Genomic DNA, 72,089 nt, shown 5'->3' with positions numbered 1-72,089 from the left:
GGTGTAACCCACTATGGTGTGGTAAACTTTCAGACCCTAGTCTGATGGTTCAGCTCTCCACCCGTTAAAAGCCACCTTTTACGGAATGAGGATAACAACGTAGCTTTCGCACCCGTGCAACCGCCAGTCTATCACGTGTGGTGGGTGGATCTTCAAGTTGCCACACGCATTCTTAGTAGCTTAGAGTAGGCTCGAATTAGAGATTATTCTTTGTGGCTAATGGCGTGAGTCCTGATTGGAAGAAGACAGCAGCATCACCACCATAATCACTAGCAGCACTAGCCGTTCAAGAATTTGGACCTGGAGATCTCCATTTCCAGGAAATTCGAGGGCCACCTCCCAATGGTGCCGGGCGTCAACGAAGAGCCCTCGACTACGACCAAAGTTTTTTTTTTCCAAGGTCTGGGGTCTCCCGCCCCTAAACCCTAGACCATCACCTTAATCACCCTTACCCGTCTTGTTGCTTAACAACAACAACAACAACCAACAGCACTAGCGCCACCACCGCCACCGTCGTCCAACTTTTCTACCATCGTCAAAAGAAACAAAATCAGCAGCAGCAGCCCACCAACCCCCTCCGCCACCGCCACCACTACCACCACAACCAGCAACAACAACAATACCATGCCTGTCTCTCCTAAACATGGAAAATAATTTTATAAAATCCAATTTGTAGTTTTTGCATTCATTCAATATAGCTTACGCAAGCCTTGCGTGCTTTGCATTCAGACAGGAAACGCTTTCAAAGCGTTATTTAGGGGGTTCACTCGACAGCGCAGCCAAATGGTATCAAGTCGGCCTATATGCAGTGACCCCTAATAGAGGGTAAGATGGATTGTATCGAGACGACAGTTTAGAATTGTCGCATCATAATCCCGTTCATGCTCTAGCCACGTTCGGAAAGAACCTCATAGCCACAAAATATTACCACAGCTACTAATATTATCAACGTAGACTTCGTTGATGCTCCATTCAGTTTAAGCAATTCAGGCAAACCATTGCATAAATGTGGTGAGAAACCGAGGTGTATAAACAAACACTTGTATTCCCAAATGTTACGATAAGAATTTTAAAGCGGCGAGTTGGTTGAATAGTTAGCACACCGGGCAAAACACTCAGCGGTATTTCGTCTGTCGCTACGTTCTGAGTTCAAATTCCGCCGAGGTCGACGTTGCCTTTCATCCTTTCGGAGTCGATTAAATAAGTACCAGTTACGCACTGAGGTCGATATAATCGACTTAATCCGTTTGTCTGTCCTTGTTTGTCCTCTCTGTGTTTAGCCCCTTGTGGGTAGTAAAGAAATAGGTATTTCGTCTGCCTTAATGATTTGAGTTCAAATTCTGCCCATGTCGACTTTGCCTTTCACCCTCCAGAGGTCGACCAAGCAAGTACCAGCTGAATACTACGGTCCAATGCAATCGACTTAGCCCCCACAAACTGCTGGTCTTGTGCTAAAATTTGAAGGAGGCAGCGAGCTAGTAGAATCGTTACTGCACCGAACAAATTACTACCGGCATTTTGTCCATCTTTACGTTCTGGGTTCTAATTCCACCGAGGTCGGCTAAGCCTTTGATCCTTTTGGTGTCGATAAAATAGGTACCAGTTAAATACTGAGGTTGATGTAATCGAATTAAGTTCCTGCTCCACCCGTTCGAAATTAATGGCCTCGTCCCAAAATTTGAAAACAATATTAGGATAAGAATTGATAACCTGCCATTCTTTAAACAAAGCGTTGATAAGGTGGACTATTACAGCAACGAAGCCTTAGCTGACTGCAGCTTCGCGGAGAAAAGTTCTTACGCACCCAACTTAAATCAACTATCGCCCAGGAAGGGACTCACAAAAATGTTTTGCTTCGCATCCGCTTTTTTCCCTAAGCGAGAATTCTCGAAGGATGCAGACCACAAGAAAATTATAAAAGTTCTGACAGCTACCTAAATATCTAGAGACACTTCTTTTATAAGTGCCGGCTGCAAAATTCACACTAACCGACTGGAAAATTCTACACACTCTAGTCTGAAATGTTTCGAGTCTCCTGCTGAATTTTGAACCATAACTTTTTGATTATTCCGGCTCAGGACCACGATCTGCCATACCGCCATAAAAAGCAATGTGTCGCTGTGAACCAATGCAAATATAACTCAACCGATCATAATTCATTGACATATAATGGACGATGCGAGGAACTTCATTGGAAGTGTGCTAGTTTTTTCCGCTAAGTAGATTGTGTGAAGCTTATAAAAAGTTGGCGAATTCAACCTCAGACTAAAGAGCCACTGAGCAGTACACACAGAACGATGTCGCTCTGCTCAGTAAATTAGTTTCTCACCTTCTTTTCTTTTACTTAACATGTTTATGTTGAGTCGACATTGAGTTGTAACGTCCAGTCACACAGACATTAGGAATCTTCTGGAAAATATTATTATGTAGTCCGGAAAGTTCTGAACGTTATTTGATACGTAAAATGTGATATAAATGATTGGTCTTTCAATAAATTTCATTCAATGAAATAATTTTCCTTTTTATTAATGACATTTGCCCATCTATCAGGCAATTGAAATATTTACATCAGCATAAAGTTTGATGAAAAAAAGTAATCTAGATGCATTTTGACTCCATCTGGATAGTTAAATATTTTTCCTTGCAATAAGTTCTGTAGAAACAAAAACAAGTAGTAGTTGGATTGTACAATATCAGGAGAATATGGTGGATGGAGTAAGAGATCCCAGCCAAGTCCATGTAACTTTGTTCGGGTAGCGAAAGACACATGTGGTCGGGCATAGTCTCGTTGGAACACTACCCGTTTCCTGTTGGCGATCTTCAGCCTCAATTCTTTGATTTGTTTGTTTTGAAATTAGCCACGTGACGACAGTACACTTTAGAATTATTGGTCTGGTTTTGTGAGAGAAGCTCATTATAAATAATGCCTTTATGCTCCATCCAAACACAAAGCATAGCTTTTTTGGCATGGATATTCGTCTTTGGTTGCTGTTTTGAGAAATCCTTACACAAACTCCAGGATCTTTTCCCCACACAATCCCTTTTTCATTTTCAGTCACAACTTGTTTCAAAAATAGTATGCTTTCATTCCGTTTCAAAAGATGTCACAAATAGAATACCGGTCTAAGTAATTATTTTCTGAGAGTCGGCGAAGGACCCATACATTATAGCGAGAAATATATTCTAGCTTCAATAGGTGTTCATGAGCCGTACTTTTAGAAACTTCCAACTCCTCTGCAACTTCTCTAGCCGTGGTATTTGAGTTTTTCTTCGATTGTTGCTTTCAAAACATCTTCATCCAAATTTGATTTTGTCCTCTTCCAAGCTAAACTCTCCAGCTTAAAATTTTGCAAGCTTCCATCGAACAGTTGATTCACATACAGGATCATTGCCATAAACTTCACAAATGTTTTTGCAAGCGTTTGCAACATTTTCTGCTTTTTGAAAAAGAAAGGCATTACAACGCGTAACTATTTCAAATGTCAATAAAGGATAGCCGTAATCTCTCTCTATATAAAGCTGAAGTTGTCTGTGTGTGGCAGGTTTGACCAAAATTGAGAGTATGATATAAGATGGCTTGCTCTTCATTCCGTAGGAGATAAAATTCAAATCGGACCACGTTAACACCAAAAATTATTTATATCAAAAAGGTGCTTTTTTTTCTATGAAAATCCCGATTTTTTACGATTTTTTAACTGCTGTGTTGCCATTTTTCGGTGTATTTCAACCAGAAAAATGTTCACTTAAAGGGAATAACAAGCTACTTTTCAAAAATTCCAATTCTAAAGGGTCGAAACAAACCCGAGCAACACCGGACGATGCTGCTAATGAAAAGATAAATCTATTCTTAGTCAGTAACAAAGAAGAGATGCACTTCCACTTCAAGCAACACCAGAGTTTTAACTGTTTCGTTTAAGGTGTGTTCTAGGAAGGCTTAAAAGAATTAGTTTAAAACCGCTCAGAACTTTCCGGACAACCAAATAGATGATATTATGAATGTTGTTCATAATTATTGAAGACGAAATAAATAGGAAGAATTAAAACTACGTCATTGTATGTTATGTTCGTTATCTCACCAATGTTGTTTCGTTAAATCAAATATATATTCACATGCTATTATGAACGATGCAGGTTAATAAAAGGATGAAAACTACATGGAAACATCCGTCCGTCCATTCTTCTCTTCCTTTCTGCCTGCCTTCCTCTCTTTGAACATCTCCTCCATAGAGTCCTGTCAGAAACAACCATAATTAAACTTTCCTGCTAGATTCTCAAACGTGTCTAACAGAGGCTTTGAACCTTATCCAACTATCTCATTCTTGGTCTACACCTGTCTCCTGCCGATTGATCCAACTAAAAGAACCCATCTTACGATTCATTCCTGTAACATTTTAATCGCATGTCCGTAGTACCAGGGCTGCGACTTCTCAATGTGAAGTAGTGATTCGACCGTGAGGAACTTCCTGATCTCCGAGTTATGCCCTGTCGAGTAACGTTACTCCAGAGATCCTTTGGTAGAGTTCCAGTTCGTCTGCTTGTGTTCGCGATCGTATTTTTACGCATTTTCATACGAAGTACATGTTAAATAAACTAAGTTTAGAAACTTACTCTAAGCTGGTATTGGGAACAAAATTAGACCTATCAGCATCTTACGATCTCCTGTGATCTCAGATAGAGCATCATTGGATACAGGTGTAAACCATTGGGGAATAGTGGAGTTTAAAAGAATGAAAAATGAATCACCTTAGTTAATGAAATCAAAATCCCTAAAAAAATATGAATGAAATGTAACCAGGTTCAGTTCTACATAGATCCTTTATATGAAATCCAATATTGCAAAGAGTTTGTTAAACTGATGATGATTATAATTATGATGACGAAGATGGGATGGGATTTGAGAGGAATCTGACCTGCTCCCTCTAAAAGGTCAGAAGACAACACGGAAGTTTCCTATTTGGTTCATGTGCTGTTTCTTAAATTCTAAAACAATTATACTCTTTATAAGAAAAGTCCTCTGGAGGCAAAAATAAAAAGAGTTTAAAAATATGAAAATAGCAGCCGAATCTCCTTTCAATAATACCCCACCAACATTATTAGTTAGTTAGTTAATTTTTGGCTCAAAAAGCAAAAAGCAAGGCCATGTAGGGGGACATGGAATTATGTACAGGGTGGTGTTCATGTAAAGAGTTCAGGCCACTTCAGGTCAAGGGAGACTTTGAACCGAGCGGTCGTCGGCATCTTCACCATCTCGTCTGGCAGCTTATTCCACGGATCCGCAACCCGGACGGAGAAAGCCCCTCTCCTTCGATTGAGATGAAATCGTCGCAGATGGAGCTTTTCGGAATGACCCCGCAGCCGACGCTCTGGAGCAGGAATGAAGAACAGCTCTTTCGAGAGGTTACACTTTCCGCTTATGATGTTGTGAGCAAGAATGAGATCTCCATGGCGTCGTCGTTTTTCTAGAGAATAAAGGTCGAATGTCTTCAGCCTTTCTTCATAAGAAAAATTCTTGAGACCAAGAACCATGCGGGTAGCCAGCTTCTGGACTCTTTCGAGATGCTATATGTCTTTGAGGAGATAAGGAGAAGAGGCTTGAATCCCGTACTCCAATATGGGTCTCACCAGCGTGACATAGAGCGGTAGGAATATGGCTGCTGTGAACGTCTACTTTTCCATGCTTGTATGGGTGAGATGGAATTTGTGCTGATATCATGCAGTAGGCAACCTCTACCTTCTCAAAAGTGGTTCGTGTAACTTGTGATGAAACTTTTTCAACTAAGGACAATTTGTCATCCACAACACATATTCAAACAGCAGGAAGACCATACTACTGTGATATCTGTTGTAAAGCATTTTCTAGAAGCGGTCAGTTGTCGTTTTTCCATCCAAAGGAGAGACCATACCATTGTGTTATCTGTGGTCAGACACTTTTTTTTACAAGTGGTCATTTTCTTTTGCCTGGCTTATTTTTTACATTTTGGCGTTTGCTGGCTTTTTCTTGAGAACACACTCTTTGTTACGGGGCCGCAAACACTCCACCATTGGTTGTCAAGCTATGAAGGGAGGGCATAGACACACAAACATACATACATACATACACATACATACATACATACATACATACACACACACACACATGTGTGTGTATATATATATATATTCAGATTCAAAATGTGGCCGTGTGTGTACCGTTGGCGATTTTTTTCCACCGCCTTCCCTTCTCTGGATCTTTCCTTTACCTATGTTTCTGACGAAGAGCTCCGCTCGGAACGTTAAATCCTCCTTCTTCCCTTCCTTCCTGAGCGTCCAATAATACTATATTTGTTCCACGTCCTCGCGTTGTTGTGTTTTCCCTTTGTGTTTTCATGTTTGGATTAACTATATGTATATATATATATTTATACTTTAGAATCTCCGAAGAGGCCTTAAGATATATATATTTGTAAATGTCTCATTCTTAACTCCATATTGGCATACTATACATGGCTAATATGGGTAAAAGGAGGCATATTTATCTGCATGGCCGAAACAGCTGTAAGATATAGTGTATATTTGTATTTATATCTATTTATATTTATTTATTTATATCCTCTTGTAATGATTATACCTATTGTATTGTATTACTCATTCATGTACACTGTTTTGTTTAACCTTAATGTTCTTATGTAGTGGTTCAATAAAGTATGTGATTGGGTATTATCTGATAGTTGATTAATGATTTAGATGTATTTCTCCATTTTCTGATTTTTATATATATATATATATATATATATATATATATATATATATATATATATATATACGTGTACTTCGTAAACACCAGTCGTTTTTTTTTTCTCCCTCTGTTTGCCCACCTCGGGATCTTTCTTTCGTCTCTCTTCCATCTTTATGTTTCCGACGAAGAGCTCCGCTCGAAACGTCATACCTTCCTGCTTCCATCTTTCCTGAGCGCCTATTAATAATAATACTGTAATTGTTCCACGTGTTGTTGTTTTTTCTGTTTTCCCGTTTGGATTAAAATATATATATATATATATATATATATATATATATATATATATATACACACATACATACATACGTACATACATACATACATACATACATACATACATACATACATACAACGGGCTGTTTTCAGTTTCCGTCTACCAAATCCATTCATTTTCGGTCGGCCCAAGGCTATGGTAGAAGACACTTGCCCAAGGTTTCATGCAGTGGGACTGAGCCCGGAACCATGTAGCTGGTAAGCAAGCTACTTACCACACAGCCACTCCTGTGTGTTGTGTTCTTGAGCAAGACACTTCATTTCTTGATGCTCCGGTTGACCCAGCTACGTAAACTATTTAAAAAAATATATTTACCTTTCCGTGCACTTATATATCTATATGTGCACATAAAGGGTAGAGACCCCTTTCGGTCATAAATGGCCATGGGATTGCTCCTAGAAATTACCCTCTGAGGCACAAGTCCGGGCAAGGTTGTTTCCTGAAGACCTGTAGTTGCCCATGCAACTCTCCATGCGACGGGTGTTATCCAAGGGAAAGGCAAAGGGTGACACAGCCTGGCACCAGTGAGATTCGAACTCATTTCTACAGCTGAGCAAACAGGAGCAACATGAAGTAAAGCTCAAGAACACAACACACAGTCCAGTCTGGGAATCGAACTCAGTACGTCATGATTGTTAACCAAATCCTCTAAATACATACAATACATATCTATATGTTTAGATGAAAATATATAGATATGCATTAACATATATCTATATATATAAAAGAAAAGTTGTGTGGTGTCTGTCTCCTACGATTTAGATTCCTATCTACTCCCACACTTTGCGGTGCAGTTTAACCAAAAGCGGGTATCTTATAGTCGTGATTCATATCGAGCCCTTCTGGGTATTAGCGCGCGTCTTAATGTGTCTACGATTTAAAAAAAATTTACCATAATTTTTTCCATTTTTAATGCATTTTTTGCTATTATATAACGGAAGTAATTCTCTAAAAATGTCTACGATGAGTCTACGATTTAAAAAAAAAATTACCATAATTTTTTTCCATTTTTAATGCATTTTTTTTGCTATTATATAAGGGAAGTAACTCTCTAAAAATGCTTATATAGTTAATTCCCTTACAAACCCGAGCAACGCCGGGCGATACTGCTAGTTTGTATATAGAAATATTTGTAGGAGTGTATAGTCTGTCTGTCTCTCTGTCCGCGTGTCTGTCTGTATGTGTATGTGTGTGTGTGTGTGTTAAATAAAATGAGACGACAAATCCAAGGCAGTGTGGAATTTCTAGAGCATTCATGAAGCGAAAGGTAGTCTTACAGTTGTTTCAGGGATATAAAGGATATCAGAGACGATATGCGAGAGTTAAATAGAAGGAAATAGTAGAGTTGTGAGTGTGTCTTTGTGTCTGTGTTTGTATCCTCGCCATCGCTTGACAACCGATGCTAGTGTGTTTATGTCCCCGTAACTTAGAGGTTTGGCACAAAAAGCCCGATAACGAGAGTACTAGATTTAAAAAAGACTAACTTCTGGGGTGGGTTAATTTCTTCGACTATAACCATGAAACTGACCCTTATCGTACCCTAACGAGTGTGCACTGTAAAAGCATCGTTACGTCGATGCAGCGGGACCTCTGTATTTAAGTAGTGCCATAAACCCAACCTTACTGCGGTGCTCCAGAATGGCCGCAGTAAAATGACTGAAACAAGTAAAAAATAAAAGGATACGAATCAAATCAATGAAATATCAGGAATGCAAACGCCTCAATTAAATTTAATTAACAAGACACAGTACCTGAACTAGTCACAGCTCACCGAGTCTTCTATTTCTCTTAGCTTCAAATAATAAAAGACTCGTATTTATATAAGCGTGGAGGAACATGGTCTAGTGGTTAGAGCAGCGAACTCGCGGTCGAGGGATCGCGGGTTCGAATCTCAGACCGGGCGATGTGTGTGTTTATGAGCGAAACTCCTAAGCTCCACGCATCTCCGGCAGAAGTAATGGCGAACTTCTGCTGACTCTTTTGCCACAACTTTCTCTCACTCTTTCTTCATGCATCTTGAGGCTCACCTGCGATGACCGGCGCTCCGTCCAGGCGGGGAACCTATATGCCAGGGAAACCAGGAAACCGGCCCTTATGAGCCAGGCGTGGCTCCAAAGGAACAAACAACAACAAACATTTATAGAAGAACTCGTAATTTCTTCGTAATTCCATATAAAGGGAAACAACTCTAAAGATACTTCTGAGCAGTTCCAGTACAACCTGCCATGACAACTACATAGAAAATGATAAATTTATATTCATATTCAATTTGTTTCATTAAAACTTCCAACACTAACTCTTTGTTATCCCTTTTTCTACAAGCATCTGTGGTTTCTGCTTTAGTGACCAGCATAGCATTGCAGCTAAGCTGAGCAACGAGACACCTCAACGCAACGAGACACCGACACTACCACCACGGCGGTTTCTGCCTCTACTACAGCTGCTTTCTCTGCTACCGACACCACCACCACCACCACCACCACCACCACCACCACCAACACCACCACCACCACCACCACCACCACCAACAACAACAACAACAACAACAACGACAGCAACAACAACAACAACAAAACCAAGGTCGCCAGACCATCCACCAACACCGCCACCAAAGACTCTTAACTGAAGAAGGTTCAAATCTACGCCTGAATATACCTCAACACATCATAGACACCACTCAAAAGACAACAATATTATACAAAATTTGAAACGTAAAAATACGCAGATCAGAGCAAGCACCACCAGAACTCATTGAAAAATGTTTACGCCCGATATGGGCATTTAAAAACCTCGTAGAAATAGCAGTCAAATCTTCTAGCCACACCTTACTGTGAGATATGGTTGTAGTAAATACGTTTGTGGTCACAGATGGAATGTATTTTGATCTGAATTGACTTAAGCTATACAACAGCAACGTAGTGCGTGCAGAAAGGCTGGGTGAAAAGAAGTTGTGTGGTTAAGAGGTTTGTTTCATAAGTATATGATTTTGGGTTCAATCCCACTGCACGACACTTTGTTGTTGGATGACCAATATGTTGTGACATCAATGCTGTAGACACAAAACTGGGCAGTGCAGAAGCTCATCGAATACACAATATCCGGTTTCGAGATGCATAAACAGATCCTTCCCTATGGCATTCCACGATTACACACCAAGCTCCGTGTTTAATATGAAAAACAATGCCGCGACCAAAAAGGTTGGGTTTATGGCACTACTTAAATACAGAGGTCCCGCTGCATCGACGTAACGATGCTTTTACAGTGCACACTCGTTAGGGTACGATAAGGGTCAGTTTCATGGTTATGGTTAGGGTTTAGAGTTAGGGTTTAGGGTTTAGAGTTTAGGATTAATTGTAGGATTAGTGTTACATGAGGACCTCCCTATTTAAGTAGTAGCGAGTTTATTTCAGATATTCTCTGTTTAGTAATCATCTCCAGCTGATCGTTGGCGGAGGTTTGCGCTCTCTGAGTGCTCTTATTGTTTCTAAATATCCTGTTTGACAAACAAGCTGGCTTTTGTTTAACCCTCTCTTCACCCCTCTCTCCACGGTGCGTTTAGGTTTAGCAAAGCACTAGCTACTCTCACTTTCCTTTTCAAGTGATACTTGAAGAAGTTGATGAGAGATTGACAAGAGAGGAAAGTGTTTGTTTCTAATCCTTTCAGACGCGTTCACCAGATACATTCTGTCGCCATAGCCACAAGTAGGATAGATAGATAGATAGATAGATAGATAGATAGATAGATAGATAGATAGAAACAGAGTAGAGGGTGTGCTAGTTAAGAAGCTAGACGAGGTAATTAGAAGCGACATCGCATCCGGTATTTTGGCGGCGAGGTTGGCCCTCGACCAACACTTCAACGCGAAGGGTGTGTTGTCAGAGCTGGGATGCGTGCTCTAAGAAACGAATGTACTGGAGCCGCGCGAAAGGCTTGGGTGGCAGAGGTGCAACAGGGCAACAAAGTCACCATTCGGTCTCTGGTAGATGAACAGGAGCACGAATTACTCGAGCCAAGTAAAATGTGTGAGGTCTTTCAACAGCATTTTTCCCGATTGTTCGGGATGAGTGGTGGGCAAGAACGTAGGGTGGACTTCAGTGCCTACTTATACAGTCTGTCACGATTCTACACAAGAGAGGCATGGCGCTGCGAAGGTGCTATCACGGCAGTGGAAGTGCGGGACGTGATGGCAGAATGCTCGAGGGGCAAACCGCCGGGTTTGGATGGTCTACCCTACGAGCTTTACAGTTCTATGCCATACTTGTTTGGAGACGTCTTGGCAGCGGTGTATTGCAACTGACAGCAAAACGGGAGCATCCCTGGTTTTTTGAGCCGAGGAGCCGTAACACTGCTGAAGAAAAATCTAAACAAGGGGGACGTAATAGATAACTTTAGGCCCATCGCTCTGCTTAATGCAGACTTGAAACTTTTGGCCAGGTGTTAGCTAAGAGGTTGGCATTTGTCATCGAGAAACTGGTCGACAAAGCGCAAACATGCGCCGTGCAGGGCCGGAGCATCCATGACAACCACTATCTGATGCGCTACATCATAGACAGGGTAGTTAAGGAACCTGGCATGGGTAGGGCCCTGATCAATTTGGATCAATTGAAAGCTTTCGATAGGGTAGACCATCGATACTTGGAGGCTGTCCTCAGAGCGGCTAGTTTCGGTTCCGTCTTCTGCGGTTGGATAGCTGCTTTGTACAGAGGTATCCGTTCGGTAATTCACGTAAATGGACATCTATCGAGACCTTTCGACATTGCACGTTCGGTCCGTCAGGGATGCCCCCCTCTCGTCGCTTCTATACGTATTGACTCTCGAGCCATTACTGCGGAAGCTGGCGACTCTGAGGGGCATCCCGCGAGAATTGGGATGCGGGACGAGCGTGTCTGCATACGCAGACGACGTCACCGTCATAGTGTCTAGCCACGAGCACATCGAGCTGGTCGGTGAGACACTGCAAGACTACGAAGCGGTGACAGGAGCGAAAATCAACGGGGAAAAGTCAGTGGGCTTGCGGCTCGGCACCTGGAGAAGCAAGCCCATGCCGTCCACCAGTGCCTCCGTCGTGGGACGCTGGACCGACGGTCCGGTCGAGTTGCTCGGGGTCTGGTTTGGTCCGGACCTCGAAATTGAGAATAACTGGAACGAGATAACGAGTATGGTGGTCACTCTCGCCCGGCAATGGGCCGAGAGGAAACTGTCCCTAAAAGGTCGGGTGGAGGTGGCGAACACGTACAAAGTGTCCGTCATCTACTACCGCCTGACCGTCGTGCCTTGTCCCGACCCTACCATCACCAAACTGGAACGCATTCTCTTCCGCTTCTTGTGGAAAGGATGCGTCCCGATGGTCTGGCGATCCAGTTGCTGTCAACACCCGTTAAAAGGAGGACTGGGCATGCCATGGTTGATGATGCGCAGACACGCGCTGAGACTGCGACATCTCCGGCTGTACGTAGACGACGGTGAACAGGTGTGGTCGCCGTTTGTGAGGGACGCTTTCCCGCAACTCGTCTCCATGACCGAACTGCAGTCGTGGATCAAAAAGAGGCCGAGGAAAGACGAATGGCACCGCGAGTGTCGCATTGCTCTCAAGCAACTATGCCGTCCCGAGTCGACCTTGAGTGACTTCAACACAACCAAAGCATTATATAGGGGATTAGTGGAGGGGAGATACGACGACGTGCTCGGGGCGAACCTGGGCGTCGACGAGGAATACCTGACCCGCCTGTTCAGGACGACTTTCGGGCCAGGACCTATGGACAACTTCCAGAGATCCCTGGTCTGGCAGTGCTACCGAGAAGCGCTACCCGTTCGGGATAAGCTCTACATACACGGCTCAAGAAACACGGGGCCGACCTGCTCGAGATGCGGTCAGAGCGACGAACCGTTCTGCACACACTCGTACAGTGTCCAACAATTTCCGACCTGTGGGCTTATGTCGAACGACTGCAGTCACGTGTGAAACGAGTCGATTTATCAGCCGAGTCTATCGTCAATATCGTCACGCCTCCTTCCTTCAAACGGGAAGGAAGAGCTACTTTCGTCATACTTGTGGCTATGGCGAAAGAATGTATCTGGTGAACGCGTCTGAAAGGATTAGAAACAAAAACTTTCCTCTCTGGTCAATCTCTCATCAACTTCTTCAAGTATCACTTGAAAAGGAAAGTGAGAGTAGAGAGGGAAGTTTTGTCTAGCGAATGTTTCAAAATAATGATGGGTGAATGTAGCAAGGATGGCACGTATGAATGACGACGCCACCTTGAGCATAATCTTATGAACCCGGAAAAATTTAAAACAGAGAGTTACTTACTTGCAAAGAAACATATATATATATATATATATATATATATATATATATATATATATATATATATATACAGAGAGAGAGAGGGGGAGAGATAGATAGATAAGTAGGTAGGTAGCTCAACAGATAGATAGATAGATAGACAGACAGAGAGATAGATAGGTAGGTAGATAGGTAGATAGGTAGGTGGGTAGATAGATAGGTAGATAGATACGTAGGTATGTAGGTTGGTAGGTAGGTTCGTTGGTTGGTAGATAGATAGGTAGCTAGGTAGGTAGGTAGATAGGTAGGTAGGTAGGTATGTATGTAGGTAGGTAGGTTGGTAGGTAGGTAGGTAGACAAATAGATAGAGAGATTTCTTTATTGGCCACACAGGGCTAGACGCAGAGGGAACAATTACAATGTACAGTTTTTCTTTTCTCTGGGGAGGGGGTGTGAAATAAAAAAAACAATAAAAATAGGGACAACGATCAAAAGGGATCGAAATCGTTGGGGATATATGCAAAAAAAATGTCGAAATAGTATAAAAAGTTCCCAAGAAATGGGGAGGTTTATCTGTGGAAAGAAAAACCTTCGAAAAGACCACAGTAACCTCGGGCAATTGGGTCACATATTAACATATATATTTACAAATAAGTAACTCTCTGTTTTAAATTTTTACGGTTCATAGGATCATGCTCAAGGTGGCTTTGTCATTCATACGTGCCATCCTTGCTACATTTACTCATTTTTTTTAAACAGTCGCTTGACAAAAATTCCCTCGCTACTCTGACCTTCCTTTTCAAGTGATACTTGAAGAAGTCGATGAGAGATTGACAAGAGAGGAAAGTGTTTGTTTCTAATCCTTTCAGACGCGTTCACCAAATACATTCTTTCGCCATAGCCACAAGTATGATAGATAGATAGATAGATAGATAGATAGATAGATAGATAGATAGATAGATAGATAGATAGATAGATAGAGAGATAGAGAGAGAGAGAGAGAGAGAGAGAGAGAGAGAGAGAGAGAGAGAAAGACGAGGGAGAGAAAAATACCCGTATATCAACCATCATACAACACCTTGATTTATTGGCATTATCTCCTCTTGGAAAACGTTTCACAATTGCCAAATGGCAATTGAGTCCAGCGCCATCTGAGAAGAAAAGGCGATAAGCTCAAGAGTCAAGAACTCCCTAAAACTGACTGCCACTAAGGAAAACGACGGGTTTATTGTCTGAAGATAGCCGTACGATGGTGGATACATGTTTCTGCCTCAACAACCGTCATCAGTGCAACAACTGTCCGACTTCATCACCAATATAGATGTGGAATTATACAAAACAGCTAATGTCTAAACTGCAAGGAAAGATTCTTGTCCTTTGGATAGAAAACAGCTCTTTCCACTTTGATGAGAAATTCCAATAATAAAATAACGAACGAATTTACATACATACATACATACACACATACATACATACATACATACATACATACATACATACATACATACGTACGTACATACATAGATACATACATACGTACATACATACATACATGCATACATACATACATACATACATACATACGTACATACGTACATACGTACATACATACATACATACATACGTACATACGTACATACATACATACATACGTACATACGTACATACATGCATACATACATACATACATACATACATACATACATACGTACATACGTACATACGTACATACATACATACGTACATACGTACATACGTACATACTTACATATATACATACATACATACGTACGTGCATACATACATGCATACATACATACATACATACATACATACATACATACATACATACATACATACGTACATATATACATACATATATACGTACATACATACATACATACATACGTACATACGTACATACATACATACATACATACATACGTACATACGTACATACATACGTACATACGTACATACATACATACATACAAGCACACATACATACATACGTACATACATACATACATACATACGTACATACATACATACATACATACATACATACATGCATACATACATACATACGTACATACATACATGCATACATACATGCATACATACATACATACATGCATGCATGCATGCATACATACATACATACATACATACATACATACATACATGCATGCATGCATGCATACATACATACATACATACATACGTACATACATACATACATACATACATGCATACATACATACATGCATACATACATACATACATACATGCATGCATGCATACATACATACATACATACATACATACATACATACATACATACGTACATACATACATACATACATACATACATGGATGCATACATACATACATACATACATACGTACATACATACATACATACATACATACATACATACATACATACATACATGCATGCATACATACATACATACATACATACATACATACGTACGTACATACTTACATACATACGTACATACGTACATACATACATACATGCATACATACATACGTACGTACATACATACATACATACATACATACATACATACATACATACATACATACATACATACATATATACATACACACAAACATATATAACCATATGTACTTGTACTGTCTCGCTATTTCTGAAGCAAAGAGGAAAGATTACGTCGATGGTTAACCAGGTCAAAATATCGATACGTCTTATGAATAACTGACAGACTCATTGTGGTCGGTCTATTTGTTCGAAATAGCAGCCAAATCTCCTTGAAATTTCACCGTATTACTTGAAAAGGGAAAAATTAAAACAGCCTGCATTGTTCTAACAGTATCGAGTGGTCACATCAGTAATGAATTTGATAATAGCTCTGCTCAATCAGGGTTCATCTGGAACTAAATAACAACATCGCTACCGACTGCAAGCAAATTGGATTGGAAGCACTCCGTCGGTTACGACGATGAGGGTTCCGGTTGATCTGAATCAACGGAACAGCCTGCTCGTGAAATTAACGTGTAAGTGGCTGAGCACTCCACAGACACGTGCACCCTTAACGTAGTTCTCGGGGATATTCAGCATGACACAGAGAGTGACAAGGCCGGCCCTTTGAAATACAGGTACAACAGAAACAGGAAGTAAGAGTGAGAGAAATTTGTGGTGAAAGAGTACAGCAGGGATCACCACCATCCCCTGCCGGAGCCTCGTGGAGCTTTAGGTGTTTTCGCTCAATAAACACTCACAACGCCCGGTCTGGGAATCGAAACCGCGATCGTATGACCGCGAGTCCGCTGCCCTAACCACTGGACCATTGCGCCTCCTTGCAAGCAAATACAAACAGTACCAAAGGTTTTATGGAAGCTTATTGGTTATTTCTATTATTAGCTTCTCCTCTAACTCTATAAAACAAAAAATTATATATGTAAAGGGACGAACCCATAACCTAAATCGATAACGTAATGTCAGTGTGCTCGTTGCCCCCTTTCTCCAACATATAAACACAACCACCCTGTTTACAAACACAAATTATCGTATTTTAACGTGTATAAGGAACCCTTTTTTGTCAAAAAATTAGGTTCAAAAGGTATGGAAGTTCCTTATAATTGGATAGTATTATAATCCCTTACAAAACCTTTTTTCTAAATTTTAAGCACCCATAATTCGGGGGTCCCTTTTACACGAAGGTTTCTTTTAGACGTTAAAATACGGTAGCCATATTTCAACGGATGAACGACGGGAACGGCCTTCACTGCTGATGGAATCTCTAAAGAAGTGGTCCCACACCCATTTGGTGTGTACCCGGCCATAAACTCCCCCTACTAATGAGTTTTACTTCTGTTTGTATAGAAATTAGGTTCAAAAGGCATGGAAGTTCCTTATAAATGGATACTATTATAATCCCTTACAAAACCCTTTTTCCAAATTTTAAGCACCCAAAATTCGGGGGTCCCTTTTACACGAAGGTTTCTTTTAGACGTTAAAATATGGTAGCCATATTTCAACGGATGAACGACGGGAACGGCCTTCACTGCTGATGGAATCTCTAAAGAAGTGGTCCCACACCCATTTGGTGTGTACCCGGCCATAAACTCCCCCTACTAATGAGTTTCACTTCTGTTTGTACCCCGAAGGAAGTCCAGCCTTTAAAGTTATGTTAACGCAGTTCGGCTCGGAAGTGATTCATATTTTTGTTCATACACTATCAGTAATGTTACCATTAACCAGAATCTCCCTTTCAGTATCATCTCTGTGGTGTAATAATACTTAGGTGCGTTGTTATTTAACGCAGATTTAACTGAATAAGACGAAAGACGTTCTGGCCGTGATCATCCCGCCCATTTAGAGTGAATGGACGATTTTTGAGAGTAGCGCTTCACTTTCATATTGTAAAATATGCTAGTATCATTTTGTTTGACAGCCGGCAAAGAGTTTTACTTTCATCGTTATATAGAAATTAGTTTGTTGTATTATAAACTGCAGTGTTTTCACTTTTGTTACAGAGGCTAGCTTATCATATATATATATATATATATATATATATATATATATATATATATATATATATATATATATATATATATATATATATATATATATATATATATATATATATATTTATTATATAGAAGGAGCTTCTACAGGACTAGAACTGTTTCATTCAAGAGAAATCATCAGGAAGCTTCCTGATGATTTCTCTTGAATGAAACAGTTCTAGTCCTGTAGAAGCTCCTTCTATATAATAAATTAATTTTACTCTGCTATGTATTGAGTACCTTATTTACTGTGGTTAACCCCGAATCAACCCGGGACCTACATATATATATATATATATATATATATATATATATATATATATATATATATATATCACGTGATCACGTGACCGACCAGACCATCAGATGTTGTTACACATCGCTGGTCACAATGCGTTCGCATTGTTTTTAGCCTTCGAATGACGCCACCCCGCTATCTAAGCGAGCAGGCAAACAGAAGAAAGAGTGGGAGAAAGAGTGGTGAAAGAGTACAGCAGGGATCACCACCCCCTGCCGGAGCCTCGTGGAGCTTTTAGGTGTTTTCGCTCAATAAACACACACAACGCCCGGTCTGGGAATCGAAACTGCGATCCTGCGACAACTGACGAAGGGGGATATTCTTTATGCTGTATGTCTCGTTTCTCTGTTTTTTTCGTTGTTCGAAAAAAAAGTTCGTTTCTATGTTTTTGCTTTTATGCTTTCATTTGTCATTGTGTTCAACGTTTTTTTATGTCCTGTACCCATATATGCATGTATATACACATATATATGTATATATGCATATATTTATATATATATATATATATATATATATATATATATATATATATAAATCAAAATAAGCAACAAGAATGACTCCGGTAATTTGGTACAATCGTTTCGTACTACATTTTATTAAATGTTGTAAGTATTACACCAGATTTAAGATGCTGAGTACTCATCAGCCAATTATAGAGGTTTTCCATTAATACAAAAGTTTTAAAATCAAGTGGCAACATTATAGCGAAGGTAGATATACAGATAAAGATGTGGATTTAAATTTTAAGAACATATGAGGTAGTGAAGTCCTTCCACTAACTGGCCAAGATATGGCTGTTCCTAACTGCCGTAAGGTTGGAAGTAATAAAGATTATTTTAATTGTAGAAATGGGGTAAAGGAGGTTTCAGAACACCATAAAAGGAATTCATGTTGAAGACAGCAATTGCCACTAACAAATGCCAATTACTGCTATTTGGTGAGAGAAACTAGGTCAATATCAAATGGTCTTAATCCCATTTACAGAGAGTGTAATTTAGAGAAAAAAAGGGAAAAAAACCTATCACTTATTATTATGAGTAGGCACAGTATTTTTTAACTGGGGGAAAGCCTTATTAATTTTAAAGCTAGATTAAATTTAGAAAAAATTCCAATTTCAAGTTTGTAGTGAAGTTTTTTTTAGTCATCTATGAATGTTAAATTGAAAGCTAGTATAGTATATCTTTTATTATTTGATTATAAAGAATTAAAATTTGAAAAATATAGGAATACTCACAAAATTATTATTTAAAGTATTTAAACGTTCTGGTTGTGCAATGTATACAAGATTCTCCCAACTCCAGACGATTATTCAACAGATTTGTATTACTCTGATGTTTTAAAATTTCATAAGTTTCCATAGACAAAGTTGACAACCATCACTACTATTTCTATAAGGTTGCACCCTTCTAACTATATCCCATTTTAGGTTGAATTCTATATTATTAATATAGATTATAGATTATAATCACCCCACAAATTTTTATGGACAACACCATACAAAATTCTGGTGCATCTAAATTAAGTACCATATTCATTTGAATCTAAATTTTTGCTGAACTTATATATATATATATATATATATATATATATATGTACACTCTCACACACACACACACACACACATATATGCATATATTTATATATTATTCATATTATGTATATATATATATATATATATATGTGTGTGTGTGTGTGTGTGTGTGTGTGTGTGTGTGTGGAGGCGCAATGGCCCAGTGGTTAGGGCAGTGGACTCGCGGTCATACGATCGCGGTTTCGATTCCCAGACCGGGCGTTGTGAGTGTTTATTGAGCGAAAACACCTAAAGCTCCACGAGGCTCCGGCAGGGGATGGTGGTGATCCCTGCTGTACTCTTTCACCACAACTTTCTCTCACTCTTACTTCCTATTTCTGTTGTACCTGTATTTCAAAGGGCCGGCCTTGTCACTCTCTGTGTCACGCCGAATATCCCCGAGAACTACGTTAAGGGTACACGTTTCTGTGGAGTGCTCAGCCACTTACACGTTAATTTCACGAGCAGGCTGTTCCGTTGATTCGGATCAAACGGAACACTCGTCGTCGTAACCGACGGAGTGCTTCCACATATATATATATATATATATATATACACTCACACACACGCGCACGCGCACCGTGGAGAGAAGGGGTGAAGAGAGGGTTAAACAAAAGCCAGCTTGTTTGTCAAACAGGATATTTAGAAACAATAAGAGCACTCAGAGAGCGCAAACCTCCGCCAACGATCAGCTGGAGATGATTACTAAACAGAGAATATCTGAAATTAACTTGCTACTACTTAAATAGGGAGGTCCTCATGCATCTACGTAACACTAATCCTACAATTAACCCTAAACTCTAAACCCTAAACCCTAACTCTAAACCCTAACCATAACCATGAAACTGACCCTTATCGTACCCTAACGAGTGTGCACTGTAAAAGCATCGTTACGTCGATGCAGCGGGACCTCTGTATTTAAGTAGTGCCATAAACCCAACCTTTTTGGTCGCGGCATTGTTTTTCATCTTAAACACGGAGCTTGGTGTGTAATCGTGGAATGCCATAGGGAAGGTTCTGTTTATGCATCTCGAAACCGGATATTGTGTATTCGATGAGCTTCTGCACTGCCCAGTTTTGTGTCTACAGCATTGATGTCACAACATATTAGTCATGCAACAACAAAGTGTCGTGCAGTGGGATTGAACCTCAAATCATATACTTATGAAACAAACCTCTTAACCACACAACTTCTTTTCACCCAGCCTTTCTGCACGCACTACGTTGCTGTTGTATAGCTTAAGTCAATTCAGATCAAAATACATTCCATCTGTGACCACAAACGTATTTACTACAACCATATCTCACAGAAAGGTGTGGCTAGAAGATTTGACTGCTATTTCTACGAGGCCGAGCGAAAAGCGTTGAGGTGTCTCGTTTGCTCAGCTTAGCTGCAATGCTATGCTGGTGACTAAAGCAGAAACCACAGATGCTTGTAGAAAAAGGGATAACAAAGAGTTAGTGTTGGAAGTTTTAATGAAACAAATTGAATATGAATATAAATTTATCATTTTCTATGTAGTTGTTATGGCAAGTTGCACTGGAACTGCTCAGAACTATCTTTAGAGTTGTTTTCTCTTTACATGGAATTATCAAGGGACGAAGATCGCGTGCTTCTATAAATGTTCCGCTCTTAAACACACACATCGCCCGGTCTGAGATTCGAACCCGCGATCCCTCGACCGCGAGTTCGCTGCTCTAACCACTAGACCATGTTCCTCCACGCTTATATAAATACGAGTCTTTTATTATTTGAAGCTAAGAGAAATAGAAGACTCGGTGAGCTGTGACTAGTTCAGGTACTGTGTCTTGTTAATTAAATTTAATTAAGACGTTTGCATTCCTGATATTTAATTGATTTGATTCGTATCCTTTTATTTTTTTTTACTTGTTTCAGTCATTTTTACTGCGGCCATGCTGGAGCACCGCTTAAAAGGGTTATAGTCGAAGAAATTGACCCACCCCATAACTTGGTCTTTGTAAACCTAGTACTCCCGTTATCGGGCTTTTTGTGCCAAACCTCTAAGTTACGGGGACATAAACACACTAGCATCGGTTGTCAAGCGATGGCGAGGATACAAACACAGACACAAAGACACACTCACAACTCTACTATTTCCTTCTATTTAACTCTCGCATATCGTCTCTGATATCCTTTATATCCCTGAAATAGCTGTAAGACTACCTTTCGCTTCATAAATGTTCTAGAAATTCCACACTGCCTTGGATTTGTAGTCTCATTTTATTTAACACGCACACACGCACACACACACACACACACACACACACACACACACACACACGCACACACACACACACACACACACACACACACACACACATACACACACACACATACAGACAGACACGCGGACAGGGAGACAGACAGACTATACATTCCTACAAATATTTATATATACAAACGTTGCTCGGGTTTGTAAAGGAATTAACTATATAAGCCTTTTTAGAGAGTTACTTCCCTTATATAATAGCAAAAAAATGCATTAAAAATGGAAAAAAAATTATGGTAATTTTTTTTTTAAATCGTAGACTCATCGTAGACATTTTTAGAGAATTACTTCCCTTATATAATAGCAAAAAATGCATTAAAAATGGAAAAAATTATGGTAATTTTTTTTTCAATCGTAGACTCATCGTAGACGCATGCTAATACCCAGAAGGGCTGGATATGAATCACGACTATAAGATACCCGCTTTTGGTTAAACTGCACCGCAAAATGTGGGAGTAGTTAGGAATCTAAATCGTAGGAGACAGACACCACACAACTTTTCTTTTATATATATAGATATATGTTAATGCATATCTATATATTTTCATCTAAACATATAGATATGTATTGTATGTATTTAGAGGATTTGGTTAACAATCATGACGTACTGAGTTCGATTCCCAGACTGGACTGTGTGTTGTGTTCTTGAGCTTTACTTCATGTTGCTCCTGTTTGCTCAGCTGTAGAAATGAGTTCGAATCTCACTGGTGCCAGGCTGTGTCACCCTTTGCCTTTCCCTTGGATAACACCCGTCGCATGGAGAGTTGCATGGGCAACTACAGGTCTTCAGGAAACAACCTTGCCCGGACTTGTGCCTCAGAGGGTAATTTCTAGGAGCAATCCCATGGCCATTTATGACCGAAAGGGGTCTCTACCCTTTATGTGCACATATAGATATATAAGTGCACGGAAAGGTAAATATATTTTTTTAAATAGTTTACGTAGCTGGGTCAACCGGAGCATCAAGAAATGAAGTGTCTTGCTCAAGAACACAACACACAGGAGTGGCTGTGTGGTAAGTAGCTTGCTTACCAGCTACATGGTTCCGGGCTCAGTCCCACTGCATGAAACCTTGGGCAAGTGTCTTCTACCATAGCCTTGGGCCGACCGAAAATGAATGGATTTGGTAGACGGAAACTGAAAACAGCCCGTTGTATGTATGTATGTATGTATGTATGTATGTATGTATGTATGTATGTTTGTGTGTCTATGTCCTCCCTTCATAGCTTCACAACCAGTGGTGGGAGTGTTTGCGGCCCCATAACAAAGAGTGTGTTCTCAAGAAAAAACCAGCAAACGCCAAAATGTAAAAAAATAAGCAAGGCAAAAGAAAATGACCACTTGTAAAATAAAGTGTCTGACCACAGATAACACAATGGTATGGTCTCTCCTTTGGATGGAAAAACGACAACTGACCGCTTTTAGAAAATGCTTTACAACAGATATCACAGTAGTATGGTCTTCCTGCTGTTTGAATATGTGCTGTGGGTGACAAATTGTCCTTAGTTGAAAAAGTTTCATCACAAATAACACGAACCACTTTTGAGAAGGTAGAGGTTGCCTACTGCATGATATCAGCACAAATTCCATCTGACCCATGCAAGCATGGAAAAGTAGACGTTCACAGCAGCCATATTCCTACCGCTCTATGTCACGCTGGTGAGACCCATATTGGAGTACGGGATTCAAGCCTCTTCTCCTTATCTCCTCAAAGACATATAGCATCTCGAAAGAGTCCAGAAGCTGGCTACCCGCATGGTTCTTGGTCTCAAGAATTTGTCTTATGAAGAAAGGCTGAAGACGCTCGACCTTTATTCTCTAGAAAAACGACGACGCCGTGGAGATCTCATTCTTGCTCACAACATCATAAGCGGAAAGTGTAACCTCTCGAAAGAGCTGTTCTTCACTCCTGCTCCAGAGCGTCGGCTGCGGGGTCATTCCGAAAAGCTCTATCTGCGACGATTTCATCTCAATCGAAGGAGAGGGGCTTTCTCCGTCCGGGTTGCGGATCCGTGGAATAAGCTGCCGGACGAGATAGTGAAGATGCCGACGACCGCTCGGTTCAAAGTCTCCCTTGACTTCAACTGGCCTGAACTCTTTACATGAACACCACCCTGTACATAACCCCATGTCCCCCTACATGGCCTTGCTTTTTGCTTTTTGAGCCAAAAATTAACTAACTAACTAACTAACTAACTAACTAACTAACTAACTAACTAACTAACTAACTAATAATGTTGGTGGAGTATTATTGAAAGGAGATTTGGCTGCTATTTTCATATTTTTTAAACTCTTTTTATTTTTTGTCTCCAGAGGACTTTTCTTACAAAGAGTATAATTGTTTTAGAATTTAAGAAACAGCACATGAACCAAAGAGGAAACTTCCGTGTTGTCTTCTGACCTTTTAGAGGGAGCAGGTCAGATTCCTCTCAAATCCCATCCCATCTTCGTCATCATAATTATAATCATCATCAGTTTAACAAACTCTTTGCAATATTGGATTTCATATAAAGGATCTATGTAGAACTGAACCTGGTTACATTTCATTCATATTTTTTTAGGGATTTTGATTTCATTAACTAAGGTGATTCATTTTTCATTCTTTTAAACTCCACTATTCCCCAATGGTTTACACCTGTATCCAATGATGCTCTATCTGAGATCACAGGAGATCGTAAGATGCTGATAGGTCTAATTTTGTTCCCAATACCAGCTTAGAGTAAGTTTCTAAACTTAGTTTATTTAACATGTACTTCGTATGAAAATGCGTAAAAATACGATCGCGAACACAAGCAGACGAACTGGAACTCTACCAAAGGATCTCTGGAGTAACGTTACTCGACAGGGCATAACTCGGAGATCAGGAAGTTCCTCACGGTCGAATCACTACTTCACATTGAGAAGTCGCAGCCCTGGTACTACGGACATGCGATTAAAATGTTACAGGAATGAATCGTAAGATGGGTTCTTTTAGTTGGATCAATCGGCAGGAGACAGGTGTAGACCAAGAATGAGATAGTTGGATAAGGTTCAAAGCCTCTGTTAGACACGTTTGAGAATCTAGCAGGAAAGTTTAATTATGGTTGTTTCTGACAGGACTCTATGGAGGAGATGTTCAAAGAGAGGAAGGCAGGCAGAAAGGAAGAGAAGAATGGACGGACGGATGTTTCCATGTAGTTTTCATCCTTTTATTAACCTGCATCGTTCATAATAGCATGTGAATATATATTTGATTTAACGAAACAACATTGGTGAGATAACGAACATAACATACAATGACGTAGTTTTAATTCTTCCTATTTATTTCGTCTTCAATAATTATGAACAACATTCATAATATCATCTATTTGGTTGTCCGGAAAGTTCTGAGCGGTTTTAAACTAATTCTTTTAAGCCTTCCTAGAACACACCTTAAACGAAACAGTTAAAACTCTGGTGTTGCTTGAAGTGGAAGTGCATCTCTTCTTTGTTACTGACTAAGAATAGATTTATCTTTTCATTAGCAGCATCGTCCGGTGTTGCTCGGGTTTGTTTCGACCCTTTAGAATTGGAATTTTTGAAAAGTAGCTTGTTATTCCCTTTAAGTGAACATTTTTCTGGTTGAAATACACCGAAAAATGGCAACACAGCAGTTAAAAAATCGTAAAAAATCGGGATTTTCATAGAAAAAAAAGCACCTTTTTGATATAAATAATTTTTGGTGTTAACGTGGTCCGATTTGAATTTTATCTCCTACGGAATGAAGAGCAAGCCATCTTATATCATACTCTCAATTTTGGTCAAACCTGCCACACACAGACAACTTCAGCTTTATATAGAGAGAGATTACGGCTATCCTTTATTGACATTTGAAATAGTTACGCGTTGTAATGCTTTCTTTCTCAAAAAGCAAAATGTTGCAAACGCTTGCAAAAACATTTGTGAAGTTTATGGCAATGATCCTGTATGTGAATCAACTGTTCGATGGAAGCTTGCAAAATTTTAAGCTGGAGAGTTTAGCTTGGAAGAGGACAAAATCAAATTTGGATGAAGATGTTTTGAAAGCAACAATCGAAGAAAAACTCAAATACCACGGCTAGAGAAGTTGCAGAGGAGTTGGAAGTTTCTAAAAGTACGGCTCATGAACACCTATTGAAGCTAGAATATATTTCTCGCTATAATGTATGGGTCCTTCGCCGACTCTCAGAAAATAATTACTTAGACCGGTATTCTATTTGTGACATCTTTTGAAACGGAATGAAAGCATACTATTTTGAAACAAGTTGTGACTGAAAATGAAAAAGGGATTGTGTGGGGAAAAGATCCTGGAGTTTGTGTAAGGATTTCCCAAAACAGCAACCAAAGACGAATATCCATGCCAAAAAAGCTATGCTTTGTGTTTGGATGGAGCATAAAGGCATTATTTATAATGAGCTTCTCTCACAAAACCAGACCAATAATTCTAAAGTGTACTGTCGTCACGTGGCTAATTTCAAAACAAACAAATCAAAGAATTGAGGCTGAAGATCGCCAACAGGAAACGGGTAGTGTTCCAACGAGACAATGCCCGACCACATGTGTCTTTCGCTACCCGAACAAAGTTACATGGACTTGGCTGGGATCTCTTACTCCATCCACCATATTCTCCTGATATTGTACAATCCAACTACTACTTGTTTTTGTTTCTACAGAACTTATTGCAAGGAAAAATATTTAACTATCCAGATGGAGTCAAAATGCATCTAGATTACTTTTTTTCATCAAACTTTATGCTGATGTAAATATTTCAATTGCCTGATAGATGGGCAAATGTCATTAATAAAAAGGAAAATTATTTCATTGAATGAAATTTATTGAAATATCAATCATTTATATCACTTTTTACATATCAAATAACGTTCAGAACTTTCCGGACTACATAATAATATTTTATAGAAGGTTCCTAATGTCTGTGTGACTGGACGTTACAACTCAATGTCGACTCAACATAAACATGTTAAGTAAAAGAAAAGAAGGTGAGAAACTAATTTACTGAGCAGAGCGACATCGTTCTGTGTGTACTGCTCAGTGGCTCTTTAGTCTGAGGTTGAATTCGCCAACTTTTTATAAGCTTCGCACAATCTACTTAGCGGAAAAAACTAGCACACTTCCAATGAAGTTCCTCGCATCGTCCATTATATGTCAATGAATTATGATCGGTTGAGTTATATTTGCATTGGTTCACAGCGACACATTGCTTTTTATGGCGGTATGGCAGATCGTGGTCCTGAGCCGGAATAATCAAAAAGTTATGGTTCAAAATTCAGCAGGAGACTCGAAACATGTCAGACTAGAGTGTGTAGAATTTTCCAGTCGGTTAGTGTGAATTTTGCAGCCGGCACTTATAAAAGAAGTGTCTCTAGATATTTAGGTAGCTGTCAGAACTTTTATCATTTTCTTGTGGTCTGCATCCTTCGGGAATTCTCGCTTAGGGAAAAAAGCGGATGCGAAGCAGAACATTTTTGTGAGTCCCTTCCTGGGCGATAGTTGATTTAAGTTGGGTGCGTAAGAACTTTTCTCCGCGAAGCTGCAGTCAGCTAAGGCTTCGTTGCTGTAATAGTCCACCTTATCAACGCTTTGTTTAAAGAATGGCAGGTTATCAATTCTTATCCTAATATTGTTTTCAAATTTTGGGACGAGGCCATTAATTTCGAACGGGTGGAGCAGGAACTTAATTCGATTACATCAACCTCAGTATTTAACTGGTACCTATTTTATCGACACCAAAAGGATCAAAGGCTTAGCCGACCTCGGTGGAATTAGAACCCAGAACGTAAAGATGGACAAAATGCCGGTAGTAATTTGTTCGGTGCAGTAACGATTCTACTAGCTCGCTGCCTCCTTCAAATTTTAGCACAAGACCAGCAGTTTGTGGGGGCTAAGTCGATTGCATTGGACCGTAGTATTCAGCTGGTACTTGCTTGGTCGACCTCTGGAGGGTGAAAGGCAAAGTCGACATGGGCAGAATTTGAACTCAAATCATTAAGGCAGACAAAATACCTATTTCTTTACTACCCACAAGGGGACAAACAAGGACAAACAAGGACAGACAAACGGATTAAGTCGATTATATTAACCCCAGTGCGTAACTGGTACTTATTTAATCGACTCCGAAAGGATGAAAGGCAAAGTCGACCTCGGCGGAATTTGAACTCAGAACGTAGCGACAGACGAAATACCGCTGAGTGTTTTGCCCGGTGTGCTAACTATTCCGCCAACTCGCCGCTTTAAAATTCTTATCGTAACATTTGCGAATACAAGTGTTTGTTTATACACCTCGGTTTCTCACCACATTTATACAATGGTTTGCCTGAATTGCTTAAACTGAATGGAGCATCAACGAAGTCTACGTTGATAATATTAGTAGCTGTGGTAATATTTTGTGGCTATGAGGTTCTTTCCGAACGTGGCTAGAGCATGAACGGGATTATGATGCGACAATTCTAAACTGTCGTCTCGATACAATCCAACTTACCCTCTATTAGGGGTCACTGCATATAGGCCGACTTGGTACCATTTGGCTGCGCTGTCGAGTGAACCCCCTAAATAACGCTTTTAAAAGCGTTTCCTGTGTGAATGCAAAGCACGCAAGGCTTGCGTAAGCTATATTGAATGAATGCAAAAAAATAAATTGTGTAATGGTCGTCCAAGGCGATTCATGACGTTCAGTTTTGTTATTGCGTATGAAATGCATAAACTGTACTATCTGGATGTTAAGCGATGTGTTTTGTTTATCGTCTGGTTCTGTTATATTGTCATTTGCTCGTTTCATAGGAAGTGTAAATAGAAGGGGAACGTCAGGAAAAATACTAGGAAACTCGTGAGTAAATGATCAGAAGGGAGTGGTTAGAAACGAAAAACAGAGAGAGGGGGAGAGCGAGACAGTTAGATAGAGAGAAACAGTGAGAGGGGGAAACAAATAGAGAGAGAGATGATCCGGTGTGAAATTTTGCTGTATTAATTATTTCTCTCCTCATTCTTTCATTGTTTAGTTTGTTTCTGTTTGTGGAGGTTGTTCGACCACAGAAGAGGCTTAAAACACTTACAGTTCATATCTTGGCTAACTTTTCATTTTATTTCTATTTTCTCCCGTTCAACCAAGGAACCATCAATTTGAAACTATTTCCTAATTTTCTCTTTTCTTTCTTTTTCTACTTATTGAACTGAAAATGGGAAAAGGTAAATATAATTTTCTAATTTTTTAAGGGCTTTTTACCTGTTCGATTCCGTAAAATTTCCTGTTCGATTCCGTACAATTTCTGATCGTTCTTTAATTCGTTAGCATAGTCAAGCACTTTCCCACCTCATTCTTCCCTTGAAAGAGTCTTTGTTGTTGTTGTTATTGATGCTGTTGTTCTTCTTCGTTTTTTTCTTCTGCTGCTGTTGCTATTGTTGTTGTTGTTGTTGTTGAAGTTGATGAAGATGAAGATGTTGCTCTTCTTACATCAACGCTCTGATTGACCAGTCCTGCGACCAAAGGTGCTCCAGCCTTTGTTTTGGTCTTCGCCATTTTACTCGGTCACTAATGTCGCGGTGGTTGCTTGTTAGTGTGTGTTGTATTGTTGAAGATCATCGTCGTTTGGTCTAGCTGGCTGCGGGTACTATAAATGAAGTAAATCACGAACTTTTAGTATATTTATTGAGGGACATGATTTACTTTGCGGCTATCTATAAGAGAAAAATGCAGAAACAATAACCGCTGGCTGGGAGGAGAGATATGCTCTGTGTCTTGTTGAAGGCTAGCTGTCGGACATCGTATATGTCTGAAGTCATCTCTTGCTCCTGGTCGTCCTAAGCAGTCTGCTTGCAATGAGTGCCCAAGATGGTCAGCCTGAGTTAGGCACCAAACAGCTTTTATAGAGTAACAGGAGGGCGAATTCTAGCTCTTCCGAGAAGCCATATCACACCACAGCTCCACATCGACAGGTTGATTTATAGATCAATCGCGGGAAACTGGTGGCTTACCCGTGATCTCTAACTGAATATCTTGCTGTTCGAATCTCTGCATGTCTATCAGATGTTTCATTGTCAAATGTATCTTAAATGGATGGCTGAGTATAAATGGTGAAAATATTTTGCTGCTATATCAAACAGTTTAAAAAGCTCAAAAGCAGAGTTAATGAGATTTCTATAACTCCCTTGAACACAGTTGAGCACTGACTTTTAAAAGAGAGCCTTTCTTCGTTGTACCTTGAAGTGATATAATTTCTGAGATTTACCAAAATCTGCACTCCACCCACCATATGAATAATGAAAGTCTATCGATGCCCCAATTGTTTCACTTCTGGTCCCTCTATAGTGTGAACCCTTTTGTTACCATATTTCTGTTGAGAATATAACCAAGCTATCATTAATCTAGTGTTTGAAACATAAATCGTGACTAAGGTTTGGTGGAAGATTTTGACTCAGAACTTTTGAAAACAAAACATTTGTACCAGAGAGCCAGAGGCGGTCTCAGCAGGGTTGATATCGAAAGGGTTACTGAACTGTTTTTGGTTTCTTAAAACCTTTTTGGCAGGTATGAGAGTTCATGAAAGTTATTGAATACACCTATGAACGAAATTCTGCCGTCGCGAACGAACGCTGATTCCTTTAGAATCTAGTTGCGATTTTCCCTTTTGACGGGCGTGGGCATGGCTTTGTGGTGAAGAAGCTCGCTTCGCATCCACTTGGTTCCGGGGTTCAGACCCACGACACAGTTTCTTGAGCAAGTATCTTCTACTGTAGCTCCTGCTGATCAAGGCCTTGTGGGAAAAGTTGGTTGATGGAAACTGGATGGAAGCCTGTAGTGTGTGTGGCTTTGTGTTCGTCGCTCATCACCTCTTGATAACCGGCGTCTGTTCATTTACATCTCAATAGCTTAGCGATTCGGCAATAGTAACGAAATAAGATAAATACCAGACTTTAAAAAAAGGAGTATCGGGATTTCTTTGTTCGACTAAAACGCTTGAAGGTAGTGCTCCATCATGACCGCAGTCCAATGAAAAGTAAAGTAAAAGTATCGTTCTTGCATGAAAATCTAAATGATTTTCAGTAAAATTGAATCGGAGATGAAGCTCTCTATTGGGAAACTATGAATTTCACCATTCAAGGAGTACGCAAGATTTTGAAATGTTGAGTACTAAAAATTTTGAAATGAAATACAGTCTTCTCTTATTATCATAACTCCATTCACACCTGTGATGCATTATAAGAACTTGCATTGAATACCATAGTCATCTTTCGACTGGAGCCTGCTTTGATTACCTTAACTTCCTTGATCGAATTAGAAAACGATTTAAGTCATCTTTCTAATCGATTGGCGTCTTGCTCACCGTCAAAATATATTTTCGCTGTGACTCTACAAGTATTTCCAGGGTCATTGCTCTGATGAAATTTCTAGTCTGATACCTTCTGTCAAGACCTTAAAATGTGTCACCCGCTTCTCTTCCCAGGCGCATCATTTCTTCGTTGAACTTTTTGTTACTCTTAAGTCCTCTAATTCTAATAGCTATTCTCGAACTGATGCTTTCTAGAAGCAACTCTTATCATCATGTTCTTTGGTTTTTGATGTTTAGTCCTTTAAGCTGTCAATCGAGAACATTTCAATTTGCACTCCCACAGCTTTTCTTCTTTGTAATTTCTTATGCCACAGGGGCCTCAACCCTTCTTTGCCACAAAATCGTATAAGTATAAAATTATATGAATATTAAATCGACCTCATAATTTAACTAGTACTAAACTTTATTCGCCCCGCAAGGGTAATTACTAAAGTTCACCTCGACGGATTTGAACTCAAAACATAAAGAAACGTGAGTAAATGCTGCTGGTCTTTGATCAAAAGCGTTCCACTCTCGGCCGTCCCTTCTTTTTTAAGACAGTACGCTGTTATTTGCAAAAGGTTTGGCTGCTAGTTCTAGCAGATCGGACAACCACTTAGAAGCTTCTTTTCGTAGGTGTGCTTAGCTGGTCATATATTCCCGATTATTTTCAAATATGTTTGGAGAGTCTACTTTCTCTCTCTCTCTCTCTCTCACTCTTTCTCTCTCTCTCTCTCACTCTTTCTCTCTCTCTCTCTCACTCTTTCTCTCTCTCTCTCTCACTCTTTCTCTCTCTCTCTCTCTCACTCTTTCTCTCTCTCTCTCTCACTCTTTCTCTCTCTCTCTCACTCTTTCTCTCTCTCTCTCTCACTCTTTCTCTCTCTCTCTCTCACACACACACTTCATATTATTTATAACATTATCTCGAAGTTAATAAATTCTGATGACTTCAACAATGTGGTACGTGTGTGTGTGTGTCTGTGTGTGTGTCTGTGTGTCTGTGTGTGTGTGTGTCTGTGTGTCTCTGTGTGTGTGTGTGTGTGTGTGTGTGTGTGTGTGTGTGTGTGTGTGTCATACACCAGAGGAAACAACTCGAGAGTTGTGTTCCGGAGTGTAGCAGTTTGTGGAAAGTAGCGATTGGAATTATAGGACTTATGACTAACAGAGAAATGATAAGTCAGGGAAGAGCATGTCCATTGTCCATTGTAGTAAGTAGCTTGCTTACGAACCAGATGGTTCCGGGTTCAATCCCACTGCGCGGTACCTTGTGCAAGTTTCTTCTACTATAGCCTCGAGCCGACCAAAACCTTCCGAGTAGATTTGGTAGACGGAAACTGAAAGAAGCCCGTCGTATATATGTATGTATATATGTGTGTGTGTATATGGTTATGTGTCTATTATTGTCCCCCCAACATCGCTTGACAACTGATGCTGGTGTGTTTACGGTTCCCGTAACTTAGCGGTTCGGAAAAAGAGACCGATAGAATAAGTACTAGGCTTACAAAGAATAACTCCTGGGGGCGATTTGCTCGAATAAAGGCGGTGCTCCAGCATGGCTACTGTCAAATGACTGAAACAAGTAAAAGAAAGAAAAAAAAGGAAGATATTGATATATATATCTGCCTCAACTATCTAAGGACAATAAGGGGTCCAAACCTCCATTTGAACCCCAACGTGGAAGCTTCGAATGTAACGTTGAGTTTGAAATAGTGCAATGTTGTCGATGCCTTAACCGCCAGCCACAGTGATTCTGAAATTGCAGTCTTCATAAATTTTGCCAGACCCTTCGTGTTTACGATCAGAAATGAGCTCCTGGCCCCGAGTGGGAATTTATGTTCCATCACCAAAAGCAAAAATACAGTAATCACTCGCCATATTGCAGTTCACCTATCGGGCCGTCAGTATTTCGCGGATTTTTCTGGCTAATATATGTAAATTTATATCGCGGACTCCTCATTATATAGCGGGTCTCTACGGGCGATAGCTATTTATAGTTTTTTAGATTTTAATTATTTCTGTGGTAAAATAAGCGTTTTATCACCTAAAAATTAATAAGTTAATAAATCAAAATACAGTACAGTACTGCACTGTATAACACATTAATTAAAATATATTAAAAGAAAATACGTAGTGTACCGTAGATAAATAAACAAAGAATCGCACATACTGTATGAAAAACGAAACCCGGAAGGCGAGTGTGTGGTGTTGTTTTGCAATTATGATAAAATAGATATATACAGATTATAAAAATAATAATAAAATATACAGTACAGAACTGTTTCCACTTCGCGGATTTTCACCTATCGCGGGGTATTTGGAACGTAATACACGTGACAGTTGTACACTCTCGATAGTCAGATATTGTCAGAAAAGTCGAGTTTGTCGAGTTTATCGAGTTTGTCCAGGCATCTTCAACAATGACCTCAGCAAGTGAATGACAGTCATTGCCTATCATCTTCACTTGCTGATGGCGCCCTGGGTTAGTTAGGCAAAATCGAATTTTTTGACAATATCTGATTATCGGGAGTGTAATTTTGCTTTTGGCTCCGCTAAGGGCCAAGAGATCTTTTCTGATCTAAGATCTGAAAAGGGCCTGGGAAAATTTATGAAGGCTGCAACTCCAGAATCACGGTGGCTGACGGATAAGGCATCGAAAGCAGCATGCTTTTTCGCGGCCTGCGTTACATTCGAAGCTTCCACATTTGGGTTCAAAAGGGAGAGAGTATTTAGTTAAAGTTTGGATCACTTATGGTCCACAACGGTTTTTCCTAAATACTTGAGGCATATGTGTGTGTATAAAATCACATACATACATACATGCATGCATGCATAATTATAGAAGCAATTATGCGGATAAACAAATTAAATATAAAAGCAATTATGCGGATAAACAAATTAAATATAACAGCTCATCCATTGTTTATTTGCTTCCATTACGGGCCGCATGTTTTGGTGAACTACATCTATCAACATTATGATGGATCTCCGCGCCCCGAGATACAATACCTTACAATACCTTACCTCTTCCCCTTAAAATCTCGTTTGTACTCATTTGTACTCGTTTGTACTCATTTGTACTCGTTTGTACTCATTTGTACTTGTCTGTACTCTGTGTAAGTTTAATCCGTGAATATATAAATATCTACATATTTATACGTAAATATTCATCGTCTCAGAATCTTTAGCCTTTACTTTCTTTCTAGTTGAATATATATACATGTGTGTGTGTGTGTGTGTGTGTGTGTGTGTGTGTGTGTGTGTGTGTGTGTGTGTGTGTGTGTGTGTGTGTGTGTGTGTTGTATATCAAACCCAAGCTGTTACATTCCATCCGTCTTATGACCGTAATGTACTTAAGTGTTATATTTGAGACTCTTACACTTTGTTCATGTGAGCGGAACAACTGTCTAAAAAAAAGGTCCAAGCCACCTTAGATGCATCAATACCAACGCTTCTACACCCACTGCTTCTTGCGGTCGAACCCTTGTTCAGTCCTTCGTCCTTTCGTCCGTTTAATATCTTTGTCCTCCATTTCTTTATTCCTTTTCCCCCTATACTTTTCTTTCTTCCGCGCCCTCTCTCTTTATCTCCTTCTCTCCCACTTCTTACTCAGTCTATTGCTCTCCCTATACTTTTTCAATAGGATTTCCAAACTCTCCTTCTCCATGGAAATAATACTTTGCTTCTTCGTCAAGCTGCCGCCCCTACCGTTTACCTCATAATAATGGAATTATTTATCTTTCTATAAAATAAGTTTTTTCCTTTCCAGTCGACTTTGCTTGCAGGATGTCCGCATCAGCTATTTTCTTTTTGTTGTAGTGTTCTATTTATATATTCAACACACACATCAGACGGATGTAGGACACCACCTTCGCACGAAACTTGGAGTCGTGGCTATCGTTTGCTATTTCCTACCATATATATATGCATATAAATATACATACATGTATGTATGTATGTATGTATGTATGTATGTATGTATGTATGTATGTATGTATGTATGTATGTATGTATGTATGTATGTATGTATTTCAACCTTTGGAAAATAGATTGTGGCATTGACTCGGTCAATTCCTAGCAACATCTGAAGAAGGAATTTATATATTCCGAAATATTATATCAGACTATATATATATATATATATATATATATATATATATATATATATATATATATATATATGTATATATAATCAAAATAAGCAACAAGGATATCCAAAGGTAGTGTAGTACAATCGTTTCATGCTACTTCATTTAATTAAACAATGTAAGTATTACATCAGTTTTTAAATGTAGAGCACTCATCAGCCACATATGGAATTTTTAAAATTAAATTGACAATGTTCATTTTTTATACTTATTCCATTTGCCAACATTACAAAGAGGATAGGTATATAGACAGAGAGGTGAATTTCATCAATAAAATATGGTAGTAGAAGATCTTAACTCATGGGCAGATGTTTTATCCCTGAGTTCACTTTGTTATTTAGATTTACCAATGGGGATAGGGTTTTTCTTTTAAGTTCAGTGGAGACAATCAAGAATTTTTCTATTTATAGATAGAGGAAGGGGCTGTTTAAATGGCAGAGCCGTAAATCCAACCCTTTAATGAGGAATTTCACTGAGGTACATCGGCGTAAAATAAAAATAAAACTCTTTCGCTCCCAAAGTAATGTGTGTGTGTGAGAGAGAGGGGGAGAAAGATGAACGATTTAAAATAAATAAATGATTTAAAATAAATATATTGTAATTGTTGTGTGAGAAAGTATATATACTATGATTATATAATATAGTGTGCCTTTCAAAAACAAAAAAAACAAGACATTTTACATTTTATTTTTATGAACGTCATAACTTACTCTCTCTCTCTCTCTCTCTCTCTCTCTCTCCCTCTCTCACTTTGTCTTTCCCGTGAAACTCTCTGCCTCCTTCTTCCCCTTTTCTTTATCTTATATTTTTTTAGACTCCGCAATGGCTCTCTCTCTCTCTCTCTCTCTCTCTCTCTCTCACTTTGTCTTTCCCGTGAAACTCTCTGCCTCCTTCTTCCCCTTTTCTTTATCTTATATTTTTTTAGACTCCGCAATGGCTCTCTCTCTCTCTCTCTCTCTCTCTCCCCCTCTCACTTTGCCTTTCCCGCGAAACTCTCTGCCTCCTTCTTCCACTATCCTTTATCTTATTTTTTTTTGGTTAGACGCCATCAAAAAGCAATGGCTGATATTTATTATGGTTAAAAGCTATGGTAGAAAATAGATTTTTACCTTATCCGCGGGTGCCTCGGGAAAAAATAAGTTGACAAAATCCAGATAGGATGTTGACAAATGTCCTCCTAAAATTTGAGCGACATGCGTGCTAATTTGTGGACGTGCATAAATTACAATCACGTACACACACGCACATGCATCCTCCCTTTTATAGATATGATATATATCAGATTATTATTAATAAAGATTTATAGTTATTTAGTAAATAGTAATTTATTTGTATGCTAGACATATGCTAGACATGTTATTTATTTCCTGTAAAAAAAGAAAGAGAGAAAGAAAAGAAAAACTTATCAATTAGCACATATATCAAGAGGCTTTAAAATATTTTAAAGTGTAATGAAGGGAGGTAATCAAGATGAACTTAATAATTTCATTAGATATATGGAATTTATGCAATTCCATATAGAAAAGTTTAAAAAGACTTTATTTCACTTTATTCAATTTATTTATATTATTAAATTTCTTAATCTATACAGGTTAAATAAAAACTAGTATGGTATACTATTTCCTTATTTGGTTACAAAACATTAAGATATGAAAATTTAGGGATAGTCAGAATGCTATTAATTAAAATACTTAAAAGTACGGGTGGCACAATGTATGCAGGATTCTTCTAGATCAAAACGGTTATTCAATAAGTTTATATTATTCCTATGTTTCAAAATTTCATATGTCTCCATAGCAGAAAGTTCACATCCATCTCTACTATTTTTATAAAGCTGTGACTTTCTTATTATATCCCATTTTAGGTTAAACTCGATATTTTTTTCCTTTCAATTCCCAAATTTTACTAGACAGCGTTGTGCAACCCGCCTTACGTTTAAGTCTATAACTAGATAAATGATTGTTTAATGTATGTATATATATATATATATATATATATATATATATATATATATATATATATATATATATATATATATATATAAACGTTCTCGGAGGAACATGAATAACATATATTTTATACACATATATATACTCTAGATGATTTCAATGCTCTCTTCCATAATGCAATATTTGAGATGTTAATAGAAATGACTGGTGAATATAACCAGTTCCATCCCAAAGCATAGGTACACTGGGCAGCTGCCCTGGGGCCCAACAGGTCTAGGGGCCTACTTCTTATCTATAAATACTGTAATTTACTGTGAAATTTCTGTCGGCTTTCTTCGACGCGTGCTTATAGAGATGAATTATATGGTTATGGACGATGTGTCTAGTTTCGGCATATTTGGCATTAGATATTTTTTTTCTTTTCCCTTGTTTATAAGTGGTTTATAAATTTAACCTTTAAAGGTATTTTTTAATATTTTTTAATTACACATTGATACAATTTTTTACGAAAAATTTTATCCTATATTAGATGTATATATATATATATATATATATATATATAAATATATATATATATATATATATGGATATATATATGGATATATGGGTACAGGACGTCATAAAACTTAAACAACATGAAATACGAAACACCATGACGAAATACTAAATCAATTTTGACTCTAGTCTTTGAACTGAGGAGAAGCGAAACTGTCGCCTGGTCCTGCGTTCTGATGCTTTGTTTCCCCAAGAAGGAAAGGGAATGTTGCATCGCTTCAGATTGTGTTTTAGTTCATCTTTGAAGCGTAAGTGTGTACTTTTTTATTGCATGATATATTTTAGTACTCTAAAATACAAAGTACTACCCTACCACATAAGAATGCAAAGTGAAGAAAAAAGAGAAACGTTTTCCTCCATGTGATTGTGTCAGCTATAGTTCACCACCGAGCGAGAACAATGATTCATGTTCACTATGCTGCATCAAAAAATTTTGTAAGTTTTGCACTCTATAAAATTTCATTGAATTATTCAACTACTTACTAGTTCAATAGCCGATTGTAACTGACGCACGCACCCACACACGCACACACACATACGCATACATATACATTCTCTCTCGCTTCTTCTCTCTCTCTCTTCTGATGTGTATATATGCATATAAATACACACACACAAACACACACACACACACACACACACACACACACACACACACACACACACATATATATATATATATATATATATATGGGGAGAGTTCACGAAAAAAACAAAAGACGAAGACAGGTGGTATACAAAACAAACAGCTTCCTGATGATTTCATTTGAATGAAACAGTTCTAGTCCTATAGAAGCTCCTTCAATAAAATAAATTAATTTACTCTGCTATGTATTGAGTACCTTATTTACTGTGGTTAACCCCGACTCAACCCGGACCTACATATATATATATATATATATATATATATATATATATATATATATATATATATTAAGACGAATGGCCACAATGATGGACTCCTAATATGCTAAATATAGACGTCAAAGTGCCTTACCACGAAGAGTATGTTCCCAAGAAATATTTCAGCAAAACGCCAGAATGTAAAAATGAGCAAGACAAATGAAAATGTACGAAATAAATAACGATTACCTACGTGCCAATGGCTTCACTTGTTAATATTTACGAGTGTAAATGTCTGCAAGCTCATCAGCGTAGTCTGTCGCTTACAAAACACAATTTCCAGAACTAGACACAGAACGCTCACCCGAAAGAAAACATATATAAAGTTCTGCAATTTATATTTGAGAGTATTTTTCAAATGTTTTTATTTATGGTCAACTTTATGAAAGGTTTTGCGAAGCGGGCAGGTATATAACACATCTAAACTTGATTTGTTTAGCAGTTGTAATTGCTGTGTCAGGCGGTTTCTACTTAATCGAAAACCATGCAGGGTGTATATATTCTGTTACGGATAAGACAAGAGAATCAACGAATAACAACAGGGCCCGTATAATCCAATTATGTATTGAGAATGACATGTCAAAACTCACATTGTAACACCGCGAAGCTGTTATAGTATATTCCAGTTCACGGAATATAAGGCGGCGAGCTGGCAGAATCGTTAGCACGCCGGGCGAAATGCGTAGCCGTATTTCGTCTGCCGTTACGTTCTGAGTTCAAATTCCGCCGACTCGACTTTGCCTTTCATCCTTTCGGGGTCGATAAATTAAGTACCAGTTACGCACTGGGGTCGATGTAATCGACTTAATCTCTGTGTCTGTCCTTGTTTGTCCCCTCTGTGTTTAGCCCCTTGTGGGTAGTAAAGAAATGGGTATTTCGTCTGCCGTTACATTCTGAGTTCAAATTCCGCCGAGTCAGACTTTACCTTTCATCCTTTCGGGGTCGATTAAATAAGTACCTGTTACGCACTAGGGTCGATGTAATCGACTTAATCCCCTTTGTCTATCCTTGTTTGTCTCCTCTATGTTTACCCCTTGTGGACAATAAAGAAATAAATATATTTCAGGTCACGGCACAAAGCCGCCAGAGCGCAGAGCTGTTACAAACAGATTTGAGTCCGAAAGCACAGAATTGTTATAATATCCGGATTTACACAATCCTTATTGGCTGAAATCCAATTTTAGAGATCGAAGTCGACAAATGGTAGTTTATTCCAAATTCGCGATATGCCGATTGAAATAAGAAAGAGGTCACTCTTTTTATCTTCTTGTGTTGTTGTTTACTGTTTTGGCCGATATGAGCAGTAAGTCAAAGAGAAAGACAGAGCAACAACGAATGGAAAAGGAAGACAAAATGATGCTATCATTCTGCCTGTCGTTTAAGTAGCAGCGGAGAGAGAGATAAAGAATTTCACTTGTCAGAGAAAAAGCGAGCCAGTGAAAGTCTCAGGTCGAGGTCGTTTCGTTTCACCAACTAACTCACCCTTGCGGGATTTTAGTATTTATAATTATCGCAAAGCAGTGAGAAAGAGAGACATATCTCCGAGAACAATGGCGGGAAACTGTTGTAGGTGATTCTTATCTATTCTAAGCTTTTGGTTGCATAGAAGAGGTTAAGAGGGTTAAATGGAAAAGACATAAATCGACTTGGCATGGTCATGTGTTCAAAGAGTCGAGCAAATCGACCCCAGGACTTATTGTAAGCCTAGTCCTTATTCTATCGGTCTCTTTTGCCGAACCACTAAGTTACCGGGTCGTAAACGCACCAGCGATTTTGGAGGAACAAACATAGATACACATACACACACACACCACACACACACATATATATGTATACATATATATATATATATAAATATATATATATATATATATATATATATATATATATATATATATATATATATATATATATATATATACGACGGGCTTCTTTCAGTTTCCGTCTACCAAACCACTCACAAGGCTTTAGTCAGCCCGAGGCTATAGTAGAAGACACTTGTCGAAGGTGTGCCACGGACTGAACCCGGAACCATGTGGTTGGTAAGCAAGCTACTTACCACACAGCCACTCCTACGCCTATATATATATATATATATATATATATATATATATATATATATATATATATATATATATATATATATATATATATATGCAATATTGAATCGTGGAAGGAACATGAATAGCGATGAAGTAAATCATAAATTTTATACGCATATATATACTCTAGATGATTTTCAATGCTCTCTTCCACAATGCAATATTCGAGATGTTAATAGAAATGACTGGTCAATTGGTCAATATAACCAGCTCCATCTCAAAGCATAGGTACACTGGGCAGCTGCCCTGGGGCCTAACAGGTCTAGGGGCCTACTTCTTATCTATAAATATTGTAATTTACTGTGAAATAAATAATACGACAGAGTCCTGTGCATTGATTTGTCCGGTGACCCACAACGCTACGCAACAGTCCGTCAGTTATTGTTACTTACCACAGCAGAGAGAATAGTTTCCTGGTGGTATTGCCGAACATACATTTGAATAATTATTGGGGTTTGATTGTTTTTCTTCGATGGCGAGTGGGAGAGTAGATATAAATGAATTAGAGAGGTTTTAATAGGCAGAATAACATGAGACAAGCCATGACAGCCAGTCAGCAATGCATGTGTGTAACTAAGAGGTTACGGAGGAGCGATAGAAAGACAGATGGTGGAAACAGCAGGTCTAATAGTGAAAGCTTAGACTAAACTAGTTTGCGCACCATGCTTATTGGTCTATATTTTATTTTATGTATAATTATTGTATTCTACAATATAAAGTATTATCCTATCACGTTAGAGTCAACAGAGAACAATAATCTTACATTTCAGGTTCAAGAGGAAAAAGGAACAAACGCCATGGTCAGACACAACAGCAGACTGATGATGATCAACAAAGGAATGATGATGAGTGTGCACCATGCTACATCGAAATTAAATGTAAGTTATGTAATCTATATCAGTACATTGAATTACTCAACTTCTTCTTAGTTCAATACCCGACTGTAAGTGATGCATACACACATACATACACATACGCTTACACATATATGCACATGCAAAAACACATACATATACAAACACACACTCTCACTCTCTCTCTCTCTGTATATAAGTATATGTTTACAAGTATGTATATATGCATATAGGGGCGAATATAATTATGTATGCTTGCATGTTGTGTATATGTATGTAAGTTGTATATATATATATATATATATAATATATAGGGAGAGTTTACGGAAAAAACAAAAGACGAAGACAGGTGGTGTACAAAACAAACAGATGTATTAGTATAACGCTCAGGAATAGGAAAAGTCTTTTACGTTTCGAGCCTACGCTCTTCTATAGAAAGGGACACAGAAAAAACAAGGCGAGAAAAAAATGTATATATATATATACGTGTGTGTGTGTGTGTGTGTGTGTGTGTGTGTGTGTGTGTGTGTGTGTGTGTGTGTGTGTGTGTGTGTGTGTGTATGTGTGTGTGTGTGTGTGAGTGAAGTAAACGGAAAATGGAGAAATATTGATCAATAACAACTGACCAACATCGATTATTACCTTTTAATACAAATAGACTTTATCTCGTCTAACAGTTGTTCCTGCTTCCGATGTTCCACGGTATTGCCATTGGAAATTCTGAAAATAATATTCATCATATTTGGTAACACATCCTATCTGGAACATGGAGCTTCATCGGAGTGAAGAAAAATATCCTAATAAAATACCCCTCAGTTAATTACAATTATTTACATACTGATATGTTGTAAGACCAACCATCTATTGCCCGTAATGTGATTGAACAAAGTCCAGCTTTCGATATAATTGGTCATTTAAATTTTAAAATAATGGTCAAGCTATTAAGAACGTTAAACGGGTAGATGTAAATAAATAAAAATAGATAAATGTATGGAGAAGTAGTATATGTTGTAAGTGGCCCCCAAACCGCTTAGAACGTTGTAAATGAAAAACAAACAAATATGTAAATAAGCACCGTGCGAAGAACAACGCCCGGAGTGTTATTAAACCTAGAGAGGTCCCTATTTGGACAAGTGTGAATTAAGGCGGTTGTGGGGAAGGAATTGGACAAATGCTTTGTAAAATAGGAGTGAGAAATTAGTACACAAAGAAAAGAAATTAATTAGTTGGAAACGGAATAGGGAGGGGGATAAAGGTGAAACTACGATGAAGGGGAGTCTACAGTTAAGGAGAGGTAATGGCCAGGGCAGTGACTAACATTTAGAGAATTATAATACACAGACTAACTTCTGAACCTAAGTACCTAAGTAGTGGGCTTAGTAGACAAACAAACATTAACGTTCATCCAAGTCGTCCTATGGATAAGTATAAGTACAAACCCCCAAATTAATTAAATGATTACAATTCAATTACATGTTAATTACTATTATTGTTGCAGATGCAGGCTCATACGACAGTTAACTCAGCCATACTTAATATATATTATTATATTATTATTATTATTACTAACATTGTCGATATCTCAACCCTTGCTTGGGTGCTTACATATTGGGGCTACCACAATTGCACTTCCCTGCATGCATTAATATGCCTCAGAACAATAATAGTTCATAGGAAAGTGCCAAGCACAATACAAAGTACGAGCAAATACAATCTAAAGAGGTGTGAAGTTAATATTAAAGTGTTAAATTTTGTTATACGAGTTGCGGGTTTCTGAAGTGAGTAAATCTAATAGGAGGTTACCAATAAATGGAAGTAGTCTCATGTTGACTGAAATTAAGTCCAGAATGAAAAGTTATAGAATTTAACACACGGTGTGGAATGTAAAGTTTGTGGCAAATAAAGCCATTGCTAAGGTCCAGGCTCAATTTATGGGGGGAGTATTGTTGGGGGAATGGGTACTTATGCCCTCTATATTCTAAACTAGTCCCATAGTTAAAAGAACTGGTATTATTAAAACGGGGTGAGAAGGTTATTCTAAAGAAAGATAAATTGATAAATGTATTATATCATTTTATTATATATTATTTAATTTAGTTATTACTAGCAGTATTGCCCGGCACGTGCGCTCGTGCGTTCTATGCACGCGCGAATTAAGCTAAACTTGGATGAAGTTCAATCAAAATTCAATCATTTTGGTTTTAAAATCAAGCATTTAATGCCCTCTATTTTTGCGCTTATATGTTCCATTTCCTCAATATGAAGTACGTAGAAGCGTTTCATAAATTTTTGATGATCAAGTAATTGCATTGCTGAATTATTGTTTTAGATCAGTATTTATCAACGGGGATTTCAGGGAAGAGTTTCATGGAGTCGCTGGCGATGTATCGTGATGATCAAAAATCCGACCTGCTAAAATTTGGTTAAAGTGATTCTAACTGCAGACTCAACGCAAAATGGTCACATTTAATTCAAAGCGTTAAAAATGTATGAAAACAATTGGTATGTGTTCACAAAGTCCAAACGATTAATACAAAAAAACCCTTCAGTCTACATCCCGAAAATTCATTTCTTTGCCGAATTTCTACAATGTTTACGGCGATTGGTTTTTATATCTTGATTTTTTATCTTTCATGCAATTTACGCATGCTTGCACGCGTGGTGAACACAGTTCACGTCAAACAGTTGACTGAGTAAAGTTCACTATTCAATGCATGGGATAAGGCCTAAACAAACAAATTATCGATTTTTGCACTTGTGAGATGAATTTCGGAACAAAAATAGCGCAGTTCAGAAGTGCCGGGAAGTTAAACAAACAGACGCACATACAGATACACACACAGAACACCTGTTGAGTTTTATATATATAGATGTGTGGGAGGTGGAATTTTAAACTCGGATATGTTGGTGTAGGAATATTAATGCTGGATTACCTATAAGAGACCTAGGTGTGTAATACTATTAAACTAGCTTTAATTGGAAGTTAATATATGCAGTCATTTATTATCAAATTCTACTATTTCTATGGTGAAGAGCTCAGTGCGCTACTTGTGGAATGATGCAAAAGGGTTCCTAATGATATTTATATTTAGAGAAGGTAAACTTACTTTTGTGCAGGCAAGCTTATTTCTCTCAAAGTAATGGATGTCGGGCCCCTAATATGAAAAATTTTACACTGATGCACATATGACATTTCTTATATTTTACATTGTACGAAGGTGCAGAGGCAAGGAATTTCCATTCTAAAACAAATCTAATATAGTTATCTTTAGGCTCCCAAATATATTTACTTAATCCGGTCGAGTAATCTCATCTCTCTTTCTGTAAGTGTGTTGGTGTGCGGCTAGTCTTCGTTTCATTTCATTTTGGGTAGCTCCTATATATATCGTTTTACTAAACTGTTGTGATTATGCACTGGTAATTTACATCTTTTCTTTTACAAGAATTTCCAAGAGCGCAATTATCGTTATTTCTAGAGTCGCATAGGTTGTGTTGTGGGGAACAATTACTTACTAATGGATTGGTGTTAGGTGTAATATGATTGATAGGGTTATAATGGTTGTGAGTGTTACCATTACTAGGTTTGGGGTGGTTATGGGGTTTGTTATTTTTATTCTTACTATTGTTGTTATTGTCATTATTATTGCTTCTATCTAAATATTTAGTTTCCAGTTTTGCTAGAATTTTCGTTCGGATTTCTGCATCCCTTTTATCTCTCAATCCTTTTGCAAAAATCAAACACTTGAAAGAATTTGGGGTAAGCACATCCAGTCTAAATATTACATTCTTTCTTGACTCTGCCTGTGTAAGTAGTGAAGACTTTATCTCCGTTCTTTTCTATGTTTAAACGTTTCCATCTAGTATTAAAGCTCTTTGCACTAAACATTTTGCACAAAATGTCAACTGCATCGGTGAAACTTATGTCGGACGATTTTTTTCTTTTCTTTTTTTTAATTTTTTTGGCAATATGAAGTTACTATACTTCTCATGCTCCGCTGTCGCTAGTTTGCCTAAGACTAGACGCGTTTTCATTTCCTCCATCCAGTCCTGACATTGTTTTTCAAAAATTTGTTCAAATCTTCGAAGGTAAACCTCGAAGGTTACTCTTTCTTTGGGTAAAAGGTGTGACAACACCCTGTTAGTTCAGTGTCGACATCTATCAGGAGAAAGAGAGAAAGTGGTTTCTTTCTCTGTCACTCTTTCCCTCTTCACACAAATTATACACTCACATATACACAGATCCCCACCCCCACAAACACATTACACACCACCCGCCAACATAACCGCCCCCCTTGTCATTCATGTTAAGGAAGTCTGAAGGATATTTCCCGGTTCACTAGGAAACCGAAATATCACAATTACACACTGTTTCTTTGTGGATGAGTTAAAACTTTATGCAAAGAATATGCATGAGATGTAAAAGAGCCTTGAACTAGTTGCAACATTCTCAAAGGATGTAGGGATGGAGTTTGATCAGGATAAATGTTGTTATATTGTTGTGAAAAGGAGGAAAACTATAAACCAGACTAGTAACATCTCCATCAATGATTTGACTGTTTCCCCTATATCAGACGAGGAATATTACAGGTATAATAGGGTGGATGAAAATATATCTTACAATGGTACCTATAACAAAAAACGTGTCACTAAAGAACATTACAGCCGAATAAACAAAATTTGGACCTCAAAACTCCCTACATTCAATAAAACAATGGCCCACAATGTGCTGTGTCAGTACTCATACCAACATTTGGGCTGCTTGATTGGACGCTTGATGAGATTCAAGCCATGGATGTGGAAACCCGATAAATACTAACAAGCACACATAATTTCCACATAAACAGTGACGTAGAGCACCCACTTCTACCTAAAACGAAAACAAGGCGGCAGAGGCTTAACATCAATCCAAAATGACTTTGAATGTCGCATCATATCCCTTCGGCAACATCTTTTAACCACCAAATGTCGAAGTGCATCCCTTGATCAAGTTTGCATACAAGAGGCTAATAACATCATAAGACCTGGAAGGCAGCTCCTTGAACAACATCCTTTGTCTGATAAACTAGAATACATCCCCAAGGAAGTCGCACGACTGTTTCATCAGATGAAAGGATGAGCCTATATGAGCAGAAAGCTATGCATGGATATGTTAGCAGAAAGCTCCGTGATGATAGTAAAAGCAACTTATCATGGACCAATAGCCGGATTACTACCTCCCACTTTACAGTGTAGGCGTTTGCAATCGAGGAACAGGAAATATCAGCCAAGTACCTCATGCACTAAAGGGGTACAGCCGTAAATTGTGACAACTAATGTAGACTTTATGGAGTTCACACTGAAGATATCATCCACATCATTAGCAGTTACCCGAAATGATGTTGTAGCTAGGACACTCTAAAATGAAATCTGTCGGAAGGATAATCCCGAGGATAAGGAAATAAAAACCCACAATATGGTAGAAGCCTTAGCCACTCATAATAAAAAGGAAAACTGGTGAAATGTCCCAGGGAAGTCGTCAATGAAATGAAAGCACAACAGACCTGATATAATAATTTGGGAGGGAGAAAAGAAACTGTGCACAATTGTGGAAATAAGCTGCCCGACGGGTGTTAACATAAAGCTGAAGATCAGTGACAAAGAGAACACCTATTCTGAACTATTGAGAAATCTGCAGTTACTCTATCCAGATTGCAAGTTCAGGTTTATTAGCTGTAATTATTGGGGGCCTGGGATACGTAACATACTGCCTAAATACAATCTTGAGAAACTAGGTTTCTCAAAACCAGAAAGGAGAAAGCGAATTCGAAAACTACAAATCCAATCCATCACTGGAACTGTAAAAATCTGTAAAACATTCCAGAAGTCTATCATTTAAATATATATGAGCATGTCTAGATACGCAACTATATGCACGATAATGCATACATAAAACATACAAATCTGTACATACATACATACAAAACTACCCTTTTGCAAATGTTGAAATTCCAATGAAGGAGACTTGAATCTAAGCGAGAAACCGGCTCTTTTTTTATTGGCAACACATATTGAAATAAATAAATGTATAAAACTGAACAATTATGAGCGCGCGCGTGTGTGCGTGTTTACAATTCCTCGCACAAGAAAGTTCTTTTCTAGCGAAGTAAAAAATTCTGTCGTTGGCATTTGGATAACACCGACAGTAAATGTTTCGTTCTTGAGCTGCTTTCCAAAATCTGTACATAATTTCACTGTTCCGTTTATGTATGTACGTCGTTCAATCCTGATCCAGTGGCGAGGCTTCAGTTCGAGAACTCTGGAATTGTGGGATGCGTGGATTCACTTCTTAAAAACCTTTACTACCAGTTCGGTTCTGATACGGAACGGTACTATCTGTCATGGTCCTATCCGTGGATTGAACAGACTTCCCAAGGGTAGAGGAGGCTCCCGTTATTTCCGACAAAGCCGTGGGGAAGGTAGTCATTCTAGGAGAAAGACAATCTGTCGTAAAAACTCGCAGTCAAAATAGTCCCAGTTATCTTGCGATACTTGTCACTGGAATCTCTTATGGCGACCGAGAGAGTGGTGAAAGTTTTGCACAAGCTTTTGTCATCTAAATTCAGTGACGTACAAATGTCTCACAATCATTTCAGTTTTTTTATCTGACAAACTGAAGCAATCATCATGTATGTATATACGTATGTATATAAGTATGTACGTATGCATGTATTGATGTCAGTATGTGTGTGCATACGTATGTCTGCCTGCATTCATATATCTATGTCTTTTTCGAGTTTTAATTTATTTGTTATGACCATTTATTTGTTTGCATTCCTTCAATTTGGGATTGAACAACGATATATTGTATGATGTATGTATTTATACTATTTAGCTCCTCTTTTTAAAAACTTGTTCTCACAGCTTCTAAAAAACACCAATGCCATACGATCTGGCCCAAAGGATCTGGGTGTTGGAGCGAGACGGAATTGGAAAAATTTTTCAAAACCTTCTCGGAAAAGGAATCACCAACAACCAAAAATCTAACACTGGTTGCTTCTTTGGCCACACTTTTGGTATTAGCGATCATATTTATTCTCTTCTTAATTTTATGGATATCATTTAGACGAAAGTAAGTAAAGTTTCTGTTCCGACCCCTGTTGTACTCTTTCGCCCAAACTTTCTCTCAGTCTTTCTTCCTGTTTCTTGAGCAACGCTGCGATGGACTGGCGTCCCGTCCAGCGGGGCGGGGGGGGGGGACACACACATATGCCATAGAAACCGGGAAACCGGGCCCATCAGCCTGGCTAGGCTTGAAAAGGGCGAGTACAAAATACAAAGAAAATAACAGTATTAATAAAGATAATTTCTAACAGGGACACAGGATAGAAATTTTAGGGCTGGATTAGAAGTGGATACAGTCGTTTACATATAGTAATATTTAGAGTCCCCAGAACAAAATAAATACAAACCATATCTCGGAGAGATTTGAATACAAAGCGTAAAGAAACGTAACTAAATTGTGTTGCTTTATTCGTTCAGTCAAAAAATCTATCTCTTATCCGTAATTCTTGTTTGAAGTTGACTACTCCAGCAGTTTGCTATTGGTTTACTCCAGAGACACAAGCATTATGATTTAACAAAACACGCGATAATTTACAGTACTTCTACTCTACAACAACCAATTTTAAAAAATCCATGAAAGCTATTTATAGTGGACTGTAACAGCCAGAAGTAAGTGTATTCGTTATAAATACCACACACATATCAACATAGGTTTTGGCAGCCTTTCGCCTAATAATCCCGATGGGATCCCCTTTCACAATGGTTTAATATTTAGAATATTTTTCTGAAAGAAGAACTGGGTGGTGTTTGGAATCTAAACGTAAATAAACGTACCTAAAACCCTCAAAATATTTTAACCGATGCCTTACACATCTTGCCGTTCACGTACCACTTAATGATATTCATTTGGTATTTCCTCCAGACGAAACTCAACTCCAGATGATAAATTCGCCAGTTCAAATGTTCAAAATGTAAATGAGAAAAATCATCCGTATGAAGAAATCGATGAAACCACGGTTAGTACTTACTCTCTTCCTCTCTCTCTAATGTGTGTAAGACTCTATTATCTGTTTCAGGTGGTAGGGTGTAGTTTGAAGAACGTTTAGTTACCAAAATGATCAGACGGAACTTCACTTTAAACAATTGGCCCCTGTTTTATTACATCGAAAAAATAAAATACAATGTAGACCTAGGTGGGATTTGACCTCAAAACGTAAGGAGATATAACGAAATACTATAAGGTGACCGTTTCTAGCATCCACTCATTCACACGGGTTTATATATTTTATTTTTATTTTATTACAGACAACTATTTCCTTCTGCAATAGTAGTATAGTGAATAAAAACACTGCAACAACAACAAACCCAAGAAACATCGGTGAGGAAACATATGAAGTCCTAGAAGAAGAGTCTTCTCCAAGATATGATAAACTGGCTTTTAACGAACTGGAAATTGTGAACAATGAGAACAGAAATAACTCTTAATCCCGTCGTTGAAAAATAAAATCTACTGGTGATAACGATACGTTTTATAACTTAATAATTAATCAAAATCTGTTACTAGTAACAATCTGTTACTGTTCGATAACCAAAACCTATCGATAGATGATAACAATGCCTTGATGGTTTTCAATATAATATATCACGTGATACCATTATTGGGGTTATCTCACTTCCTTTTTGTTTTTACATTTTAAAAATGTGAGATTTCTTCCCTGAAGACAGGGGAAATTGATTCCAACGTCAGATGAGACGAACCCCCGTCTTCAGGGAAGAAATCCTATATTTGAGGTGTTGACAGAAGGGAGATTAAAGATGGAATTACGATGGAATACGACTTTTCTTCAACCCTTTAATTCTTGATATCATTTCTATTCTGTGTAAGTCGGACCTTTTTATATGTATATATATATATATATATATATATATATATATATAATGTAACACCTTGTTCAAGTGTCCTTTATCACAATTACAGACCGATCCAAGGCACTGTAAATTAAATGGCATAGACGGGTAATCTCCATAAGATCGTCGGATGAGCTTTATCTGTTATGGACTGGTAGACTTAATCCCGCCAATCGGTCCCTCACCACCACATGGTCCCTGATTGCTTTTAGCGAGGGATACCCTTTTGCAAATCATTATGTTACATTGAGATTAAACAGCAACAACTGGATTTACAGAATAAGAACTTAAATAAAAGTTTATTTCTGAGAAAGATCTTTTTATTGTAGCCTCCCTTCATTGAATAACCTCCCCTCGGAAATGTTACTCTGATGCGTATTAAGTTGTTCAAAGTTATTTCCCATCTATAGGATTTATTTATCATTATCCTTTTAATCCAGATATTTATGTTCTTTTCACACATCTGATACGTATTGATCTCTTCCATGACGTTTTTTTTTGTCTTTTTGTTAAATAAATTGAATAGCAAATGTGAATTGTAACTCATTGATTTCTAATATACGGCCAAAGATTTTGGGTAAAGGGATAGTCGATTAAATCTTTACAGAACTGTATTTATTTTATTGACTCCTGACAGATGAACGGCAAAGCCGATTTCGATGGTGGTACTTGAACTTAGAAAGCGAATTTAAGCAACTAAATATAGCTATACTATCGATTTTGCCAATGTTCCGTTCTTAATAATGTTAACAAATTATTTCAAAAACATGTAACATAAATGGGAGAACGTTTGAAGACAGCGCATTTTCCTTGAACAGAGAAACGGATCAGAATTCCTGCAGCAAAATAAACTTCGTTGACGGCAACTAAAAGCCGAAAAGTGGCGTTGATATTATTATTTAGATTCAGACCAATACTAATCAATTATATCTATGATGAACGATATTCCAGTCTTAATTATCTTACCTTTTCGTATAACCAGGGCTACATATTCTAATCTTATGACTGTAGGATGCAATCAAGGTGCGAAATTCGATGCTTTCTTCCAGCAGAACAGCTTGTTCGGGCTACATCAGCACTAACAAAGAAACAATATTGTAAACAAGTTGGCAAGACACACTTGAAACCAAATTTATATTCAACCAAGAAGAACTGTAAAATAAAATCAGGAAATGAAAATTTCTTATTCTAAAAATACTAGAAACAAAATCTGATGAATCTACGAAATGGTAACAAAATACAGAGAAAAATATATTCGAGATACTCAAGAATACTGAATTCTACCAATGACACATTGTCACTCATTTCAGAGATGGAACGTGGATCGATTCCAGTTCTTGACTGATACTACTTATTTTATCCACCTCGGAGGAGCGTGTAGGAAATACGACCGTATTTGGAGGTTGGCGACATAGGTAAGTCACACGGTCGTATCCCTAACGAAATAAGATAAGCCATAAATACAATTTATACAATGCAGTGCCAACAGAATATAGATGAAAGACGACAAGCCGTTCCACTGTTTGAGAGAAGATAAGATTTTATTTACAAGGTGTTAAGGTTAGAGGGTTGTGAGTGCTAGCAAGTGTTGTGTATGTGTGCATGCAACAAGTGTTTGTGTCTGTGTGTTCGTGTGTGTGACAGATACAAATAAGGGTGAATGCGTGTGACACAGAAAGTACAGAGCATAGAGTTAATGATGGAGATTGGTTTACAGTTCATAAGGTACACGATATGTAAGAGTTCCATATAAAGATGTGTCTCGGGCAGAGACCGGTTGGCGAATATTGTCGAGCCGCGGCTGTGGTCTCAATCACCGACCTGGTTCTCCTAATATAGAATTCTTCAGATGGACTGTTTTACTTGGCGAAGGGATTCATTCTATCAGCGTGAGTCTGTGAAGTTGGTGTATACATATCTAAAGTGGACGATGGTAGAGACGACTTGAAGTTGGTACAATGATGGTGACGACGGCGGCGGAGAAAGAAGGTGTTCTGCGGTGCTGGTGTATGTTAGAGTCGTCGCTGGTTGTAGCAGGAGCAATCGTCTGTCGCTGGAACTGGAACATATTGAGTAGCTCTGTGGTCAGTGACTAGACCTTAGAAGGTCAGGAGTCAAAGACCAAGTATACTGAGAAGAATCCTTTATACACAAGAAAGGTGGCTCAACAGAGCCTAGGAAAATTGGACCTTAACCAAAGGCCGTGATTGGTTGGCTTTGGACAGTGGCGCGAAATAAGTAGAGACAAATCGCGCCACATGTCAACCAATCAGGTCAGTGGACACAACAGGAACAACTCAGCCAAAGATGGCTGTAATCTCAAACGAGATCATTCCTGCCGTGTCTCTCAAACAGTGAGGATGTCAGATACCGCTACAAACGAAAAGCAAAGCTCATTTTGGCGAAATTTGAACCCGGAAAGTAAAGAAAATACCAGAAAGTATTTTGCATGCAACTCTACAGATTCTACAATCAACCTAATTCAGTAATATTCCATATAAATACTTCTAAAATAATAGATAAATGCATCTAAAGTATTTCTAATGATTGACCATTTTTTTTACATACCAGCTGGAGACTAATTGTAAACTAACAATAATCGTGAGAAGAATAATTCTGTTACACGGTTCTCTGGTCTAATTGTGTAATTTTGCTCTAAAATGCCAAGAATAATCCTGGAAACAAGCATTATCTAGAAATTTTAAAAAAGTAAAATTTGGTTTTAAGAGCGGAACATTCTATACGATTGTAATCATTAAATAAATACCTTTCATCTAGTAACATCACGATTCCTGTTTTATTTTTAATTGAGTTTCAATGAGTTATTTTATTTCATTTTGTCCCTTCTTCTGCACGTCAGTCTGATACTGTCACCATGAGTTGAACCGAACCAGCTACAGTTATTTCGATAAATGTTTCAACTTAGATCAGATATCATATTTATTTACTGCTGTTTAAGCAATGTTGTTGATTTAGATACAAAGATAAATGTTTTCAGAGACCAAGACTTTTATATAAATAAATATTCCAAAAATATCCTTACTTACTTGTACTTGTAACGGCGTTTACCCGGGGCGAGTTGAGCCGGCTCCTTCTCTGGTCCTGACGGCATCACGAACCACGCTCGACGGTCCTGTGCGAGGTCACTGGAGATAGCCAGCCATTCGCGGTTCCATCAGCGCAGACCGACCACCTGCGGACCTGAGAGTTCGGAGAGGTCCTCCTTTATCGTCGTTGCCCAGGTCTTCAGCTGCCGGCCCGTGCGTTTGCGCCAGTTGGGAAGTGGAGTTGGGAGGAGGACATCGCGAATCAGCTCACCTTCTGGACGCCGGGCCACATGACCGAACCACTTTAAGCGCCGTTGTAGAAGCACCGAAGGGAGAAGCCGGAGATTCAGGCAATGACGAAGACCGGCTGTAGGAACCCGATCAATGCGTCGGCAGCGAAGATTGCGGCGGAGACAATCATTGTCGAACACCTCCAGCCTTCGCTGATCTATTCCCCTCATAGGCCATGTTTCACAACTACAGAGGAGGATAGTACGACCGACGGCCTGATAGATTCGCCCTTTGGTCACTGCGGAGATCTCTCTTCTGTCCTACAAGCACAAAAATCCTACATAAATATGACTCAATAATTTGGCGGATCAGTTTTCAATTTAATCCGTTACATGACAAAAATATTGGAATATACATGACAAACACAGGATAAGGCGTACAGGTCGCAACACAGCATCTCATTCTATTATTCACCACACCAGGTAATGATGCAGAGAATGATCTTCGTATGAATAGAACATCTTGAAGATATACATCTTAGATATTTATGGCTCGCACCTAGTAGTTCGATCAACTACCCTCATAACATATCTCTGCTCGATTATATTTGAGTAATGACAGCATCACCAATAGTCATACAAAAATATGAAATGGACAGCAATGGGTGCATGCCTAACCAGTCGCACTGCATGTCGGAATATGCAATTTTATTCAGTTAGGCTGTCAGTTATGGTATATCTGGAACTACAAATCTGTAAATTGCACCTCGTCATTCGCGACTCGACTATTTCCGCACCAAATGACTTCTTGGTCATCATCAACTTGATGTTTGTCAACGAAAAAGCCCGTATATGATCAACTGAATTATCAGATATAACATCCAAATCAGCCCTAAATTACACTCTACCACCTCGAAAAAGAAAGGGCACATTTTGAAATGTAACAACAAGTGGCCCAGAATTGTTCTTCGTTAAAAGCATATCCATTTAAATAAAGCACGATTACATTTCTCTTGGAAAGTTATTTTTCGTGTAAGAAAATAAAAGTTGTTTTCCTATGCGTTCATAACAGCCCGGTGTCAAGTGCATTATACGATAGACAGGCGTTAAATAGTAACAACATGATTCAATGGTGTGATTTAAAAGACATACATCCCATTCTGATATATTAAAGGAAGACACATGATTAAGTAAACATGAAAACAGTTTTATTTCATTGGGAAACTCTTATTGGACATAATATATTACTTTCCCACTTGATCTACAACATTAACTATTGAGTGTAAGCATGACTATTTCACAGAATTGCCTGCGATAGATGCTAGTTCATGCTGTGGGCCCAAGTGCTTTTCTTTTTTTTTCTTTTCTCTTTGCACTTTTTCCTTGTTGTAGTTTTTGTTTTGGTTTTTGTTGTTTTTTGCTGTTGGGCAATCACATCTTAGGTGTTCCTCGCTGCCACACAAGTAACAACGATGCCTACTACCCTCTACCACCACGCAATGGTTATTGCCGTCGGGCTGCTCAATTTGGTGTGGAATGCTATTGATTTGGTTTTGATCTATTTGCATCTATAACTGAATCATTTTCCCCGACCATTTCTCTTGCTCCAAGGCGGCAAATTCGAGATGTTTATGTTCTCCTCCATGTTGTAGCAAATGGCTAACAACAGCCATTGTGACTCTATTTCTGGAGGGACACTTTTTATCGAAAATTTTGTCAGACGTTGACCAAGGTAGGTCGGAATTAAAATCAGTTTTTCCGACTGTAAGGCGAGCGTCGAAAGTTCTTTCGCTTTTTCTTCGCTGTCGAAGCGAACCTGTACTGTGGCATATTTGTTCCACCAATTTACATGTTTTTTCCATGCCCATATCGGGCGTAAACATATATATATATATATACAAGAAAAAAGCAACAAAAATGGATCAATATTTCGGTACAATTGTTTCGTACGAAGACCAGCTTTATTAAGACTGCAAATATTGCAGTAAATATAAGTGACCCGTACTCATCAGCCGAAAAAACATCTGAGTTCTCCAAACATCTAAGGGGGTGATGTTACACTCCTGAAACCTCAGGGATAGTTCTATAAAAATAAGATTTAGGTAACAAACGGACGTCTAAAAGTTCTTTAATGTTGCACAGTCATATAACAGGTTTTAAAAAAGTATTTTAAAAAACCTCTTAGTTTCCCAGAAAATGAAAATGTAAATCCATCCATATTGAAGTAAGTTTAATTTCTGGAGATATGAGGAGAGATTTCATACTCACAGAAGATGCATTTATCCATAATTAGTCCATAATAAAGTGTGTTTCCTGATGTGTGATGATATACTGGTTACATTTCTGATAATTTCTCAAAACTGCTATGTTAGAATTCTATTTGTTGAAGGAGAGTTAATGGAGCGTAGAGACAATCACTCACATAGGGTATATTGGGGTAACTGAGAGTGGAAGGGGGTGTAAATATCAAACTACGCAGAATAGTTTATTTCAGTGGAGACAAACTGACTGATTCAGAATTTGCAAGAATCTAAGAGCTTTAAGGAGGAATGCTAATCTTGACCAGTATACCGTCGTTAATTGCTATATAAAGAGGATATGGGAAGGTAAAAGCGGGTCAAAGGTTATCACTATAGGAAAAAAAACGTTAACAGATTTCAGTGCAACACTAGAAAGGAGGTCTAAAATGTTAATGTTACTACTTATACATTGGCAGACTTTGGGACTACATTTAGGGGTCAAAAGAAAGGATTGAGAGTATTGTTTTTCATAATGAAAAATCGTTATATTATTTTTATGGGATTAGCAATATTTACTAGTAGTAAATAAAAGAATTACAAAATTAACTTATTTGCTTTAAGTTGGTTTACCTAAATTAGATTAAAAATTAGATAAAATTAATTATGGATAAATGCATCTTCTGTGAGTATGAAATCTCTCCTCATATCTCCAGAAATCAAACTTACTTCAATATGGATGGATTTACATTTTCATTTTCTGGGAAACTAAGAGGTTTTTTAAAATACTTTTTAAAAACCTGTTATATGACTGTGCAACATTAAAGAACTTTTAGAAGTCCGTTTGTTACCTAAATCTTATTTTTATAGAACTATCCCTGATGTTTCAGGAGTGTAACATCACCCACTTAGATGTTTGGAGAACTCAGATGTTTTTTCGGCTGATGAGTACGGGTCACTTATATTTACTGCAATATTTGCAGTCTTAATAAAGCTGGTCTTCGTACGAAACAATTGTACCGAAATATTGATCCATTTTTGTTGCTTTTTTCCTGTTTATAATCACCCCGCATTATCTTATGGTTAATACCATATAGATTTCTGGTGCATCTAAGTTAAGTACCGCATTCATGTGAATTCAACAGAACTCACTTGAATCTTAATTGCTTTTACCGGCGAGAAAAATAACTTTAACCTCAAAACCTGTAGAAATCCTCCGTCCAACCCAGCTCTTGCCAAGTTTGAACAGGACCTGATGAAATTAATCAAACGCCTGAAATTTTCAAAATACACCAATCCATTCCAGAAGATTCTATCTCAGAAGATTTCGTCTATGAAATCGTCTCCCGACCTACATGTATTGTCGGATAAAACTGGGAACATTTACTCTATACCACCAGATTTATATGATGAATTGATTTTAAAAGAACTTAAATCTGGCTATAAACATGCAGGTAAAATGCCATAAATAAGATTAATGCCAACCATTTGAAAATAATATCTGGTTTGGGCCTGCTTGATAGAACCCAACCTTATGATCCAAATACTCCCCATGCTTTATTGAAGGACCATAAGCCTGACTTTCTATCTAATCCTTCGATTAGATTGATATGTCCGACAAAATCTGATTTGGGCAGAATCAGTAAATTCATTATCGATAGCATTATCCCAACTGTGAGGGATAAGGTCGAACTTCCCTTATGGAAAGGAACGGAGGATGTAATACTTTGATTTAACTCTATCAGAGATAAACCTAAGCTCAGCTTTATACAATTCGACATTTCGAATTACTATAGGTCTATAAGCCCTATTTTGCTAAACAAAGCCTTAATCTTCGCAAGAAGATTTGTTGAGATACCTAAGTCGGATTTAGAGGTAATTTTAACGGCAAGAGAAACACTTGTCTCCTATAATGAGAGTGAATGGCAAAGAGCCGACTCAGAAAATTTCTTTGATATTACCATGGGGTCATCAGATTCTGCGCAGGTGACTGACTTGGTTGGCCTGTATCTACTCTCGGAAGTTAGGAAAAGCTTCCCTAACCTTACTGGTGGATTATATAGGGATGATGCCCTCTTTGCCGTGCAGGGCCTCTCTAAGACCGAATTGAACAGATTAAAGAAGTCGTTGAGAAGCTTTTTGAAAGATTTTTTAAATCTTGATATCATCTACGACAGTAACTCTAGGGTAGTAAACTTCTTGGACGTTACCTTGTGTCTTAATACCGGTCTATACTATCCCTTTCGTAAGACTAATAAATCGATAGCATATATCAATGTGTCATCCAATCATCCGAAATCCACAATAGATAGTATCATAACTGCGATTTCAACTAGAATATCCAATTTATCTGCGAACGAAGAGACTTTTGAGCAACATGCACCAGTGTATAATAATGCCCTAAGTTTAAGTGGTTACAAGTCTAAAATATTCTATATCCTTAATACTAGACTAAAAAACAGGATGGCTGGTTTGCCAATTGAGCAAGTTGCAATTACTACAGATAAATACAATAATAAATACTGTAATAATAATAAGTTTTTGAATAATAATTATAATAATAATAATACGTCTAGGAATAATAAAAGGCCTTTAAATAATAATAATATGTTTAGGGATAACAGCAGTAAGGGTAGGTATAAGGAAATTAAAAATCCTGATAAGAAGTTAAACAAAACAGGAAGCTCACGGCCTAGAATAAGGGAAGTTATTTGGTTCGCTCCCCCTTTCTCCCTTAGAGTAAGGAATTTACCAAAACTATTTTTTAAGATTCTGAAGGAGAACTTCCCAAAGGACCACAAATATTATAGCATCTGCAATAAGTCGACAATAAAATTCTCCTATTCTGTAATGCCTAACTTTGCTTCCATCATTGCTTCAATCAATAGAAGCAAGCTTACTAGGTGGAACGACAGAAAAAGTTCCTTTGAGGATGACCAAGGAAATGTGGTTGATAATCCTGTAAAGCTGAGTACCAAAGCTATAAATGGTCTACCTTTACCGGACTCATCGAACCCATATAATAAGGGTAGTTTAGAGGGAAGGAATGAGCGAAACCCGCCTGGAACTGGAGATAAAATAAGTAAAGATAATAATAGGAAAAAAATTAGGAAAGGCCCCGAAAAGACATGTAACTGTAGGAAATCCAAATTATGTCCTTTGGGTGGTTCATGTCTGGTCACCAACGTAATATATAAATGTGTAGTTAGGGATGTAGATAATCTAAACAAATTTTATATAGGTAGTACGATGGATTTTAAGGCGCGATATAGGTCACACATGAGCTCTTTTACTAACGAAAAATACTTTAACTCAACTACACTTGCATCGCATATACACAACCTGAGAAAGAACAATAAGAATTATTTCCTAGAATGGTCCATCATTTCTAAAATCCCAAACTTCAAGAGAAATATTAGCAAGTGTAGGCTATGCATAAGGGAATCACTTACCATCCTTAGGTGTTATGGACCGCATATTCTGAAAAAATTTACGGACGTGATCCCCTTTTGCGTACATAAATTTTCTTCTACATTCCTGAAAATCTACAGGAATAAAATAAATTGTAGTAAGTAATGGATTTACGAAAAGATAAGTTGTAAAAAAATAAAAAAAATAAAAATAACTGATTTAGATATTGCAGGATTTGAAACCTCGAAGGCTAAATTTAATTTAATTTAATTTTAACCCAATTAATTCAGTTTAATTTAGTTAAGTAAACCCATTCTTTTTGAGTATATAGAAAGTAAATAAATTGAAAAATAAAAGTATTTAAGTTTTGCAGGATTTGAAACCACGGATGCTCTTTTTAAGTCAATTTAGTTCAATTTTAATTAATTGGAATTAATTTTGATTTGAAAATTAAAAAAAATTTTTTTTTTTTTACCGCTTCCTCTACTGATTTAAAAGCAAAAATTCTTCACACTGCCTTGTCTTTTGGGCTATCCGTGCATGAATACCAAAGTGGGAAAGCAAACAACACCGTACGGGCCTGGTGCGTGATTGCTATCTTTGCGTTTATATATATATTTTTTTTCCCCCTGACGAAGGAGGTATTATCTGAATGCACCCTTGTGCTTTAAACATAATACACCCCTGAAATGGCCATAGGGATAAGTAAAAATGATTTCCTTCCTATATATAAGGCTTATTTTACCTGATTAAGATTTCTAAACGATGAACCTTATTTTACTTTATTTACACGATATATATATATTATATTTTTATATACCTATATATTTTTATATATTACTTATATTATATTTTGCTTTCTAAGTCCTTTTATAAATGTATTCTCTTTGAATCGCTAGAATATTAATTCTAAGTTTTAATGATAAGAATTTTTCTCGCACCATACCATATTATTATTATTATGTGCTGTATATATGAATTTTGTTCCATCTTGCGGGTTATATGTTTATTCTATAATTAAATGTTCGAATTATGAAATGACATGCTGTTGACTTTGTATTTGCTTGTTCAATGATTTTAGTTTGATATTTTTGTCTCTTCCAATAGAGCACTTCTATTGCAGTCCTATTAAACCTTTTTTTGTTCCTGACAAGAAACAATTATTGTATCGATATATATATATATATATATATATATATATATATACATATTGTAGTAGTCAACCGTCGATTTCGAAAGGCCATGGATCTCCAACCGAAGAAATTGTGTCAGCTGCTGATGGTTGCTTAGCGTCTGCTGTGGCTGTAGCAGCTCGCACGAGAGTGACACTCACTCATACAGTGACTACATTTGAAGAAGCTCTCTGCCGGCGCTACTGTTTTTTTTTTCTTTCTGTCGAGTACGCTTTTCTTTGGAGGCGAATTCCTTTTTCATTTCTCCTCACTTCATCCACTTTCGCAGTATTTGTCTCCAGCCTGGGCGATCATTTGCTACCTCCTCCCATCTCAGATCAAGCGACTTCATATCTCTCTCGCAGACGTCCTTGAAACGAAGATGAGGTCGTCTTCGTGATCTTGTGTCGGTGGCCAATTCCCTATATAGGAGATCTTTTGATGTCCTGTCGTCCGATACGTGTATGTATGTATGTATGTAAGTATGTATGTATGTATGGGTGGATGGAGGAATTTACGTTACTTTCACACAAATGCGCAAGCATCCATGTACACACACACACACACACACACACACATGTTTTATTATTTTTTATATAAGTATATATTCATATCAAACTCTGTCACTGACAAATACAAACGTCAGTCAACATCAACACTTCTTTTTACGACTCCTCACCATGATGGGCAGAACACAAGTTCTCTGCAAAATCTTCGATTAAAACTTATGAAGGATTGCCACACTCTTAGACAGACATGTTTTATACTTGGACTACCGAAAAATGATGCCCAGTAATACAAACGTCAGTTAACATAAGCACTTCTTTTTATGACACCTCTACAAAAAGATCAGAGCACAAGCTCTCAGCAAGATCTTCGAATAAAACTGATGAAGGTTCGCCACACTTAGAGATAGAAATATTTTATACTTGGACTACTGAAGAATGATACCCTGTAAATCTGATGCCAGCAACATAATAGTTTCTGTATTTCAAACAAGTGTTGAGCGTTCTTTCCCGTTTGCTGTTAAAACGCTGTAAGCGATTCAGTCTGACAAATAACATGATGAACTTGAAGGTTTCAAGCATCTAAAAATATTTATGGTGACATTGAAATAGATTTACGTAGATGAAATTATAAGGCAGTCCTCGTTGACAAAAAAATATAAATTCCAAGAACATCAAACATATGGCCTTTCTCAACCTAACCACACTGAAGTTAATAATGTAGAACAGAAATTTTAAAAGACGTATCACATTATATTTACAAACCCGAATTTACTGCCAACACGAGGAAAGCTTATTCTATTTTTCATAAATCTCTCTATATATAAAGCTGAAGTTGTCTGTGTATGGCAGGTTTGGCAGCCTTCAACTAACACTATCTCCTCCGAGACTCTGCGGCGCAAGTTGACCAAAATTGAGAGTATGATAGAAGAAGGCTTGTTCTTCATTCCGTAGAAGAAAAAAATTCAAATCGGACCATGTTAAGACCAAAAATTATTTAAATCAAAAAGGTGCTTCTTTTTCTATGAAAATCCTTATTTTTTACGATTTTTTGACTGCTGTGTCGCCATTTTTCGGTGTATTTTAACCAGAAAAATGTTCACTTAAAGAGAATAACAAGCTATATAATGCAAAATTTTTACTTTTCAAAAGTTTCAATTCTAAAGGGTCGAAACAAACCCGAGCAACACCGGGCGATACTGCTAGTTTCAGTAAAGTGGTGCTGGAGTTTATTTTATCGACAGAACTGGAAAAGCATTCCTAATTTTGTAGACATTTTATGAATATTTGTCAACACAAAGGACTGACTATTGCAGCTGCTTCTTCGGGTATTGCTGCCATACTCATCCCTTGGATGGGGGTCGCGCAGTAGATGTTGTTCTCAAAATCCTCTTTGTGTTGGACACAAATGGCACATATTTTTGAGGTAATATCGATAGTATTTCTCAACTTGCAACATCTTTAGCTAACAAAAAAGTGGCTGTACAATAAAAAAAAAAAGAAAAGCACTTGGGCCCACAGCATGAACTAGCATCTATCGCAGGCAATTCTGTGAAATAGTCATGCCTACACTCAATAGTTAATGTTGTAGATCAAGTGGGAAAGTAGTATATTATGTCCAATAAGAGTTTCCCAATGAAATAAAACTGTTTTTATGTTTACTTAATCATGTGTCTTCCTTTAATATATCAGAATGAGGTGAATGTCTTTTAAATCACACCATTGAATCATGTTGTTACTATTTAACGCCTGTCTATCGTATAATGCACTTGACACCGGGCTGTTATGAACGCATAGGAAAACAACTTTTATTTTCTTACACGAAAAATAACTTTCCAAGAGAAATGTAATCGTGCTTTATTTAAATGGATATGCTTTTAACGAAGAACAATTCTGGGCCACTTGTTGTTACATTTCAAAATGTGCCCTTTCTTTTTCGAGGTGGTAGAGTGTAATTTAGGGCTGATTTGGATGTTATATCTGATAATTCAGTTGATCATATACGGGCTTTTTCGTTGCCAAACATCAAGTTGATGATGACCAAGAAGTCATTTGGTGCGGAAATAGTCGAGTCGCGAATGACGAGGTGCAATTTACAGATTTGTAGTTCCAGATATCATCATCATCATTGATCGACCGAGGTCGAGACAATGGAATTTACCATGCTAAGCCAGACTTCACGGTCCATCATCGCAATACGGAGGTCCTGTTGCTGGATGCCTGTATCCCTGGAGATTACATCAGGGTAGGAGAGTGTGCGCCCTCTGGTATCCCGAGCAGATGGCTTCCAGAGGAGAAGAGTAGAAATTGCCTCGTTTTCAGCTCTACAACAATGTCCAGCAAACTGGACTCTCCAACCCTTCACAAGAGATGACACATGTGGTAGTTTCCCATATATTTGCATCTTGGTTGGATGACGCTTCCACCAGAGATTTTGAGCTCTCATAAGGAGGCAAGTATAGGTTCCATCCAACCGCCTCTCAAGCTTCTTTGATAACGTCCAGGTTTCTGAGCCATATAGTAGAATTGGTTCGACTGTGGCTTTGAAGATTTCAAGTTTGAAGTCTCTACTTAGATTTGATGACCAGATCTTATGCATGTCATTACAGGCTGACCAGGCCATACCCTTTCTAGTTAGAAAATCTTTTCCAGATGATGATATGTATGACCCAAGATATTTGTAATCAGAAACCATATTTAAGGGCGCATTGTTGAGAGTATAGATGACGCAATCACTGTTGGACAGGCACTTGTTTATATATTCAGTCTTGGCCTCATTGAGGTAAAGACCTACACAATTTGAGGCTTGTTCAAGAGATTGTAAAAGAGACTGGGCATTGGAGAGAGAATCACTGATAAGAGCGATGTCGTCAGCAAAGTCAGTGTCTGTCAAGTATTCAGCTGGGTGTCTGGAACTTCTTCTTGGTTTTATTTCAAAGCCCTTGCCAGAGATGGTATCAACGACATACGTAGCACATAGTCACCGACAATGATGAAAAGAAATGGGGCGAGTGTATCTCCCTGCAGTATTCTGGCTTTGATTGAGAAAGATGATGTTTCTCCGTCAGGGGTTAAGATGGTTGAAGACGTATCTGTGTAGAGGACCTTGATGGCAGAAATGATTTTGTCTGGTATCCCATAGAACTGAAGGATTTCAAACATCTTGTACCTAACTGACAGCCTAACTGAATAAAATTCCATATTCCGACATGCAGTGCGACTGGTTAGGCATGCACCCAATGCTGTCCATTTTATATTTTGTATGACTATTGGTGATGCTGTCATTCCTCAAATATAATCGAGCAGAGATATGTTATGAGGGTAGTTGATCGAACTACTAGGTGCGAGCCATAAATATCTAAGATGTATATCTTCAAGATGTTCTATTCATACGAAGATCATTCTCTGCATCATTACCTGGTGTGGTGAATAATAGAATGAGATGCTGTGTTGCGACCTGTACGCCTTATCCTGTGTTTGTCATGTATATGCCAATATTTTTGTCATGTAACGGATTAAATTGAAAACTGATCCGCCAAATTATTGAGTCATATTTATGTAGGATTTTTGTGCTTGTAGGACAGAAGAGAGATCTCCGCAGTGACCAAAGGGCGAATCTATCAGGCCGTCGGTCGTACAATCCTCCTCTGTAGTTGTGAAACATGGCCTATGAGGGGAATAGATCAGCGAAGGCTGGAGGTGTTCGACAATGATTGTCTCCGCCGCAATCTTCGCTGCCGACGCATTGATCGGGTTTCTACAGCCGGTCTTCGTCATCGCCTGAATCTCCGGCTTCTCCCTTCGGTGCTTCTACAACGGCGCTTAAGGTGGTTCGGTCATGCGGTCCGGTGTCCAGAAGGTGAGCTGATTCGCGATGTCCTCCTCCCAACTCCACTTCCCAACTGGCGCAAACGCACGGGCCGGCAGCTGAAGACCTGGGCAACGACGATAAAGGAGGACCTCTCCGAACTCTCAGGTCCGCAGGTGGTCGGTCTGCGCTGGGTAAACCCGCCCTGGGTAAACGCCGTTACAAGTACAAGTAAGTAAGGATATTTGTGGAATATTTATTTATATAAAAATCTTGGTCTCTGTAAGCATTGAACTTTGTATCTAAATCAACAACATTATTTAAACAGCAGTAAATAAATATGGTATCTGATCTAAGTTGAAACATTTATCGAAATAACTGTAGCTGGTTCGGTTCAACTCATGGTGACAGTATCAGAATGACGTGCAGAAGAAGGGACAAAATGAAATAAAATAACTCATTGAAACTCAATTAAAAATAAAACAGGAATCGTGATGTTACTAGATGAAAGGTATTTATTTAATGATTACAATCGTATAGAATGTTCCGCTCTTAAAACCGAATTTTACTTTTTTAAAATTTCTAGATAATGCTTGTTTCCAGGATTGTTCTTGGCATTTTAGAGCAAAATTACACAATTAGACCAGAGAACCGTGTAACAGAATTATTCTTCTCACGATTATTGTTAGTTTACAATTAGTCTCCAGCTGGTATGTAAACAAAATGGTCAATCATTAGAAATACTTTAGATGCATTTATCTATTATTTTAGAAGTATTTATATGGAATGTTACTGAATTAGGTTGATTGTAAAATCTGTAGAGTTGCATGCAAAATACTTTCTGGTATTTTCTTTACTTTCCGGGTTCAAATTTCGCCAAAATGAGCTTTGCTTTTCGTTCCTTCGAGGTGGATAAAATAAGTAGTATCAGTCAAGAACTGGAATCGATCCACGTTCCATCTCTGAAATGAGTGACAATGTGTCATTGGTAGAATTCAGTATTCTTGAGTATCTCGAATATATTTTTCTCTGTATTTTGTTACCATTTCGTAGATTCATCAGATTTTGTTTCTAGTATTTTTAGAAGAAATTTTCATTTCCTGATTTTATTTTACAGTTCTTCTTGGTTGAATATAAATTTGGTTTCAAGTGTGTCTTGCCAACTTGTAACTGTTTACAATATTTTTTCTTTGTTAGTGCTGATGTAGCCCGAACAAGCTGTTCTGCTGGAAGAAAGCACCGAATTTCGCACCTTGATTGCATCCTACAGTCTTAAGATTAGAATATGTAGCCCTGGTTATACGAAAAGGTAAGATAATTAAGACTGGAATATCGTTCATCATAGATATAATTGATTAGTATTGGTCTGAATCTAAATAATAATATCAACGCCACTTTTCGGCTTTTAGTTGCCGTCAACGAAGTTTATTTTGCTGCAAGAATTATGATCCGTTTCTCTGTTCAAGGAAAATGCGCTGTCTTCAAACGTTCTCCCATTTATGTTACATGTTTTTTAAATAATCTGTTAACATTATTAAGGACGGAAGATTGGCAAAATCGATAGTATAGCTATATTTAGTTGCTTAAATTCGCTTTCTAAGTTCAAGTACCACCATCGAAATCGGCTTTGCCGTTCATCTGTCAGGAGTCAATAAAATAAATACAGTTCTGTAAAGATTTAATCGACTATCCCTTTACCCAAAATTTTTGGCCGTATATTAGAAATCAATGAGTTACAATTCACAATTGCTATTCAATTTATTTAACAAAAAGACAAAAAAAAAACGTCATGGAAGAGATCAATACGTATCAGATGTGTGAAAAGAACATAAATATCTGGATTAAAAGGATAATGATAAATAAATCCTATAGATGGGAAATAACTTTGAACAACTTAATACGCATCAGAGTAACATTTCCGAGGGGAGGTTATTCAATGAAGGGAGGCTACAATAAAAAGATCTTTCTCAGAAATAAAGTTTTATTTAAGTTCTTATTCTGTAAATCCAGTTGTTGCTGTTTAATCTCAATGCAACATAATGTTTTGCAAAAGGGTATACCTCGCTAAAAGCAATCAGGGACCATGTGGTGGTGAGGGACCGATTGGCGGGATTAAGTCTACCAGTCCATAACAGATAAAGCTCATCCGACGATCTTATGGAGATTACCCGTCTATGCCATTTAATTTACAACGCCTTGGATCGGTCTGTAATTGTGATAAAGGACACTTGAACAAGGTGTTACATTGTATATATATATATATATATATATATATATATATACATATAAAAAGTTCCGACTTACACAGAATAGAAATGATATCAAGAATTAAAGGGTTGAAGAAAAGTCGTATTCCATCGTAATTCCACCTTTAATCTCCCTTCTGTCAACACCTCAAATATAGGATTTCTTCCCTGAAGACGGGGGCTCGTCTCATCTGACGTTGGAATCAATTTCCCCCGTCTTCAGGGAAGAAATCTCACATTTTAAAATCTGAAAACAAAAAGGAAGTGAGATAACTCCAATAATGGTATCACGTGATATATTCTATTGAAAACCATCAAGACATTGTTATCATCTATCGATAGGTTTTGGTTATCGAACAGTAACAGATTGCTACTTGTAACAGATTTTGATTAATTATTAAGTTATAAAACGTATCGTTATCACCAGTAGATTTTATTTTTCAACGACGTGATAAGAGTTATTTCTGTTCTCATTGTTCACAATTTCCAGTTCGTTAAAAGCCAGTTTATCATATCTTGGAGCAGACTCTTCTTCTAGGGCTTCATATGTTTCCTCACTGATGTTTCTTGGGTTTGTTGTTGTTGCAGTGTTTTTATTCACTATACTACTATTGCAGAAGGAAATAGTTGTCTGTAATAAAATAAAAATAAAATATATAAACCCGTGTGAATGAGTGGATGGTAGAAACGGTCACCTTATAGTATTTCGTTATATCTCCTTACGTTTTGAGTTCAAATCCCACCTAGGTTTACATTGTATTTTATTTTTTCGATGTAATAAAACAGGGGCCAATTGTTTAAAGTGAAGTTCCGTCTGATCATTTTGGTAACTAAACGTTCTTCAAACTACACCCTACCACCTGAATCAGATAATAGAGTCTTACACGCACTATCTTTCAAAAATATGACGTTCTCTGCTGGAATGCATTTGTTTATAGATTTTCTCCAGTTGGACAGACCTGGAACAGCAACAACAACAATAAATTCAATACCACCACTGGCAATCTCACACAAACCTCACCAAACGAAAGATGCATTAATGGCAATAGTTTTGACAAAATAGCTTCCAACATCAGCTTGAAATATGGACAGAACAGTCCTAAACCGTTGAGTTGTTTTCAGGAACAGGTGAAAAGAAACTGATCTACCTTCGTCTGTTGAAGGTACGAAAGCATTCTCTTTGCTCTAGGTGGACCAATTAAGGGGCGTTTTGATATTTTGTTTTCAGTGAAGGGCTGCGGGGACACAATCGATGGAAATGCGAAATGAGAGATTTTGCGCGGAAACATCCGCTTGTAAGCTTGTTATATAAACTTATATTTCATTGCCCCAACAAAGTATATGAAGCGGGGAAATAAATGTGCGACAGTCAGGGGCACAGGAAATAATACTACCTATCCCTAGCTCATTTTATCGAGATGTAGCCGTGTGTGGTGGGGTCAGTATAGAGTTGCTAATCCTTACGACCTTCCACGGAAGCTGTGCTACGTTGAAAGAGTAAAAACGAAGGGCGTGAGACTAATAAGGGAGGGAAGAAAGTTAAGTTGTTATACCTGAAGTCATATGATGCACCTGAAGACTTTTTGTTGTTCGGAAGAGATGGAGAAACAGAATCAGTTCTCTACAATTAATTATTATAGTCGAGGTTATAATACTACTACCAGTGAGAAAATGTGAACTGGTGACCTTTCCACCGATTGCTTTGCACTTTACTTCCATTGTCATTCGTACTCTACGAAGCAATGTACTTTATTTCTCAAACGATACTGTCTTTTCGTTTCAGTCTAATTTCCCCCCCACAAGTCTTTGGTCGACTGAAGGCTATGGAAGAATAGACTTACCCCAGGTGCCGTGCAGTGTGATCGCCCAATATTTTGTGAAAAACTCAAATAACAAAATATAACTTAAGCATGTATAAAAAAAAAAAAGACGGAAAGAGAGTGAGAGGAGGAGGAGAAAAGAGAGGAGGAAAGAGTGTGAGGGAGAGAGAGTGTGTGTGTGATAGAGAGAGAGGAATAGAGTAAGTACTAACCGTGGTTTCATCGATTTCTTCATACGGATGATTGTTCTCATTTACATTTTGAACATTAGTTGAGTTTCGTCTGGAGGAAATACCAAATGAATATCATTAAGTGGTACGTGAACGGCAAGATGTGTAAGGCATCGGTTAAAATATTTTGAGAGATTTAGGTACGTTCATTTACGTTTAGATTCCAAACACCACCCAGTTCTTCTTTCAGAAAAAAATTTTAAATATTAAACCAGTGTGAAAGGGGATCCCAACGGGATTATTAGGCGAAAGGCTGGCAACACCTATGTTGATATGTGTGGTATTTATAACGAAAACACTTACTTCTGGCTGTTACAGTCCACTATAAATAGCTTTCATGGATTTTTTAAAATTGGTTGTTGTAGAGTAGAAGTACTGTAAATTATCGAGTGTTTTGTTAACTTATAATGCTTGTGTCTCTGGAGTAAAACAACAGCAAATTGCTGGAGTAGACACCTTCAAACAAGAATTATGGATAAGAGATAGATTTTTTGACTGAACGAATAAAGCAACACAATTTAGTTACGTTTCTTTACGCTTTGTATTCAAATCTCTCCGAGATATGATTTGTATTTATTTTGTTCTGGGGACTCTAAATATTACTATATCTAAACAACTGTATCCACTTCTAATCCAGCCCTAAAATTTCTACCCTGTGTCCCTGTTAGAAATTATCTTTATTAATACTGTTATTTTTTTGGTATTTTATATTCGCCCTTTTCAAGCCAAGCCAGGCTGATGGGCCCGGTTTCCCGGTTTCTATGGCATATGTGTGTCTCTCCCCCCCCACCCCGCTGGACGGGACGCCAGTCCATCGCAGCGTTGCTCAAGAAACAGGAAGAAAGACTGAGAGAAATTTTGGGCGAAAGAGTACAACAGGGGTCGAAACAGAAACTTTACTTACTTTCGTCTAAATGATATCCATAAAATTAAGAAGAGAATAAATATGATCGCTAATACCAAAAGTGTGGCCAAAGAATAAACCAGTGTTAGATTTTTGGTTGTTGGTGTTAGACTAGTGGTTTCTGGTGTTAGACTAGTGGTTTCTGGTGTTAGAGTAGTGGTTTCTGGTGTTGGAGTAGTGGTTGTCGGTGATTCCTTTTCCGAGTAGGTTTTGAAAATTTTTTCCAATTCCGTCTCGCTCCAACACCCATATCCTTTGGGCCAGATCTTACGGCATTGGGATTTTTTATCTGTAAGAACAAGTTTTTAAAAAGAGGAGCTAAATAGTATAAATACATACATCATACAATATATTGTTGTTCAATCCCAAATTGAAGGAATACAAACAAATAAATGGTCATAACAAATAAATTAAAACTCGAAAAAGACATACATATATGAATGCAGGCAGACATACGTATGCACATACATACTGACATCAATACATGCATACGTACATACTTATATACATACGTATATACATACATGATGATTGCTTCAGTTTGTCAGATAAAAAAAACTGAAATAATTGTGAGACATTTGTACGTCACTGAATTTAGATGACAAAAGCTTGTGCAACACTTTCACCACTCTCTCGGTCGCCATAAGAGATTCCAGTGACAAGTATCGCAAGATAACTGGGACTATTTTGACTGCGAGTTTTTACGTCAGATTGTCTTTCTCCTAGAATGACTACCTTCCCCACGGCTTTGTCGGAAATAACGGGAGCCTCCTCTACCCTTGGGAAGTCTGTTCAATCCACGGATAGGACCATGACAGGTACTACCGTTCCGTATCAGAACCGAGCTGGTAGTAAAGGTTTTTAAGAAGTGAATCCACGCATCCCACAATTCCAGAGTTCTCGAACTGAAGCCTCGCCACTGGATCAGGATTGAACGACGTACATACATAAACGGAACAGTGAAATTATGTACAGATTTTGGAAAGCAGCTCAAGAACGAAACATTTACTGTCGGTGTTATCCAAATGCCAACGACAGAATCTTTTACTTCGCTAGAAAAGAACTTTCTTGTGCGAGGAATTGTAAACACACACACACACGCTCATAATTGTTCAGTTTTATACATTTATTTATTTCAAGATGTCTTGCCAATAAAGAAAGAGCCGGTTTCTCGCCTAGATTCAAGTCTCCTTCATTGGAATTTCAACATTTGCAAAAGGGTAGTTTTGTATGTATGTATGTACAGATTTGTATGTTTTATGTATGCATTATCGTGCATATAGTTGCGTATCTAGACATGCTCATATATATTTAAATGATAGACTTCTGGAATGTTTTACAGATTTTTACAGTTCCAGTGATGGATTGGATTTGTAGTTTTCGAATTCGCTTTCTCCTTTCTGGTTTTGAGAAGCCTAGTTTCTCAAGATTGGTATTTAGGCAGTATGTTACGTATCCCAAAGCTCCAATAATTACAGCTAATAAACCTGAACTTGCAATCTGGATAGAGTAACTGCAGATTTCTCAATAGTTCAGAATAGGTGTTCTCTTTGTCACTGATCTTCAGCTTTATGTTAACATCCGTTGGGCAGCTTATTTCCAAAACTGTGCACAGTTTCTTTTCTCCCTCCCAAATTATTATATCAGGTC

General features: G+C 38.0%; 2 protein-coding genes across 3 annotated transcripts in view; one reads left to right on the top strand and one right to left on the bottom strand.

The window, feature by feature from the left end:
- The first annotated feature begins 29,017 nt into the window (after positions 1 to 29,017).
- LOC115211668 lies at positions 29,018 to 51,364 on the top strand. 2 transcript variants are annotated; one of them, XM_029780304.2, is made up of 6 exons: positions 29,018 to 29,251; positions 38,342 to 38,455; positions 41,796 to 41,903; positions 48,780 to 48,987; positions 49,843 to 49,936; positions 50,226 to 51,364. In XM_029780304.2, the coding sequence occupies exons 1-6, from the start codon at positions 29,242 to 29,244 to the stop codon at positions 50,403 to 50,405; spliced, it is 714 nt and encodes a 237-aa protein (XP_029636164.1). In that variant the 5' UTR covers positions 29,018 to 29,241; the 3' UTR covers positions 50,406 to 51,364. The 2 variants fall into 2 exon arrangements, with proteins under 2 accessions (XP_029636164.1, XP_029636166.1); XM_029780306.2 differs by lacking the exon at positions 38,342 to 38,455 and having other exon boundaries at positions 29,019 to 29,251.
- A 16,136-nt stretch (positions 51,365 to 67,500) lies between these two features.
- Positions 67,501 to 72,089, bottom strand: part of LOC115211728 — a 28,174-nt gene continuing 23,585 nt past the window's right edge. The window contains exons 3-5 of the mRNA XM_029780383.2: positions 70,440 to 70,728; positions 69,518 to 69,587; positions 67,501 to 68,116 (exon numbers count right to left, since the gene is read on the bottom strand). Coding sequence (XP_029636243.1) covers positions 67,919 to 68,116; positions 69,518 to 69,587; positions 70,440 to 70,728 — 557 coding nt within the window. The 3' untranslated portion in view covers positions 67,501 to 67,918. The remainder of the gene's footprint in view (positions 68,117 to 69,517; positions 69,588 to 70,439; positions 70,729 to 72,089) is intronic.

The sequence above is a fragment of the Octopus sinensis genome, linkage group LG5 (genome assembly GCF_006345805.1).
Source record: "Octopus sinensis linkage group LG5, ASM634580v1, whole genome shotgun sequence".
NCBI classification, from domain to species: domain Eukaryota; kingdom Metazoa; phylum Mollusca; class Cephalopoda; order Octopoda; family Octopodidae; genus Octopus; species Octopus sinensis.
This window is presented reverse-complemented; position numbering and strand designations above follow the sequence as displayed.

What these genes read in the sequence shown, in the direction of transcription:
- LOC115211668 (XM_029780304.2), top strand. An exon ending in ATGCTGCATCAAAAAATTTT is followed by an intron (nt 38,456 to 41,795) that starts GTAAGTTTTGCA and finishes CTTACATTTCAG; the next exon opens with GTTCAAGAGGAAAAAGGAAC. An exon ending in AAGAAATCGATGAAACCACG is followed by an intron (nt 49,937 to 50,225) that starts GTTAGTACTTAC and finishes ATTTTATTACAG; the next exon opens with ACAACTATTTCCTTCTGCAA.